Source organism: Solanum dulcamara, chromosome 6 (assembly GCF_947179165.1).
Source record: "Solanum dulcamara chromosome 6, daSolDulc1.2, whole genome shotgun sequence".
NCBI classification, from domain to species: Eukaryota; Viridiplantae; Streptophyta; class Magnoliopsida; order Solanales; family Solanaceae; genus Solanum; species Solanum dulcamara.
In genome coordinates this window covers 18,009,166-18,081,254 of record NC_077242.1, presented here as the reverse complement: position 1 = coordinate 18,081,254, position 72,089 = coordinate 18,009,166, and the positions used below count along the sequence as shown (strand labels likewise).

At 36.4% G+C, this 72,089-nt stretch overlaps 2 protein-coding genes across 3 annotated transcripts; one reads left to right on the top strand and one right to left on the bottom strand.

Annotated features, from left to right (window-relative positions):
- Positions 1-22,606: 22,606 nt before the first annotated feature.
- Positions 22,607-32,165, top strand: LOC129892499 (lupeol synthase-like). Of its 2 annotated transcripts, XM_055968081.1 has the most exons (19): positions 22,607-22,677; positions 23,686-23,888; positions 24,639-24,824; positions 25,237-25,326; positions 25,826-26,014; positions 26,439-26,523; positions 26,617-26,783; positions 28,428-28,616; positions 29,117-29,230; positions 29,368-29,487; positions 29,596-29,718; positions 30,153-30,251; positions 30,420-30,476; positions 30,692-30,738; positions 30,858-31,001; positions 31,105-31,282; positions 31,435-31,515; positions 31,764-31,847; positions 31,941-32,165. In XM_055968081.1, the coding sequence occupies exons 2-19, from the start codon at positions 23,691-23,693 to the stop codon at positions 32,055-32,057; spliced, it is 2,268 nt and encodes a 755-aa protein (XP_055824056.1). In that variant the 5' UTR covers positions 22,607-22,677; positions 23,686-23,690; the 3' UTR covers positions 32,058-32,165. The 2 variants fall into 2 exon arrangements, with proteins under 2 accessions (XP_055824056.1, XP_055824055.1); XM_055968080.1 differs by lacking the exon at positions 22,607-22,677 and having other exon boundaries at positions 23,340-23,888.
- Positions 32,166-32,331: 166 nt separating this feature from the next.
- Positions 32,332-40,375, bottom strand: LOC129892500 (prefoldin subunit 1). The gene is made up of 6 exons (XM_055968082.1): positions 40,175-40,375; positions 40,029-40,082; positions 39,715-39,820; positions 37,408-37,414; positions 37,180-37,264; positions 32,332-32,815 (listed from the first exon to the last, which is right to left on the bottom strand). The coding sequence occupies exons 1-6, from the start codon at positions 40,196-40,198 to the stop codon at positions 32,702-32,704; spliced, it is 390 nt and encodes a 129-aa protein (XP_055824057.1). The 5' UTR covers positions 40,199-40,375; the 3' UTR covers positions 32,332-32,701.
- Between the last annotated feature and the right edge of the window lie 31,714 nt (positions 40,376-72,089).

The window sequence follows — 72,089 nt, the reverse complement described above, 5'->3', positions numbered from 1 at the left end:
TGACCTCCTCGTTACTATTACCATCACTTCAGTAATTAACTTATTTCTCAAGGTCAGCCATACTCGTAATTTAGTCAAATCTCATTCTTATTATAGACAAGGCATACTACAACCCTATTTCACATTCTCTTTTTATTTCTAAAAAAATTTGGGCAGAGTTTCCTCTATATTTTTTCTATCTCAATACCTGCACACAGAAAATACCAACAGTGCCTCATAAGGCCAGCACGCATAAAGATACACATATATATATCATATCACATCATATTGCAGCCTCACAGGGCGCCCAATATCAATAATAGTATAAAATGAGGGACTTACCTCACATATCCAACTCGAACTATGCCTGTTAGACCTTCCGTCCATATTTTCTTTCACTTTTCAACTTTATCTACTTTTTCCTTTCAATTTCTGACTTTACATGTCAATTGTATTTCCATACCTTACCTGGCACACATCTTTTGTGCCGTGGCTTATCTGCGTGCTTTGTAACTTCCCATATCGTCAGTCATTTCCTTTTATCGACATCGTCTTTCATCTGAAATCAAAGGTTAGTATAAGGAGTTCCATTTCCTATGACTCGACTTTATCGTACGACCTTAGATATGAAAAAAGGAAATATCCTAAATGTCCTATAGCCTCCTGTTTATAGATGTGGTGTGCAACACATCGATAATCAAGACTCTACTAGACATGGTCTGTAGATACTCTGACGAAGAAATGCTCTAATACCACTTCTCTCACGACCCAACCTCGTGGGCCGCGAATGGGGTCTGACCTGGTCCCCCATATACGTATCTAGTGGATGTAATGATCAATATAAGAACTATACATAAGAACCCTAGTGGGTAATAGCATTTTCATGCTTGTAGCCTCTTTCATTTGTATCTTATCATGAAAAGGCGTGCAAGATGACAAGACTGCCATAGTATCTTAATATTTATAATACATCATGTAGACATAACTGAACAGAACTTACACGTATAACCCACACATATGTCTACAGACCTCTAAGAACATTAATAGTAACATATGGCGGGACAGGGCCCCCGCCGTACACCTGAATAAACAAATATATATATAGGAGGTTTGGTACTACAACTCGGCTCTGAATCAATGGCGCTTCTTCCAAACTGGCTGAGTGGAATCCTAAGCTGGCGGACTCCCAAAACCTGTGTCTGTACCTGCGGGCATGAAACATAGCCCCCCGAGGAAAGGGGGTCAATATGACATATATACTGAGTATGTAAAACATAACACAACATATCCTAAAGCATATCTGAAACAAAAGTAGGGGATAAAACATCATAAGGAAATTACAGTTACCGTGGGGGTGCAGGGGACAAGTATAAAATTGAACAGAGTACTGTACCTGCACCTTACAAAGTAAGGTCATGTATATCATTATCACGTACCGTATCCAGCCCGCTTGGGGACCTGACATTACAAATGCATTATTTTATCATCGTAGGCATATGCATACTATTAGCGTTGTGGGATGTATAGTCTGATCCATATAGATATGATAGGTTAGTACCGAGGAACGTCTGGCCTGATCCCTACTTATATAATATGTTAGTGCCAAGGAGCATTCGTCCCAATCCATATATATAATACGTTAGTGCCGAGGATCATATGACCCGATCTCTATACATATAACATGTTAGTACCGAGGAACATATGGTCCGATCTCTATACATATAATAATGCATATTCGTGCACATAAAACCTGGTAACGTAACAACCATCTCCCGAATATCATCATAAGATGTGACAAAGAGTCTCTAGGTATAAGAGTTTACACATCCAATCATTACTCAGCCAATAGAAGGGTCGAGAAATAGGATTTTCACCACTTTAAGAATCCTAACCTCAAGAAGTGAGTACAAGTCATGATTTATACCCGAAACCTATAAATGGGATCACCTCTAACTCATACCATATATCGCTTCACTCATATCCTACTTTTTCAGAAAAAGGAAGGGATAGGTTTCACGTGTATTACTTTTTGTTAGGTAGAAGACTTACAAGTCCATAACTCAACTATCGCAGGAGTTCTAATATCAAAAAGTGAATTAGATTGACGAACCATACTCAGGGTTCTATGAATGGAATTATTCCCACATTACATACACAATACACTTAGGACTGAGATATGCCAACAGAAAAGAAATATAGACTTTACGTACTCCTCACTTCCTAACGTATGGAAGGCTTGAGAGGTCCTAGTTCAATTACTGTAAGAGTGCTTTCATTAAGAAGTAAATAAGGGTCGTGAATTACGCTTGGAATTTATAAGTAGATTTACCCTCAAGCTCATATCATTCACTACTTAACTTGAAAACATGCCAAAAGAAGAGAAAGAATAGGCTTTACATACATTACCTTTTATCATAAAAAAAACCTTAAAAAGGAACTAGCTTGACTATTACAGGAGTTCCACCATCATGAAGTGGATAATAATTATGAACTGTACTCGGAGCTTTATGAATGGAATAACTCTCAATTTCACATACATAATACTTACATCTAAGACATGCCAAAAGAGAAGAAAGGGTAGCTTCACATACCTTTTACGGACTTCTATTAATCGCGTTCGCGTTTTCGTCCTCCAAACCTATTTAACATAGAAGCAATATGAATATCAATCACTTTAGACTTTTCCAGCATCTTATATTACCTGTGAGTATTCACATTATTCATTTCCTCGCTCGCCTTCTCGACTAGTTCCTTAACTAGTTAAGGCGTTAACGGAAATCGGATAGTATCTCCCCTATAATGTGCCCTATTCGAATTTCTAATTACACTACTCATACATACAACCAACCAAATACAACAAACTACAGCATATGTTTAAGCAATTCATATCAATAATATACAATATAAACTCCAAACAACTCGCTCGAAATTACACAACCAAAATAGGGTTTCTAGTTTCAATTTTGTAAAACCTTTAACCGTACGAAGCAGGGGATTGTGTGGCTTCAACAATAATCTTCCCCACATATTTTAGAATACTTTTAGTTCCTGCAACACATCACCATGCACCTACAGCCACACACCACAAGCACAACACCTTGCTTTGACTATAATTTCACTATAACGACTCCAATTTGGTTTGTTTCGAACGTCAAGAATATTTATGGAGTTTACATATTTCTATACACTTACACAATGTATAATACACTTCATAACCACACCATAAACTCTAAATTGAAAGAAAAACCCTTACCTTAACCTAAACTCGTCAAACTTGCCAAAACTATCAAAATGTAAATTCTGGACAGCCTACTGTCTTGTATTGTCGCTTAGTTTCGAAGGGGTAATTGAGTGAAATAAGATTTATGGCCTCAATTAAAGTTATATACATGTGTCTTAGGGTTGCATACAATTTCGAATCACCCCTACAGCAATTTAGTACAAAAGGATATGCCAAAAATACCAACAGCAGTCCGTGTAGGATTTCCAAAATAAAATCTGGGCAGCACTTCCTCTATACTTCATCACCCTTTTTCGAGTAGAGAAAAGCAAAAATGGGTTTTATAGAATAAATGAAAGTTATATACCTATGTAATAGCTTTCCAAAACATCTTGAATCACTCAAAATGAAGCTTTACACAAGGATTTATACTAGTATTACTAACAGTAGTCCCATTTAAAAATGGGTTTGTTAACAAGAACAAAAACCTCCTCGTTGCCCCAATGATAAATTTTATGTTGTTAAACACCGTTGTTTAACTGAAGAATACCTTAGGCACTTAACATATGGAATGAAATCGGAGGACTTACCTCAAAGCAATGGCTATCGTAGCTCCTTTCTCTCTTCCTTAAGGTTTCTCATCTTTTTTTCTAAGTGTAAAAAGGATGGAAAATGAAGGCTTAGTCATAAGACTAAGTATATATAGCCTTCCCTAGGATGTGACACATGGAATCTCCTAGGGGTGACACTTGGCATCCCCTAGGGGTGCTACCTCACGGCATGCAACCAATCATACGCTGCCACGTGGCAGTGTGGGTCCACCCCAAGTAGGTGGGTCACCTAAGCCCAAGTAGGTGTGTCACCTACTTGTCATCTGCTTACTTCATTTTCGTGAGTTTGTAATCCGTCTCACTTCAAGAGCCTACGTAATCCTTGCTACGTAAGCTCGACATGTACTCCAGTAGATTAATTATGTAAGACTCCCAAGTCAGTAGCTTACGTAAGTACATTGAGTCCTATGACTCATTACTTAGCCTCCAACTCCTTCCGGATTCTTTTAACCCTATTTCCAATATTCACTCTTATGGGGCATCACGTCCTCCTTTTCTTAGAGTTATTTGATAGCATGGTAGATAATCTAGATCACATGGCACTTTCTATGAGACTTAATACAATGTCCCAAGGTACGAAAGTATGGGGTATAATATTAAACTCATAATTTTTCTAACTTAAAACTAATATCGACCTTCAGAGGTCAGTAAATACCAACCTCTGGAGGTCGATATTAAAATGTGATCAAGCTTTTTTTGACCTCATCTAGGAAGTCAGTATTTGATCGGTATTTCTAGGAATACCGACCTTAAGAAATTGGTATTCTGAGATATGTTTTCCCTTGTTTTAGTAGTGATTTAAGGCTGGTGAGTAAGTTCTTCTAAAGGTGTCACCCATAAAGGGAGTGATGAGATTTGGTAGGAAGGACAAGCTCAATCCTCGCTACATTGGCCCCTTCGAGATTCTTAACTATTTAGGGCCAATGGCTTATAGGTTGGATTTTCCACCTAGCCTATCTAGGGTCAATCCAGTGTTCTATATGTCCATGCTGAAGAAGTATCATGGGGATGGATATTATATCATCAAGTGAGACTCAATTTTGCTAGACAAAGATCTTCAGTATGAGGAAGAGCCAGTGACAATTCTAGATCGTGATGTCTGGAAGCTGAGGACCAAAGAAATTAAGTCCATGAAAGTTTAGTGGAAGCATCCTCCAGTAGTAAAAGTTAGTTTGGATATTGAAAAAGACATACGAGATAAGCATCTCCAGCTATTCATCGAATCAGGTACTATTTTTTCTCTGTCTTAGCCCCATTTTCCTAGTTGATCACTCAAGAACGAGTGATGGATAAATTGGTATCTATTGTAATGATATGTCCCATTATTAAGGATAAGCCTATGGGGAAGGAATTAGGCAAGAAAAAGTTCGAGTAGCAATTGGAAAATATTGAGCCTAGGCCAAGCTTAGACGTAATCTGAGTCAGTGAGGTTTAGGGTAATTTAGGCCAAATTCTCAGAACTCAGAACAATGGCCTTGGCGCTGTAAGGGCGCGTCGCGCCACTATCGCGCTAAAAACATACCTCAGTAGTTTGGTCTCTGGCGTGGTGCGCCACTACGAGGTGTGCAGGTTTTAGGCGTATTCAGCCTGGCGATGCGCCACTATCGCGCCAAGTGCATTTTTAGCCTATTTTCAGAACTTTTGCGGAGGGGTAATTTGGGAACTTACCCAAATTATATATATGTTACCCTTGGTCTTTTGGGAACCCATTCTTGCAGCCTCACTCTCTCTCTAAAAAGCCCTAGGAGCTTCTCTCTCTCTCTCTTCTTCTTCTTCTCTATTTCCAACAAAAAGAGTCCAAGAGCTTCAAGATTTGAGTCCTCCATTAAAGACCCAACCACAAGGTTTTCTTCAAGTCTTCACTAAGGTATGTAAGGCTATCCAAAACATGGGTTGAGTCCACCCATGTGTCCTATTCTTTCTTTGAGGTTAGATGTTCATGAAAATGGAGTTTCTTGGTATGGTCTAAGTTTAAATGAGTTTTGTCTCCTATTTATTTGATTCTATATGTATTGATGTTGTTGAGTTAAGAAGTTCCCAAAATGAGCCTTTATGTGAGTATGAGTTGATGAAAATGAGTTGTTAAGTATGTTCTATTGATCTTCTTGACTATGTAGATTTTGATAAAGGATGCTATTTTCTCAAAAATGTTGCTTATTATAAAAATGTAAATTTAGAGTCTTGAAATTGTGATGAGTCTCAAAGATTTCTCATATGGATGGAGGAAATGATTGATTATATCTAGATGTTGCTATATATGTGCATTTAAATTTTCTTTTGAAGGATATGATTGAGATTGATCGGATAGTATGATTGAGAGATATTTGATTGTGATAGAGTTGATGAGATGACAAGGTTGTAATGAGACTTATCAATGTGATTTGATTGAGTTGATTGGATGGAGTTTTATGAGCATTGAGTCTTGGGAGGAGTATCAAGCACCGAATTGGGCAAGAGTATAGTCCATACTCAAACCCAATAACTGCATCGCCAAACGTAGGAGGGATGGAACCGTTAAAGTCGGATGCTTCCCCGAGAGATTTGTCCTGACATTATAGGACTTGGTTGGATTGGATCCATGATTGGTTGATTCGTTCATGCCCTGGCAAGGTATGAATAGACGCGGCAACAACGTCGGTTTGTTATACTTTTACTGGCTCATAAGTGATGGTTGTCGGTTAAGAGAAACTCTCAAATAGGTCTTGATAGTACTCTGAGTCAGATTGAGTTGAATTGTATGTGATTGGTACCATCAAAATCATATTCTTGTTTAGACTTAGGACATTTGATTGAGTGGTTATTCCTCTTGAGTTGAGCTTCCGAGTTGATTAATTCTTCCTTGATGTTCGTTGTATTCGGCCATTTTACATACTCGTACATTCCATGTACTGATGCCATTTGGCCTGCATCATTTCATGATGCAGAGACAGGTACTAGAGATCATCAACCGGCGCTCCGTTTAATATCCACATACACCCTCAGCTAGTTGGTGAGTCCTCCTAGTTTCCAGAGGATGTTGAGCCTTCATGTACAGTTTTGTTGACATTTCCTTTACTTTGATTGTTGGTAACCATGGACTTGTCATTGGCACCTCTTAGACTTTGATAGAGGCTTCATAGACTGGAGTGTGGGGAGGTCGAACTGTTATTTTGAGGAGTCTTATTTTATTGTCTTGTTGGATTGTAAATGTTTGGCCTTCGGCCCCCATATATGAATAGTATTTCTTTAATTGAGTTTTCCGCTAAGAGAATGTGATTGATTGAATGTGTGACTGGACCAGGTGGTTCGCTCGGAGGTCAGAAATGGCCTTCGAGTGCCGACCACGCCTAGGGTACCCTCCCGGGGCGTGACAAATATGGTATCAGAGCACAGAGTTCAAGTGTCCTAGGGAGTCTATGAAGCCGTGTCTAGTAGAGTCTTGCTTATGGGTATGTTGTGCACCACACTTATAAGCAGGAGGCTATAGGACATTAGGAATTGTTTCACTTCTTTCATACTCTGACTTCGTGCGATAGAGTTAAAACTCTATAAGACTCTTTTCTAATTCGTGCATTTGTACGTTACAGATAATGCCTCCAAAACGTACTACTAGCCAGAGGAATGTTGATAACGCCGAGAGGCCCCCGTTCGAGGCACGCCCGGCAAGGGCTAGAGGCCGACCTGCGAGATACTCGGAGGCACCCCAAGTGCCAGCTACTCCACCTGCACCCACATCAGAGGCAGAATTTCGAAGGGCAATTGCAATGCTCACGCAACTAATGGCTGCCCGAAGTGGTAATCAGAGTTCGCCGACTCTTAGCTCTAGCTCCCAAGAGCCATCTGCTTCCACTAGAATTAGAGACTTTCTGAGGATGAATTCGCCAGCATTCACGGGTTCTAAGGTCGATGAAGATCCCCAAAACTTTATCGATGAGATGTGGAAGATTCTGAAAGCTATGCATGCTATGGAAATCAAGGGGGTCGAGTTGGTGTCTTATCAACTCAAAGATGTGGCAAACATTTGGTATAACTAATGGGAACAAGGTAGGGGCGAGGATGCCGAACCTGCTAGGTGGGATGAATTTGAGGGAGCCTTTCTTGACCACTTCTTTTCCCGAGAATTGAGGGAGGCAAAAGTGGAGGAATTTGTGAATCTGAAGCAGGAGAGTATGACTGTTAAGGAGTACGGCCTGAAGTTCATCCAGCTGTCCAGGTATGCTCCCAAAATGGCCCCAGATATGAGGTCAAAGATAAGGAAGTTTGTCTCCGGCTTGGGGAGACATGTGAAGAAGGAATGCAAAGTGGCGTTGTCAATCTCCGATATAGATATTTCAAGGTTAATGGTGTACGCCCAACAGGTGGAAGAGGAGAAGAGGAAAGAAAGAGAGGAACATCTGAGCAAAAAGGCAAGATCAGTTGGGCATGAGAATGAGAAGAGGCAAAGCAAGGGCAACAGGTCCTTCTTCCAGAAGAGGCCTTCCAACTATGCCTCATCTACCGCCAGTGCACCGATGCCGCAGAACAGGTATGATCGGCAGGGACAAGGTCGCCAGAATCTCAGACCCCAGGGTTCTCAATCCCAAGCTAGCATGGGTCAAGGTGCGCAAGGGAAGCCACCATGCGTCAAGTGTGGTAAGCTTCACTTGGGAGAGTGCAGAGAGGGAAGGATGGGTTGTTATAAATGCGGCCAAATAGACCATTTTCAGAAGGAGTGTCAGCATGGGGGAACAGAGCCCAGTTCTCTACCACCGCACCACCAACTAGGGGTAATCAGAGGGGCGCTACTTCAGGTACGAGTGAAGGTACAAACCGCCTATATGCTATGGGCAGTCGCCAAGATCAGGAGAACTCTCCAAACGTCGTGACGGGTATGATTCGAGTCTCTTCTTTTGATTATTATGTATTGATGGATTCGGGTGCCACCCTATCTTTTGTGACTCTTTATGTGGCTAGTAAATTCAATAAAATTCCTGAACGTCTTCTTGAGCCTTTTAGTGTGGCCACTCCTGTCAATGATTCCGTCTTAGCTGAGAGAGTCTATAGAGATTGTACTGTGTCCATTTATCACAGGGATACCTTGGCCGACTAGTTGAGTTGGACATGGTTGATTTTGACGTGATCCTTGGCATGGACTGGCTCTATGTCTGTTATGCCTCTATTGATTGTAGAACTCAGATTATCACGTTTAAATTCCTGAATGAGGCTGTCATAGAGTGGAAGGGTAGTCCTGTTGCACCTAAGGGTAAGTTTATTTCATACCTTAGGGCTAGGAAGCTAATCTCAAAAGGGTGTGTTTATCATATTGTCCGAGTGAAAGATGACAGCATTGAGTCTCCATCCTTTGAGTCGGTTCCGATTGTCAACGAGTTTCCGGATGTCTTTCCTGAAGATCTGCCTGGAGTCCCTCTTGATAGGGAGATTGACTTTGGGATTGATATTCTTCCTGATACCCAGCCTATCTCAATTCCTCCATATAGAATGGCCCCAGCTGAGTTGAGAGAGTTGAAGGAGCAGTTGAAGGACTTAGTAGATAAGGGATTTATTAGGCCGAGTATCTCACCATGGGGAGCTCCGGTCCTATTTGTTCGAAAGAAAGATGGGTTCCTTAGAATATGTATTGACTACATGCAGTTGAATAAGGTCACCGTAAAGAACAAATACCCTCTCCCCAGAATAGATGATTTATTTGATTAGCTTCAGGGTGCCACGTGTTTCTCAAAGATAGACTTGAGATCTGGTTACCACCAGTTGAAGGTGAGAGAATGTGATATTCCGAAGACTGCTTTCCAGACTCGTTATGGCCACTTTGAATTTTTGGTCATGTCCTTTGGATTGACAAATGCCCCTGCGGCTTTTATGGATCTCATGAACCGAGTATTCAAACCATATGTTGATATGTTTGTGATTGTATTCATAGATGATATTCTGGTTTACTCCAAGAATGAGGAGGAGCATGCCCATCATCTTAGGGTCGTCTTGCAAACTTTGAGAGACCAGGTATTGTATGCAAAGTTCTCCAAATGTGAATTTTGGCTTGCATCAGTGGCCTTCCTAGGCCACATTATATCTGGAGATGGTATTCAGGTTGATATTCAGAAAATTGAGGCAGTAAAAAGTTGGCCTAGACCCATATCCCCGACAGAGATAAGGAGCTTCTTGGGTTTGGCTGGCTATTATCGAAGGTTTGTAGAGGGATTCTCATCCATATCATCACCATTGACTAAGCTGACTCAAAAGAAGGCTAAGTTCCAATAGTCTGATGCTTGTGAGGAGAGTTTTCAGAAATTGAAGATCAAGCTAACCACTGCTCCTATTCTAACCTTGCCCGATGGTACAGAGGGTTGTATGATCTATTGTGATGCATCCAGAATTGGTTTGGGTTGTTTGTTGATGCAAAGGGGAAGGTGATAGCCTATGCTTCAAGACAGCTTAAGGTTCACGAGAGGAATTACCCAACTCATGACCTTGAGCTGGGAGCTGTGGTGTTTGCACTTAAAATCTGGCGCCACTACCTGTATGGAGTTCATATTGATGTATTCACCGATCACAAGAGCTTGCAATACGTCTTTACCTAGAAGGAACTCAACCTGAGGCAAAGGAGATGGCTTGAGCTACTCAAGGACTATGATATGAGCATCATCTACCATCCAGGTAAAGCTAATGTTGTTGCTGATGCTCTTAGCAGGTTGTCTATGGGTAGCACTGCCCACATGGAGGAAGGAAGGAGAGAATTGGTGAAGGAGGTACACAGATTAGCCCGAGTGGGAGTTCATCTAGAAGAGAAAAATGAAGGCGGTGTCACTGTTCAGGATGGGTCTATGTCCTCACTTGTGGCAGAGGTAAAGGACAAGCAAGACCAAGATCCCGTCCTTCTCCAATTGAAGGGAGTTGTTCACAAACAAGAGGTAATAGTTTTTACCTAAGGGGGAGATAGTGTGTTGAGGTACCAAAATAGATTGTGTGTGCCGGATGTCGATGATGTTCGAGAGAGGATCATGGCTGAAGCGCATAGTTCCAAGTACTCTATTCATCCAGGCTCCACGAAAATGTATCATGATTTGAGGGAAATGTATTGGTTGAGTGGGATGAAGAGGGATATTGCGGAATTTGTTTCCAAGTGCTCGAATTGCCAACAGGTGAAAGTTGAGCATCAAAGGCCATGTGGTTTAGCTCAAAATATAGAAATTCCAGAATGGAAGTGGGAAATGATCAACATGGACTTTATTACAGGTCTACCAAGGTCTTGAAAGCAATATGATTCGATTTGGGTGATTGTGGATAGAATGACGAAATCGGCTCACTTCTTGGCGGTTAAGACTACTGACACCGCAGAGGATTATGCAAAGTTGTACATACTTGAAATCGTCAGATTGCATGGGGTCCCTTTGTCTATCATCTCAGACAGAGGAGCTCAATTCACTTTCCAATTTTGGAAATTCTTTCAGAAGGGATTAGGTTCGAGGGTGAACTTGAGTACAGCCTCCCATCCCCAGACAGATGGCCAAGCAGAGCGCACCATCCAGACATTGAAAGATATGTTGAGGGCATGTGTGCTTGACTTCAAGGGAAATTGGGATGATCACTTACCTCTCATAGAGTTTGCATACAACAATAGCTATCATGCAAGCATTCAAATGGCTCCTTATGAAGCTTTATATAGGAGGAGGTGTAGATCTCTCATTGGGTGGTTTAAAGTTGGTGAAGCCGAGTTGATTGGGCCTGACCTTTTTCATCAAGCCATGGAGAAGGTGCGAGTTATTCGAGAGAGGCTAAAGACAGCCCAAAGCCACCAAAAATCTTACACCGATGTGAGGAGGAGAGACTTAGAGTTTGAAGTGGATGATTTGATGTATTTGAAAGTGTCACCCATGAAGGGTGTCATAAGGTTTGGGAAGAAGGGGAAGCATAGTCCTCGATATATTGGTCCTTACCATATCTTGAGGCGGATTAGGAGTGTTGCTTATGATTTGGAGTTGCCTTCAGAGCTAGCCTCTATTCATCCGGTATTCAACGTTTCGATGTTGAAAAAGTGCTTGGGCTATCCCTCATTGGTAGTCCCCATTGATAGCATTGGAATTAAGGATAGCTTGTATTATGAAGAGGTTCCGGTCCAAATTCTTGATCGCCAAGTTCGCAAACTGAGGAACAAAGCAGTCGCCTCAGTCAAAGTCCTGTGGAGAAACCAATTTGTTGAGAAATCCACATGGGAAGCGGAGGAAACCATGAAATCTAAATATCCCCATCTATTCGTGCCTACCGATGAAAATGTTGAAGGTAATGTCCATTTCCTTGATTTGAATTCATTTGTGGATCTTGAGTCTTGATTGATAATTGATTGAGAATTTGACTGATTGAATGACTGAGTTTTGATTGTGATTTGCACCCCAAGTTTATTCTTGATTTCTCGTCATTCGAGGACAAATGATCCCAAGGGGGAGATAATGTAACACCCTTCAAAATTTTTCCAAAGATTCGGACCCTTCTTGTGTTCGGGAGGGGTCGAACCCGAGCATCTTGAAGTATATTCGTGAGTTAAGATGAATCTCTGAGGGACCGAGCAGTGTTAGAGGTGATGTGGGGTCACCAAGGACCCCTAAGACCGAGCTAAGTCCAAAAGATCTATCGTGGCTAAGTTTAGGATGAGTTCGTATAAGGGTCGACTTTTAACGACCCTATCATTTGAAGGACGACAATCTGGGTGGCCCATGCCCCATCAAATCAAAGGTCGTTGAGTCTTCTTTCCAACGCCACTAAGAATAAAACTTTTGGAGTTCGGAGTCAAAAGGTATGACGATCCTAAAATGAACTAGCACAGCAGAGATTTTCAAGCCTGGGTTGCAATTGCTAGAAAATAGGGCTTGACGCCACAGTGGCGTGATGCGCCACTATCGCGCCAGAAACATGCCTCAGTAGTTTGGGCTCTGGCGCGGCGCGCCACTAAAAGTTGTGCAGGGTTTTTTAGGCCAAATTCCCAGAACTCAGAACAATGGCCTTGGCGCTGTAAGGGCGCGACGCGCCACTATCGCGCCAAAAACATGCCTCAGTAGTTTGGTCTCTGGCGTGGCGCGCCACTACGAGGTGTGCAGGTTTTAGGCGTATTCAGCCTGGCGCTGCAATGGCGCGATGCGCCACTAGCGCGCCAGGTGCGTTTTTAGCCTATTTTTAGAACTTTTGTGGAGGGGTAATTTGGGAACTTACCCAAATTATATATATGTTACCCTTGGTCTTTTGGGAACCCATTCTTGCAGCCTCACTCTCTCTCTAAAAAGCCCTAGGAGCTTCTCTCTCTCTCTCTTCTTCTTCTTCTCCATTTCCAACAAAAAGAGTCCAAGAGCTTCAAGATTTGAGTCCTCCATTGAAGACCCAACCACAAGGTTTTCTTTAAGTCTTCACTAAGGTATGTAAGGCTATCCAAAACATGGGTTGAGTCCACCCATGTGACCTATTCTTTCTTTGAGGTTAGATGTTCATGAAAATGGAGTTTCTTGGTATGGTCTAAGTTTAAATGAGTTTGTCCCCTATTTATTTGATTCTATATGTATTGATGTTGTTGAGTTAAGAAGTTCCCAAAATGAGCCTTTATGTGAGTATGAGTTGATGAAAATGAGTTGTTAAATATGTTCTATTAATCTTCTTGACTATGTAGATTTTGATAAAGAATGTTATTTTCTCAAAAATGTTGCTTATTATAAAAATGTAAATTTAGAGTCTTGAAATTGTGATGAGTCTCAAAGATTTCTCATATGGATGGAGGAAATGATTGATTATATCTAGATGTTGCTATATATGTGCATTTAAATTTTCTTTTGAAGGATATGATTGAGATTGATCGGATAGTATGATTGAGAGAGATTTGATTGTGATAGAGTTGATGAGATGACAAGGTTGTAATGAGACTTATCAATGTGATTTGATTGAGTTGATTGGATGGAGTTTTATGAGAATTGAGTCTTGGGAGGAGTATCGAACACCGAATTGGGAAAGAGTATAGTCCATACTCGAACCCAATAACTGCGTCGCCAAACGTAGGGGGATGGAACCGTTAAAGTCGGATGCTTCCCCGAGAGATTTGTCCTGACATTATAGGACTTAGTTGGATTGGATCCATGATTGGTTGATTCGTTCATGCCCTGGCAAGGTATGAACGGACGCGGCAATAACGTCGGTTTGTTGTACTTTCATTGGCTCATAAGTGATGGTTGTCGGTTAAGAGAAACTCCCAAATAGGTCTTGATAGTACTCTGAGTCAGATTGAGTTGAATTGTATGTGATTGGTACCGTCTAAATCATATTCTTATTTAGACTTAGGACATTTGGTTCGTTTCATGATGCAGAGACAAGTACTAGAGATCATCAACCGGCGCTCCGTTGAAGATCCACATACACCCTCAGCTAGTTGGTGAGTCCTCCTAGTTTCCGGAGGATATTGAGCCTTCATGTACAGTTTTGTTGTCATTTCCTTTACTTTGATTGTTGGTAGCCATGGACTTATCATTGGCACCTCTTAGACTTTGATAGAGGCTTCATAGACTGGAGTGTGGGGAGGTCGAACTGTTATTTTGAGGAGTCTTATTTTATTGTCTTGTTGGGTTGTAAATGTTTGGCCTTCGGCCCCCATATATGAATAGTATTTCTTTAATTGAGTTTTTCGCTAAGAGAATGTGATTGATTGAATGTGTGACTGGACCAGGTGGTTCGTTCGGAGGTCAGAAATGGCCTTCGAGTGCCGGCCACGCCTAGGGTACCCTCCCGGGGCGTGACACTAGTGCAGTTCCTCACTATCATTCCACGAATTCTATCACCAGGTAAGTTAATTACTCCTGTACTTTGTAATTTGATTCTTAAAACTTAGAATCATAGTTGATCATCATTGGGGGAGGTTTTGGCCTGAACATTATGGTGGAAAAATCCCTAGTTGGTCATTAGGATCATGGGTTTGTCCAAGGGTTGGAATTTTGTTAGAATTCAGATAAATTAGGCCATTTTATTGATCCTCTGCATATGTGTGAATGTATTTAGACCAAGAACAAGCCGAATGAACTCAGAAAGGGAAAGCTCCAACAGTTTAGAGTTTCCAAAAGCTTGATTTCGAGATAGGTGATGGTTTTGTCTTCCCATATATATTATATGTGCTTGATAGTTTCTTCATTTATATGCATACATGTATGTAAATAGGGAAAGATGAAATGAAACATGTAAAATGATTGTTTACTGTCTATGGCTTGCTATGAACCTATTCTTGATAATTATGACTGTTGAAACCATTCACTGTATTTTTGGTTGTGTCGTGTTTTCTTGGATCGGGTGTCACATTCCGATATATATTTGGATCAGGTGTCATGTTCCATCACATATTTGGATTGGATCTCATGTTCCGATACAACATTGGATCAGATGTCACATTCCGACACACTAATAGGTGAAGTGTGGGTTCCATGAGAGGACTATTCCTGACTGTGTTATGAAATTAAGACTGGTAACTTGTGTATTCTATGTATATGTGTTTTTACTGGTAGTGTAAGTTCTTGTTCATATTTTACTTAATGGCTAGCCGTGTGATCCTATCAATACTTCATTATTTTTATGATGATTCTGCATTTGTTCTTTCTTTGTTGAGTACAAGGCATCTTCATGCATCTTATGAGAGACCTCGAGTAGATAATCGTTAAATTATATAATTCAAGGGTGAGTCATGTCTTTTAGGCTGCCATGAGTTCTTCTTATATCTTGGTCCATCCTTCCCAAACTTAGACTTTCAGATATTATTGTTTTATGGCTTTCGGGGTTGCACCCCCTTTTTTTTAGACTTGATATTTTATTTAGAGTTTTGGTACAATGACCTTTAGTTCCTAGGTGTTAACTTTCCGCATATTCTACTTGAATTGGCTGAGTTTATGGGGACTCAACACCCTTTCTATATTTACACCTGCTTTCCTATCTTTAAATGCTTTTATTCATTGAGAATGTTGATTTTGGGGTGTGCTATCGGTTCTCCCACCGGAGGGTTAGGTTGGGTGTCAATCACAACGGGTCAGATTCGTGACAAACGGGTCGAACACCATTGTAGCGAGTGTTAAGTTATAGAATTCAAGCTTGACCCATGTCTTTTAGGCTAACATGAGTTCTTCTTATATATTGGTCCATCCTTCCATGACTTAGACTTTCAGACATTGTTGTTTTATGGATTTTGGGGTTGCAGCCCCCTTCTTTTTAGGCTTGATATTTTATTTAGAGTTTTGGTACAATGACCTTCAGGTCCTATGTGTTAAATTTTCGCATATTCTAATTGAATTGGCTGAGTTTATGGGGACTCGGCACCCTTTCTATATTTAAACATGTTTTCGTATCTTTAAATGCGTTTATTCATTGAGAATGTCGACTTTGGGGTGTGCTATCGGTTCCCCCACCAGATGGTTAGTGTGGTGCCAATCACGATATTTCTTGAATTAATTTTAGACTTAGTTCCAATTAATCCAATAAAATTTAAATGATTAAATTCTTATTATAAGGTAAATGTAATTCTTTATTCTTAATTAGGTAAATTTTGAACTGTGAAATTGTTTGTTGTTATATATAGGTGATCTGGATGCATGTTACTTCAATTTATGTGAAGATCTTACACAAGTTTTTATATAAGAATTTGAACTTCAATAGAATTCAATATCATAATAATTACGAATATTCCTCATACAGTATATAAATGATATAATATCAACAAATAGAAACATACCACAACTATTAACACATTTATTTTAGTAAAATAAGATTAGAATCCAATTTCAATACAAATACATGATGGAACCCTTACAATGAAAGCTGAATACATAAATTATACAAGGTTCATAATCCATTTCTCACTCTCTCTCTCTCTCTCTTTTTATTCTGTATGTGAGTGCTTGTCGCTCACAAATCACTTGAAAGTTCCATGAAATTATTCAGCTCAAAAAATTTCGATCGCGATTTCAGATTTAAATCATGGTCGATCAAGGGGAATTTGCTCGTCCATTGGATGTTTTAGCAGTAAGAGAGAGTAGGTGTAAAGAGAGAGAGAGAAAGAGAGTTAGTAGTAGGAGAATAGACATAAACAAGAGGTCTATTTCACTTTCTTGCATTGTGGTCAGTATCTTTAATTTTTGATATACAGAAACATACTACAAAGATAGAACATCATGGCATATTTATTGTGTTGAAGACACATATATGAGCTAACCCTAATTGAATTATATATTATTACTTATTAAATAAGTTTAAGATTTTGATAATATTTACAGGTCATTGATGGCTCTTGTGAATATTGAGATGAGAAAACGAGAAAGACGACAGACAACTACTAATTAAATTGTCAACCACCACCAATCAGATAAACCTGCAAGTAGTTTTATTTTTCTATAAAATAGAAAGTCAATTTAGTTCATTTATACATCAGTTTGAAGGTGAATAACATATCAGTTACACGTTATTGAAATGAGGCTTTGTCATGTCAAGGAAATGTTTTGAAAGTCTCCAAGGATAGACTTTCTTTTTCTTAATTAATGATAAATCTTTCTAAACATAAATTTATTCCCCTGAATATATCAGGCAAAAGAGTTACTTGTCTTGGGTACTTGATGTTGAAATTCATCTTAATGCGACGAGTCTAGCAGACACCATCATAAGATAAAAACGGACATCAAATCAAGATCGTGCCTAGGAAATGATATTCCTTCATCATCACCTTGATAAGGGCTTGAAATTGGAATAACTCACAGTTAAAGATCCTCTTTTACTATGATAAAATTTGAAAGATAGATGTGATCACCTAAAGATAGGCATTCTTTCACAGGCATGTTTTGCTTGGATCCATTTAAGGCTACAAGATTTTAAATTTATCTGTGAGTTATTCTTCAATTTTTAGAATTATTTCACTGTTGGAATTATGTGATGAAAATATCACTGATCCTGATAAGCTTTCACCACGTTTCATGCCTCGAAAGTGCTCTTGTAGCAACAATATGGAGAGATAGGAATAAAAAAAAATCTGAACTAATTTCATATCTTGTAGCTGAACAATTATAGGATATTAATGAATAATGATGAAAATCAACCTACTAATTCTAGTTCATTCCCTAAAGTGAAAGAGACAAACTTCCACCAAACTAAGCATGGAAAATATTGTTGCCTCAGTCATAGTCATTGCCCTAGTTATGGACATGATTGAGGGAAGAACTCTAATCATGGATAGAATGGCCGGTGAAAGCAGATTTCCCTTTTTCAGTCCTCTTGAGGATTGAAAAGAACAAAGAATTGTTTTAACAAATATAAAATACCAGTTATTCGATATCAATTTCCACATCATGTCAATTATAATTTCTTAAAAACTATACTTTCTTAGAAGAATGAAGAAAACTCAAGAAACTCTTTCATAAGCCTTGGCATATCTAACTTCACCATCACATGCATTGTACAATTTACTTTTCTTGTTGATGTCTCCTATAATCTCTTAAGCCAAGAGTACATTCCTTGTTATGCTTTTCTTCTACTTTTGTTTTCCCCACAAAATCTGTTTGGCTTTTGGAGATCAGCCCTGGTAATACTACCACTAGAAATTGTACCTACTATTGAAAGTCTAGATGCACTATTTATTATTAAATGCTTGTTTTCAATTTAATCAATGACAATCAGGTCGGCTCTACATGAAGGCAAGTGAAGCCACCCCAAATATATAATACTAATATGGGTTGTGGTGCGGTGGTAGGATTGCTTCACCTTTAACAAGAGGTCTCAGGTTCGAGCCCTGGGTATGGAGAAAATTTTGTTGGAAGCGTCACCTCCGAATGGCCCTACAGTGCGCGATCCAAATTTAATCAGGGCACAATACGGACTCCGGACACTGGTTGGAGAAAAGAAAAAAAAAAAGCCACCCCAAATATTAAAAAGGCCCCAAAAATATGAAACAATGTATAATTATATATAACATATATAATTTATTATGCAATTATTAATAAAAGATTTTTAAATTTTATCATTTTAATTTAACTCAGTTCTTTAAAAAAAAAATCTCTATGCATAGTCTACTTTCCATGTTTATGACGCTTTTATTTTTTAATTCAACTTTGTTTCTCTAAATAAGCTATTTTATTTTGTCATTTTTATTGATCCATACATGAGAAAACGAGTTATTTTTTGTCTCATCTTTTAACTAAGAAATCTCGAGATAAGCGTCGCAAGATTCAATACTCGGTGAATAGGCTAGCCCTTCTATTTCTTTTTCCACTTAAATAGGCTTGGTACCCAGGCCATTCAAAAGAAAAGAAGCTTCAAATACCTCGGGTCTATTATACAGGAAGATGGGGATATCGATGACGATGTTTCACACCGCATCAGTGCAGGGTGGATGAAATGGAGGCTCGCCTCCGGAGTGCTGTGTGACAAGAAAGTGCCACCAAAACTCAAAGGCAAGTTCTATAAAGTGGTGGTTAGACCGACCCTATTGTACGGGGTGGAGTGTTGGCCAATCAAGAAACTCCATGTCCAGAAAATGAGAGTCGCGGAAATGCGAATGCTGCGGTGGATGTGTGGGCACACTAGGATGGATAGAATTAGGAATGAAGATATCCGAGACAAGGTGGGAGTGGCATCGGTGGAGGACAAGATGCGGGAAGCGAGACTGAGATGGTTTGGGCATGTAAAGAGGAGAGACACAGATGCTCCAGTGCGGAGGTGCGAGAGGTTGGCTATGGACGGTTTCAGGAGGGGCAAAGGGAGGCCGAAGAAATATTGGGAAGAGGTCATTAGACATGATATGACACAGTTGCAGCTCTCCGAGGACATGACCTTAGATAGGAGGCTATGGAGGACTCAGACTAAGGTAGTGGGCTAGGTGGCCGATCGGTTCTCCATAGTAGTCGTAGTCGCGCTCATTTGTCTTAACATATGATTTTGCATGGGATTACTGCTTATATTAGTTGGCCCAGTATACTTTGGGTATCCTATTTTATCTATAGTAGTTAATGCTCCTTTATCCCCGATCTTTCCTACCCTGACTTTATCGCTTTATCGCTTTATCGCTTTATCGCTTTATCGCTCTCATTATTCATATCTTTATATTGTCTGTTATATGCCTGGCTTTACTGACCTATGTCTTATTTTTCCTTGTTTCTCCTCCCTTGTTCTTCTCTCTTAAGCCGAGGGTCTTTCGGAAACAGCCGCCCTACCTTTTAAGGTGGGGGTTAGGTCTGCGTACACTCTACCCTCCCCAGACCCCACATGGTGGGACCACACTGGGTTCGTTGTTGTTGTTGTTGTATATTAAAGAATTTCTTGTGCTGCCTAATCCACACACGCATTGTGATCTCGCCTCGCCACTAGATCAAACTTCAAAGTTGTCCTATGAGCGTCTTGTGTCTCATTAATTATCGTATGTATTTTATTTTTAAAAAAATAAATATAAGGGGACTTCAACATATTTTGGGTGTAGGCCACCAAGTTTGTTGCGCCTCTCTGTATGACTTCATGAGCAAGGGTAAGTGCTTGGTGTGTTTCATTTATTATTTGATAAAACAAGCGGTGTAATGACCAATTGATCAGCTATTTATATATAGTTTAATATTAATTGGAAACTGAGATTCTTATTAGACGCTACGAATTATATATTTATGTTCACTTACCTTCTAGATATGATGGCTACATAACTGTGTGGATGAATATTTCATCATAAATGACAATTACGTGAATTCGATAATCATCCAACCTTCCGTGATAATATTTTAATGTACATTGACTAACGATTATATATATTTTTGATGGAGCAAACAAATATGTAATTTTTCTTTCACAATTGTAAATATTGAATTGAACTCGAAATAGAGAGTTGAAAACTTGAAATACATATTATTCTCTAGAGTGGAAATTCTTGGTAAGCCTGGGGATGATCTTTTGTTGTTTCCTTCACGGCTGAGATTGTAATAATAGTCAAGCTTTGTATAATTATATTAAAATGGACAACTACAATGTCTACAACCACTTTCTCAAAAATAAATAGAACCAATAAATGCAATATGACTTGTGAGTTGCCTTGAAAGAAAGGAAATAGTCCCTTCATTTTAACTGGTTCATTTTTTAACTTTTCACATTTTTTAAGAAATAATAATTAATTAATATGACTATTTTATCATCGTATTTATATTAATTGATGTATAGTTTTATGTCTTGAAAAATAAGTAATTAATGTTGAGGGCAAAACAAAATTTTTTAATAATTTCTTAATATATTAAAAAGAAAAATCTATTTTTAAAATACTGAACAAGTAAAATTAAGTGATTGGAGGGAATACTAAATAATTAATAACTATGATTACATTATCATGCGTTGAATTATGCTTGCTCATTAATCACACAAATATTCATCACATATGAAGATTGACATTTTACTCTCAAAGCCACTATTCGATCACAAGCTTATAAGCAATTCAATCACAAGTTAAATAATTATAATACTAATGTTAAAACCCTAAAATATCTTCCAATGGACTCCTGTTGTTGGGATGGAGCAGAGGGGAATTAACAAATACATCATTATTAGTTATTATCAAGATACTACCTCCGTCCCATATTAGATGGGCACTTTTAACTTTACACGGTGATTAAGAAATCACTAATACGTTGAAAGACTTTACCATTTTGCCCTTTGTTTATATCAATGCAATATACATAGAGTATAGAAATAGCTAGCATTAAAAATTATTTACATTCAAAAGACCATATTAACTGTAGGGGTAAAATAGAAAAAATTTAATTAATTCTATCTTGATTTAGTAAGTGATCGAGTAATATGAGACAAATATTTTTAGTAAAATTCCCATTTAATATGGGGCAAAGAAAGTAGTAACTAGAATATTCAAGTTAATGAATAAATAAAGACGAAGGGTATGTTCGATACAGATGAATATTTTTCAATCTTTTGTGTTCTATTGGTTAAAATAATTTTCTAACTCGACAAGAAGAAAACGTGCAAGGAATATGATAAATGAAGGGGCTTATATAGACTATTTAAATTTTATGATATAGTTTAATTTTTTATTAAAATATTTTCTACTTGACGGGTGATATTCAAAGGCATGCATGATGTATGTAATAATTTTGCTAATAGCGAAAAGTTGATCTTATAATTTTGTTCTTCTTGCCTGGTGATTTAATTTAGGTGTGGTGTCTAGCTCATTGATATTTTAATTTTGAGTGGCTAAATAATCAATTATTAATTTCTGGTTTAAATTATTAGTTTTGTTACCGAATTCTAATATAATGGTGCATGCATGCGTGCTTAATATGTTGAGAAAGATTAGTGGAGAGAAAGGATGTGATTTTCCTTGGAAGAAATAAAGAGCTAATTATAGAAATCTATCTTTAAGAGGAGAAAAACTTGTAGACCTTGTCATGCATTTAACATGAAGTCAATAGCAAGCTACGTAAATTTTTATTTGTCTAATATTGACTTATTTGGCACACCGCTCAAGAAGTAACAAATACAATAATAATTTTATTCTTTGAATATAATAAAATAAATGCTTTAGAAAATGCATTGAAAAATTACTATAGTTAACAATAAGGATGAATTAAGAACTAAGTAATAAATTTTACCTTGATTGTTTAAGTTGAATAAATAAAAATCGATATTAATTTTAATATAATGAACAAATAAAATTAGACATAAAAGTATTAACACTTATCAATATTGAAATATCTTTTGTTATCTTAAATCTTCTTTTCTCTCTCCTACATGCATTTCATCATGACCTTAATTTCCTCATGAATTAAAGGGAGATTAAAGGGTTTGTGAGGACTCTAGCTCCAGCATAAATACTTTGATATACAAATTCATGAAGCACTAGTGTATGGTTGGGATATATTTGAGGTAGACAAAAACTATATCTTATTCTACTAATTAATCTAATTGCTTTGATTTACGGTATTTGAGCTGAGATTTTTTGTTTTGATACATAACAGTCTATTTACATCTATGAGGTAGGGGTCTACATACAGTTTATCAGACTTTATTTGTGGGATTAGAATAAATATATTAGTTGGTGGTTTAATATGAAGTTTTACATAGTCAATTGTTATATGAGAGAGCGAATTAATTACTTGTCTCATTTTAGTGTATATTTGGCTGTTGTACTAGCTAGTTCTGGCCAGCAATCGATCGGCAGAATCTGATGAATTTATAGTCAAAAGTGAACAGAGAAAGACAAGGAATAAAGAATATTGCAGTTTTGGTTATGTTAGCCTGCACTTTAATTAAAATTAAGATGAAATTAAAAAGAGCCCAAAATGTACTACTCATTTTAGTCTGTTAAAAAAATAAAATAATAAGAACTAAAGTATATTTTTAAATTTATAAATAATTTAATTTTAAATTTCTCATTTTACCTTTAAATAATTAAATATAATTTAGAATTACATAATTATCTATGATTATTGTAAACTGCAAATTTCAAAAGTGTTTCCGTTCAATTTTAAATTAGGTTATATAGGAGTCATATAGACCGTAAGCATCTACTCCCTCTGTTTCATTTATTTGGCTCATATTGGCTCTAAATTTGACTATTATTACTATATACAGTTATGTAACAATAAAAATAGCATAAAAAATTATAACAAAACTTTATTAATTTGCTAAAATAAAAAAGTAAAGAGAAATATTTATTTTTAGTATAGGATCAAATAAAATGAAACGGAATAGTCATGCACTTTAAAATTGGTGATCATGTCATGATGAGGACTATTTTAGTTGTAAAAAATTCAGTTCCCAGCCCGTACGCTTCTCACTCTCTATATATAAAGATGGAGGTGTGGGATGAAGTAATGAAAGTCACTTATATATCCATATTCAAATTAAGTGACTAATATAATAATTAAGTAGAGAAAATGTGGAAGCTAAAAACAGCACAAGGAGAAGGAGCATGGCTGACGAGCAGCAACAATTATATTGGAAGACAATATTGGGAATATGATGAAGAAGGTGGAACTCCTCAAGAAAGAGCTCTTGTTGATGAAATGCGCCAAAATTTCACCAAAAACAGATTCCTTCACAAACAAAGTGCTGACTTACTCATGCGTATGCAGGTACTTCTTCGTTCACTTTTACTTATTCATTAGGGTATTTGATCGCACTTCATGCAGTATTTTTAAAAAAAATATCAGTATTTTTTAAAAAAAAATTAATCAATAGAAGAAATTAAAAAATCAACTACAATTTTTTTTTAAAAATATGATAAAATCACAATATAAATATTTTTATAGATTAGAGCTTAAGCGAATTACATTGTTATTATCAATTTTTTTAAAAATGAAAAGACTAATTTAGTAAAAAATATTCATATATTATAATGGTAATACATGATTATTTAATATAATTCGAATAAATATATTTAAGGACTTGGTTTTTAGTGCTTTCATACAATCTATATAGTATTGTTAAGAGGCGTGCAAAGTCCAAACTGGATAGAAGGTGCACTATTCCTTAATCTTAATTTATATGACTCAACTTTTTCTTTTTTGTTGGTCCAAAAAAAATGACATATTTCTTATTTAGCAAATATTTAATGATACTATCAACAATTTATCTATTTTAGGTCTCACTTATTTGACAAAAAAAGTTGTACTCTTCCATATTAAAATTCATTTACTTTAAGGGTACTTTTATAAAATTACAAAGTCTTTCCATATTTCTTAAATACCTTGCTCATTCAAATTATTACATAAATTGAGACGACCGACGAAGTACTTAGTATGATTATATATCTTATATATATATATATACGAATTTTAATTTGTAACATTAAATAACATACATATGTTTGTGTTTGTTTTTAGCTAAGGAAAGAGAATGGATGTGGAGCAATTTCAGGAGGAGTGAAGTTGGAAGAATCAGAAAATGTAACAGAAGAAGCAGTGAAAATTACATTGAGACGAAGTATAAGCTACTACTCAACAATTCAAGCACATGATGGCCATTGGCCGGCTGAATCCGCCGCCCCTTTATTCTTCCTACCCCCTTTGGTAATTACTCTTTCGTTTTTTTAATTCGAATAATTTAAGTTTGATCGAAAATTTGCGCATGAAATTTTTAAATTTTTTAAAATGAAATTTATATAATTATAAACTAAGTAAAAAGTACTATAAGTCACAATAATTGACAATTTAAAATATTTTAAAAATATATGAAATTTTTTTAATCAAAGATAAACTTGTTTAAATCTCAAAATTCAAAAATCGTCACATAAATTGAGACGGAGGGAGTACTACTTACTACTTTTTACTTTGGAGCTATCAAAGTCATTTTCCCCCAATTGACTGTATTTTTAATAAGTTAACATGTTTTAATAACTTACTACCATATATTAACTTGTCTTTTATATTTGTTAATTAGTTTCCTTATTCCATTTATTATATGGTGCACGTACTTGTGCAGGTCATGGCACTGTATGTCACTGGAGACATAAATGTTGTATTATCACCAGCCCATCAAATGGAGATTAAACGCTACACGTACAATCATCAGGTCTTGTGTCTTGTATACTCTGATTCCAGATATATGTTTTTTTAAAATTTACGAAAAGGGTCAAAAACGTCGTTAAACTATACAAAATTGAACAAAAATGCTCAAACAGTCAATAGTTTAGTCCAAAAAACTATAGCTATATATTATAAATATATTAGCTAGTTATTATGTTTGCTTATTATGCACGCAGTTTTTCATAAATAAGTGAGTCAATAGCCAGTTCAAACTTAAGCACATCGATAGTGACGAAGTCAAAAATTTTATTAAGGGTATTCAAGATTTAATATACATGTATGAAAATAATTTGAACAATATATTTCGTACAATTTTTTATATACATAATATAATTTTTCGACGAAGGGTGTCCGATTGGCCACCCTGGGCTATGTGTGGCTATGCCACTGCACATCGATTTATATTTTCATGGACTAATTTTGTCATGTCTAACTACAATGTTTGTAAATATTTTTTAATTAAATGATTATTTTTTTGTGGACAGAACGAAGATGGAGGTTGGGGATTTCATATAGAAGGACACAGCACAATGTTTGGGACAGTATTTAATTACGTAGCATTGAGGTTGCTAGGAGAAGATTGTGAAGATAATGCATTGGCTAAAGGACGTAAATGGATCCTTGATCATGCTGGTGCTGTTGCCACTCCTTCTTGGGGAAAGTTCTGGCTCGCGGTATGTTATTTACATACTCTTTATACTTATGCTGATCGAAGATAGTAAATAATATCTGATAGGTTAATATAAGAAAAAGATTTCTTTGAAATTATATTTCTAATAATGCTACCGTAAGTAAATACATTTTTAAAATGAAATAATTTTATGTGTTTGCTCTCTTTCAATGAGACCTTTATATAGTACTTAATAATTTTATCTTTAATTTGTTCGTTTATATATTTGCTCTCTTTCAATGTCGACACTGCTAATAGAAATTCTGTGTACACTATTATATGCGCACAAGTTGATTCAGACTCAAAAGAAATACCTTGTATATTAAACTGGTTAATATTAGATTTGTGGTTGACCTAATTTAAACTCATAAATTTTAAGTAGTTCATTTTGGAAAAGAATTTATCAAGTTGTATTTTACTAATTTCAGGTGCTTGGAGTCTATGAATGGGATGGCTGCAACCCAATGCCACCAGAATTTTGGATTATGCCTACATTATTTCCCATTCATCCAGGTTTCTATATATCCATAAATTTTAGTTTTTAAAAAAAGAGAAAAAATAAAATAAACATAAAATGTAATAAAAATAAATGAATTTGTAATGCAGGAAAAATGTTGTGCTATGCTCGTTTGGTGTACATGCCCATGTCATACTTATATGGAAAGAGATTTGTGGGAAGCATAACTAGTTTGGTGCAATCTATAAGAGATGAGATTCACACTCAACCTTACCATGAAATTGATTGGAATAAAGCAAGGAATACATGTGCTAAGGTTTGTGGATTATTCTCTTTTATTTTTTGAAATTATTATACTTTTTTTCTTTTGTTTTTTTTGGAGTTGGATGGTCAAAGTTCATTAATAATATAATAATTTGGTCTCAAGTTCGGACTTGAAAAATGAAAAAGAAAATTATGGTTAGAGCGTTTTCCCTTTTAATGACTCTTAAGCAACGAATTCGAATTTGTCAAACTCCAATGTAACTCCCAAGCATCGAGTGAATCGAATCAACTATAAAGTTTACCAAATATGGCCAAAGTATACATTTATATACATACACTCAATTGTATATGGTGTGTATTTGTTGTGTATATATGTATAGATATGTATATTATATGTATTATGCATAGTATATATATGTATATTAGTATAAAGTGTACCCTACCTATACACTATATTTTGTAATTAAACTAGATGAATCAAAGTTATTAGGTTATATTTTTCTAAAAAAAAAAAGAAATACTATAATTTCATCATTTGCAATTCATTTTCTCGTATGAATGAAGAAGTGAATCGAGTATAGAAAGTTATATAAAACGATCATAGTTGTGCAAATTTATCTAGACATTGAGCCCGTTTGGATGGGCTTTAAGTAGGTCAAACCAACTTATAAGCCTCTTTTTAGCTTTTGGACGTGTTTGTCTGATGCTAACTTTAAGCCATAAAGTTCTTAAAGTCAGTCAAAAATGAAAAGTTAGGATTTCTAACTTTTTATTTCTAAGTGCTTAAAGCCATTTTGTTTGACCATATAAATTACTTTTATATCCCTTATATTTTAACTAAATTTCCAAACTACCTTTTTCATTCTTTTAACCCTAAAATTCAAACACTTATTTTCAACATAAGCACTTTTATCCAAACACTCAACTGCTTATTTATAAAAATAACTTTCAACACTTCAAAGTTCTAAAAGCACTTCATACATAAAAGTTACTTTTTTAAGCTCATTCAAACAGGCTCATTATCATTATTAAAAAAAAAATACTAAAGGAACATAATTAATTGTAAAAGCATTAAATAATATACATTTGGAAAAATAACACTTATACCTCAAAAAGGGAAAGTCTTTACCCTTAAATGCCCCATTATTTTCTTACCCCCTTTTTATTTTAAAATGACATATATTTATTTTAAAATTCACGCGTTGACGGCATACTGAAGCCAACACCCACCCTACATGATACCGATAGGGTACTATATGATATCGATATGGTATCAATATACCGAAGGAGTATCACGAAGAATATATTTACTAATTTATAGTTTAATAAATAAGACTGTGATTTTGATAATTTTTTCTTAATTGTTTTATTTTTATTTCTTAAAAGAAGAGCTTAATCCTACATGATAACGATAGTGTATCAATATGCCGACGGAGTATCACAGAGAATTAAGCTCAATCCTTGTGATACCGATATGATATCAATATACCGATGGAGTATCACATGAGATTATTTCATAGCGACGTCAGCATGACGTCATGCACGGAATTAAAAGAGAGAAAGTGGTGTAAGAGGGTAATAGTTTGAATCATGAATCTATTAAAGTTTGGATTGAATCCAATTTGAATAAATAATTTTACAACTAAGTCTATTTTATATAATTTTTTCTATATTCTTTCCTTATTTATGATGATAGGAGGATCTTTACTATCCACATCCACTTATACAAGATACACTTTGGGGATTCCTTCATCACTTTGCTGAGCCAATGTTAAAGAGATGGCCATTTAATAAGTTGAGAGAAAAGGCTTTGAAGCTTGCCATGGAACATATTCACTACGAGGACCAAAATAGTAAATACATTTGCATTGGCTGTGTCGAAAAGGTAACTAACCTACCCATAAATACAACGTGTAGGTACTAAACTAACCATATTTTTAATAATTTTCTAAAAAACATTTGACCACTATTAAGAAGATGGAGTGTAAGGGTATAATTAAAAACATACTAATTTTGTCTTACATTCCTAAGGTGACTTTTAATTTTAGACAAAATCTTTTTGCTAAGGTAGACATTTATTTTTGGACGAATAGATCAATTGTGTGGCTATAAATATTCTCATAAAGGTTAAATTACTTTCAAACATAACAATGTGACATTTTTTTTAGACTAAAATTAAAATGTGCCACATAAATTAAAATATAAAAATTAGTAAGAGTTTAGCTTCTAAACAATTGTGGTCTAATTTTTTCATTATTATTATTATTACTATCAAGTCATTTAAAAAATAACTGCAAGCAACTATCCATGATAAAAATTATATTACAACGCTGTTATTAAATTAACATAGTAAAATTTGTGTGAAATAATTATTTGGTTTGTTAGGTTTTATGTCTTATGGCTTGTTGGGTAGAAGATCCAAATTCAGAAGCATATAAACGCCACCTTGCTCGATTACCAGATTATTATTGGATATCTGAAGATGGTTTAAAATTTCAGGTTATTTTTTCATATATACCCTTTCTCTTTTTTTTTTCTTTTTTTTAAAATAAAAAAACATAACACTTTATTAAAAAAAATTGATAAAGAATTAATTAGTATGTTAATTACGATTAGTACAATATGGTTGCATACAGTCCTTTGGTTGTCAAACTTGGGATGCAGTATTTTCAATCCAAGCTATCTTATCAAGTGATATGGATGAAGAATTTGGGCCAACTCTCAAGAAAGCAAATAATTTTCTAAAAGCATCACAGGTAATTAATATAATTATTCTTTCTTCATAATAAATTAGGATAATAAAATGTTAACACAATTATATGACTAATTAATTAATTTTGAACACTATGGAGTATTATTTTTAGGTGAGGGAGAATCCTTGTGGGGACTTCAAAAAAATGTATAGGCACATTTCTAAAGGTGGTTGGCCATTTTCCATGCAAGATCATGGTTGGCAAGTCTCTGATTGCACTTCTGAAGGATTAAAGGTAATTCTTGATTTAGCGACAATAGTGTATCAAATATTTTAATATCATTCCATTCCGTATTTTTGTTTTGTTTCACCGGTGTATTGTGGTAACTAAGTTAATTTTATTGTATTTAGAGGCATTAAAATATTTATCGGTATTTATATAAAATATATGTTGATTATAAATACTAATATATATTATTGTCATTAAATATAATATAGTGACGTCAAATCTTTTATTTGTTATTATGTGTGTATGGCCTAACTGTCAATAAAGTAGGATAAAAATCACGGGATATTAGGGTTCAAAAGTTTGAACTTTTAGCAAATGGCTAAGACTTGTCGAGTTAAATTATATCATGTTTAAAATCTTAATTTTCAAGAATATTCGTTTCTTGACGAGTCAAATTATATACTATATAGTTTCTGACAGTGTGTGCAATTGTTCTGCAGTGTGCACTTTTATTTTCACAAATGCCTACACAAGTTGTTGGAGAAAAATTAGAGGCTGAGCGCTTATATGATGCAGTAAATGTTATATTGTCTCTGCAGGTAAACATGTATAGATCAATAATTAAATTGTTTGAACATATATAGTTTAATTTGTAAGCAAGAGACTACAATTTATTTCTTGGTAGTATATTTATTTCATGATTTTATTAATGTGCTACTTTCATTAATCTTTATTTTTATTATTAATTATAAATATTGATAATGTAGAGTGAAAATGGGGGTTTTCCAGCTTGGGAGCCTCAACGTGCCTATCGCTGGTTGGAGGTAATATACTAAAACCCTTTTCTTAATTTCTAAAATATAGTATCTAAAGATGCGGGCTCTAGACATCGGATGAGAAATTAAAAAAAAAAATACTAGTCCGCGTTAAATTATACAAATATCTTGATGTGTATAGCTTAAATCTTATTTGAATTCCAAAACTCATATATACTTTTGCTATTTAACTCTTTTTCTTTTTCTTGCCATGTGTTTATCAGAAATTTAATCCTACGGAATTTTTTGAGGATACCATAATTGAACGAGAGTAAGTTCTATGTCCTACTTTTTTTCTAAAATTCTACATGTTATTAGAAAATATTAAATATATCTTCAACATTATTTTAATTATAAGATGGATATTTGTTAATTAATGAACATATGAAGGTATGTGGAATGCACTTCATCATCAATCCAAGCTTTATCATTATTTAAAAAGTTGCACCCTGGACATCGAAGGAAGGAAATTGACGTTGCAATTACCAAAGGTTTACAATACATTGAAAATACACAAAACCCCGATGGCTCTTGGTAATACCCTTCGTCGAAAAAAAATCATACTACAGTAAATAGGTTAAACATCAATATTTATAGATATAGTTGACAAAATTTTTGACTTCATCTCTGCTTACAGGACGGGTTGTTGGGGAATTTGTTACACGTATGGAACATGGTTTGCAGTGGATGGATTAATAGCTTGTGGAAGAACCTATTCTACTAGTCATGCCCTACAAAAAGCTTGTCAATTTTTGCTGTCAAAACAATTGCCAGATGGTGGATGGGGTGAGAGTTACCTTTCAAATTCAAACAAGGTAATAAATATAATTTTCTATTTAAATAAGGTACAAACATTGCTTAGGCAATTGACATCATTTTTTTTATTTTATTTAAAGATAAAAAAAAAAAGTTGCATTGATTTGTTTCTTTGAATTAAGAGTTGTTAACTAATTCATTTGATTAAAAGGTTTATACGAACATTGAAGGGGGTGAGTCAAATTTGGTGCAAACTTCATGGGCATTGTTAGCTCTCATTAACGCTGGACAGGTATGTTGTCAAAAATTATTGTCTTATTTTCACTCACAACTCAACAAAATTCATAAAGTGATGATTATATATGAGTCTGAATTATTCGGTCATCTAGTTTATAAATTATACATATAATATACACAACATAAGGCTACGGCCACATTGATAAACTAGTTGGCCAAAAAGATATAAAGCAATGTTGTTTAATAAATCTTTACTAGTTAATCAATGTTAAATCTCTTTTAATTCTTTTTGTTGTTCGTTAGGGGGAAATTGATCCATCACCAATACATGGTGGAATAAGATTGTTAGTAAATTCACAAAGGGAAGATGGTGACTATCCACAACAGGTAAAAATGATAATTTTAAGATGTGTATAGAGAGCAATTTTAAAAGACTGAAATGAGTAATGATATTGTATTTTTTAATAATTGTTTCTGCAGGGTGTAACAGGGGCATTCATGAAGAACTGCACGTTGAACTATGCATCATACAGAAATATCTTTCCAATATGGGCTCTTGCTCAATATCACAAACGTTTTCTCATCAAACTCAACTAGATTTATCTTCATTTATTAATTCAATATTATGCATACTAAATAAATGTACCTCAAGGTATATGAAATATAGCAATTTTCTTTTTAAGAACGGTAATATTTTATATGAAATATTGCAATTTTTATGCTTAAAATATCAATTTTATGTTGACAAGTCCTAAAAAAATTGAAAACAGTGTCGATAGACTCAGTTTGTTTCGCCTTTTGAACTCAATTAATCCAAAAACATCATTGAACTATGTCACAATAATCTCATAAATTGTTACAAAAAGATAAATAAACAATGGGTATGTTGTTGATAGTGAAATACTGAACTTACTAGTTAGTATCCTTTTTGGGGAATTACCAAATAGAAATAAAACAGGACAAGAACTAAAACAAAACCGCAGAGTATCTTGAATACACAACATTTCTCATGAATTACAACTCTCGACCAACTCTAGGTCCAATAGAAGCAAGCATTACAATTTACGACCAACGCAGCAGCAATAGTTGAAGTGCCAGAAATCAGGTGGATAAGTTCCTCATACAGCCAGTACATAATGTATACTTTACCTAGAATTTGAAGTTCCAGAAAATCTTTGAGAAGCTATCTTTTTGTTCTTCCAAGGAAAGAGTTGACAAAAGGAACTTCAGAAGCAGAAAACCTATGCTACAGACATAGTCATTATCTGACGAGCAAGACCAGGATCTTGTTGCAAGAGCTCCCTAAGGTTATTCTCCACCTCTGCCATGTGCTTTTCCAAATACTCTTTAGAAGTCTGTCCAACAAGCAAATTCTATTAACATCCCTTGACTGATGTATTCGCTTAATTTATCCCAGACAATCAGCAAATGGAAAACTATAATAAATAGCAGTATTTACTAGAAGCAACAAACGGATAGAAGTCAGAAAATAAAGAGCTATTTACCCTCTTAAGTTAAAAGAACAGAAATCTCGAGACCAACATTTGGTACGAAGGATAATGTTCTCCACGAAAAAAGTTCAATGAAAAAATATTCTGAATCACTGATAGATAATATAGGTTCCTTATAAGACAAACATGGACTTACTTTTGTTGTTTTTGAACTGTAAATGTGGCTATCAGCACAGCATATGTTCTGCAGATCTATAATACAATTTCAATAAAAGATGCAAGAATATTGTTTTAACGGTTTTTCAGTATTAAAGATTGACAACAGTCTAATGTTGTTTGAGGTAAATGACAAAATGAAAATTGAGATATCTATAAAGAAAATTACTTTTGTCCATGAGTGATGATTGTCATTTTTCCATTTTGGTAGCAAACATTTTCTTAGAAGAAAATATTTTTCATAATTCAAAGTAACCAAATACTTAAAACTGTTCATTTGTTATTTTAAGTATATGTTTTCCTACCAAAATATGTCTACTGTGGCACAGTTTATTTGCAGCATACCTCGGATCAGATTTCAGCCCCCTCCTAAACCAAATTTCGAGAAAATAGCCAAATGACGCCCCAACCTATTACCCAATTCACATACTTATTCACCACAGGAGTCCTATTACTCCTTAGACTATTTTAAAGTGGAATTATTTGCTCCCTGAATGCTGAGGTGGCAAAGAAAGTGTAGTTCACCCTCTTCGAGAGAGTGACAGGTAAAAATAATAACTAAAACTTTAATTTTAAAAGTACTTCTTTTATTTTATATTGGCTTTTTGTTTTTTTAAAATTTTTATGTTTCCTTTCAATTTTTGTTTTATATTTTCTTTTTATCTTCTTTCTCTTCTTTTTTTTTTAATCTTCAGCGGAGCAACACCGGCGGCAGCTCAGCTCCACCACCAAGTCGCCACCCTCATCAATCTTCCACCATTAAACTAACTTTAATCCTTAAATCACAAATTTCTCACGGTTGATCCACTTTTCTTCAATGTGAAAATTTGACAATAGCTTAAAATCAAAATTAAAATTGAAAGTCAAGAGGATCAAACTTTAGTATTATTAATGCAGAAGTTTAGGCCTTGAGTGAAATTTATAAGTTCCCTTAGTTATATTATCCTGGCCCAACCACCGTACATCACCGCCACGCCGTCAATCGCCATCTACCTTCGTCGTGAACTGCTGTGTTCATCTTTAAAGTTGCAAAGCTCTTGATAATTTCAACCAAAATCCAAAACCCACTTCGGAAACCAAATTTGAAATCTCCAAACGTTGAAAACTATCACTCTTTTGTGTTCATCACTGAGCTTCCGTGCAGCTATTCACTGCATATCCCACCGGAAAACATCTCAGTTTCTTCAAAGGGTAAATCTTTTTACCATTCTAAATCGACCCTTTTAAATTATTCTATTTTTTTTAACAAGAATCACGATGAATTTTCAACTGATGTAGAGAAGGTTTATAGAATTTTAAGAGGAATTCTCGCAAGGGTTCCTAAATTTGAGCTTGTTTTGCTACTCTGAGAAATCAATTCTTCAAAGTCAAAGAAAAAGAGGAATGTGAAAGGAAAGAGAAAGAGAGAGAGAGAGAGAGAGGGAAATATAAAAGGAAAAGTAGAATAAAGGAAAAAAGATATTTTAATTTTTAAAAAGGTAAATTACGTGGCAGGGGCGTGCAATTCACTTTTTGATACAAATCTGGGTGTGAGTTTTTAAGGGGGTATATATTATATTTTTAAAATGTTCAAGGGGTAATAGGACCCCTGAAATATAAGTGAGCAGTTGAGAATCTGATAATAAGTTAAGGGGGTATTTGATTATTTTCTCCCAATGTTTCTAAAATGCATAATTAGTTCTTTTAACATAATTATTATCCTTAAAACTGAGCTTCCAATTGCACCTTGTTACTCAATCAGCTAACAAAAAGCTCACTGTAAGACCTATTATTGGCTACAAATCTGGGCAAAAGGCCCATGGTGAGCTTCACAAAGCATAGTCGGTTTCCTTGTACAAATAGAGGAGAGCTGCAGTAGGTTGACTGCTAGCATAGAATAAGGTAACCATGATCATTCCTCTAAATACACTGGATTGAGTACGGGGAATTCATATAGCTAAACCCAACTAACTTAGATTTGAGGCATAGTTATCGATAGGTATGTATAGATCCCTAAATTCTTTTCCAATAGAAATACAGATATTTATAGAACACTAGAAATTGGACGACTTTCTGGTGTTTAATGTTTAGGATTAAGCACTCTTCGTAACACAAACTATTGAAAATTGTATAGGCCCTAAAGCTTTGGTCCGAAGAGAAAAGTAGTATAGCACAGGATATGTTGTGGGTGTAGCTCACAAATTCGAAACCTAGTTGTTGAATCAAGTCCAGTATATAAGTGGATAAAAGTTCACGGTCAACTCATTATTCTTGAGTTTGAAGCTGAAACAACAAATTCCCCAGTCATAAAAGATCTATCGAAAGTGGTTCAGGAAATCCTGAAAAATGCAAACCTTCCAGATTTCAAGTTTTAAGAGTATTTATTATAATTCCAGTCAAACAAATTAAAGATAAAAATAATGTGATTGACCTTCTGGAAACATGCAATAGAGAGTCACAGACAGTGGTTAGGTATATTACTAGAATCATTTTTTTCGTTTGAATAAGTAAAAGTAGGTGTGCTACGATAATCTAAGCATACTACAAGCGAATACAAGGTCTACCGCAGCGACGGATCTCAAATTAAAAAAAAACTTCTATATATGTGCCCACAGGGAATCGAACCCCCATACAAAATGCCAACTAAGCTCAAAGGGGTTCCTTCAATACTGCTGACCAAGTGACTACTTTATTACTGGGTTCCAACAGATATTTAGGGTCTGCATAGATATTGTTGGGTTCCCGGAACCTGCACCCAGTACCCAAGATCTGCCTCTGGTCTACCATTAAGTCAAAACATGCTCCCTAGGTCTTTTTGGTTCCCAGTAAAGTTATTAGATCTCCAACTCAGATGATACAATATATATTGATAAGTTGAACGGAAGCATAAGTGTGTTTCTAACCCTTCCAAGTCTAGTGCATGATCCCTTGTCCTGTCTTCCTCTTACCTCCTCTACCTTCTCTCCCCCTTTCCTCTCTTTTGATTTCACATTGTTTACCGCAATGTATCTGATTCGCTTTTTTATTGAATCATCCCAAAAGCCCCTCAAATAACCTAACCCAATAGCATAGAGTTGTTTAATCACATCACAAAGAAGGCATTTACTCCCAATCTGCTTTATAACAGGATCTCGTAAGTTGTTAGGATAAGAGAGAGTTTTGACTTCATGGAATTTCCTTACTTGCTGAAGAGACTAATCTCAGCAATGAGGCATTGTGAAGGTTGGAGAGGAGTGAACAGTGCTGGTTACGGTGTTCAATCAAAAAGCCAAGGAAATGCTGTTGAAACTAGGTTTCAGCAACCAGGGTTGGGGGTTTGTGATCCTTTAATTTCTTCGTCCTTTTCTTTTATACACTGAATAGAGTAGAATGAATGCTGAGGATTCATATAGCAAACTCAAACCAGTTTAGAATTCCCGTATTTGTTGTTGCGGTGTTGATGTACCAAGTTACCAACTATAGTTAGGTAAAGGTGGCAACTACAGTTCATTCAACAGCATGGAAGCATTAAGTTTCTCCCAAGGGACCGTATGCTAAACATGGAGACCATAAATGTGAGAAAAGTAGGTAAATGAGAAGTAAGGAAAAGACAAGCTACAGATGAAGCTGGAAGTTCCTATCTGCAGAGTTGAAGGAAGTTGACGTCCAGTAATAAGGTTTAAGATATAGAGCGGACCTTATCTGTTTCCATTTTTCCCCAAACAATTTATAGCTCAGGCTTTATATTGGTCGCGGCTTTCCAAGGAGAGTGCTCTAGATAAAGTACGTGAAGGACCGTATTCTCGAAAGGGGAAAAAATGAATAATGTTCTTTCACCAAAGGAACACTTTTTGATTTGATGTGTTTACAGCAAAATGTCAAAATTCATTTAACTAAGAATATCAGAAGAAAACATTAATCTTAGACCTAAGACCAAAAATTGAGACTTGAAAACTTAAGAAACTTGAGACATCTCTATTGAATTACCAAATTGATTTTGTGATGGAGATTAAATTTTTAAGTATGAAGAAGAAAGGCCTGGTATGAAAGTGAGTTACAAAATGCTGAAGTGAAAAAGGAATTTGAGAATACACCTGCAAAGAGCCAATTGCAGCTTCACCATCCTTGAGCTTTTGCTCTTGCTCATTCATTAACACAGCCTTTGGCTCTAAGATAAACCTGAACATAAATGATTGATCAGAGTGAGATAAGTACAGAAGCAGAGAAATTTGAGAATTCCAGGACAATAATGTATATGATCCACATATCCTTTTCCTTTTTTTCAGATAACAGCAACACGATAGACTTCATTCAAAACTTACGTTCTTCCTGCAACAAAAGATGAAACAAAACAATGGAACACAACATTATAAGAACTCTGATCAGATTTAATTTAAGAAGTGATATCTGCAGATTAACAAACATTCAATTACAAAATCTCACTCCCAAACTAGCTGGGGTCGACTATATGAGATCTCTATAGTCTATACTTACTCCACTGTCTTCGAGACTAAATCAGTCCAACATTAAATAATTTTCTTTCAAGGTATTCTTTTAAAAAAATTCTTCAGGCAAATAAGAATTCTTTAAAATCAGAGGTTTTCTTCTTTATCCTTTTAACTAGAGGTTTTCTGAATGTCACACTTTCCCTTTACTGACAAAAGATATCTAACCCAAACAAAAAGTTGCATGAAGAATACTGAACCTAATATAATTTAACAAAAAAAATCTTAATCCCTGCTAGTTGATAGCATATTTATGGATCTTTTACTTCCATTGTGTTACTAAATCGTCATTGATTTCAAGAAATTGTATGTATTTTGGAACAACTTCCCTCCATTTGATTTTTATGTCACATCTCTTCAAGCACCTTCAATCATCATAGTGTCACATCTATGGACCGAAACTAATGTGATTTAACAAAATAAATCTTAGTCCCTGCTAGTTGGTAGCATATTTATGGATCTTTGACCTCCATTGTGATTAGTTCTTAACTAAATCCTCATTGATTTCAAGAAATTGTGTGTATTTTGGAACAACTTCCCTCCATTTGATTTTTTATGTCACGTCCCTTTAAGCACCTTCTTCAATCATCAGTCACATTTATGGACCAATGCCTTTGGAGGTCTACATAAGACATTGGCCAAACCAACCTCTTATCTTAACCGTACTACTTGCTTGGATGTGATAATTTTCTAATCTTGTTCAATATTGTATGACCACAGATGCATCTTCATAGAAGAAATTCTACCACACTCCTCGTGCAGATATATTGAGTTTTTGAGGACCCATATCAACTTTAATGTAACATTCTCGGCCTCACAACTATTCTTTAGAACTTTCTTTCCAATTTCTTAGGTATTTTATCATATCACCATTAACAACATTTGGGCTCTTTCATAGTCATTTGAGTATAATTGTCCAATATATCTGGTCATCGTGCAAATATATTGGGTTTTTGAGGATCCATATCCACTTTAATGTGTGTGTCCCCCTATTGTTCTTTAGAACTTCCTTTTCAATTTGTTAGGTATTTTATCAAATCGCCATTAACCACATTTGGGCTCTTTCGTAGTCATTTGAGTATAACCTTGAGCAATTTGCGCTTAATATTGTGATTTTGATGTGTAGGATGAAAAAGAAGAATATTGGAGCTAAAACAAGTGAGTTGGAGCTTTGAAATCCGAGTAAAAGCCCAAGGAAATGATTCGGAAGCAAGTCCAAGTTTCGAGGATGGAATGCATGCACAAAAATGTAAGAAAAATGACATCAGCACATTTTTGCCATGAGCAACGCGCCTGCTCTCACTTTCCGAGCAGCCAAGTCCCTGGAACAGTGGACCTATAGACAGGGGATTGTTTCGCTAGTGTGGACAGAGATATACCCTTTAGACTCAGTTGAATACAGAGATTTAAATGCATTTGGCTATTGTCTGACGACCATAGAGATGTAGACATTGGAGTACCTTTAATAGGCCTGTGAGCAATTCGAGAGATACTCCTAAGATAATATTAACCTGAAATTAGTAACTCAGGAAAATCAATGTGTGACGATCAAAAGACTCAACTTGATTGTTAGATGTAATAGCCCTAGACCTCTCTCTCATCTGATAAAACCAAATTATCTTAATATTGCATCATTTTTACTATTTTCTCTTAGTTAATCATTAGTATAATAAACTCCAAAATTGTTGATTTCTCGAATAGTTCAAATTGGAATTCAAATTAGACGGTCGATCAAGTCTTAGTGGGAACGAATGATATATGGACTCAAATTCTATATTACTTGTACGATCACGTATACTTGTGTGCGTGTTCCGGCCGCAACAATATACAATGTGATATCTAAGACAACCAATCTCCTAAGTTCTAGTTTACCCTCAATTCTTTTATTAAAATAGAAAACAATAGTTTGCTACTGAATCAATTAATGTGCTTGACCTGCCAAGAAGTGAAAAGCTACTAAAGAAAACGAATACATCAACCATTGGGAACCGCTCAGTTAGTTGCTTGATACATGAAGTGAGAATAGAAAAGAAAGAACTAAGACTGTCAGAAGAAGTCATCAAAATTAGCTTATGACTAGATCCCAATTTAAACCAACTTATATTTTCTTTTTCTGGAGCTCACCTATGGCTTTGTATGTATTGGTATCATCAGACAGCTGCTTCAGTTCCTCTAATGTCAAATAAGCACGCTTCTTTTCTGTTTCTTTGTTTCGAATCTGGGTTTGAACCTACAGGCCAAAACAACTCTTCACCTTAGATCAACAATACCTTAATATCTCAATCAAGCAATTCAATTATGCCCATATCTTTCCCCATTTCATTTTCTTAAGGATACAGATCCGAAGGAACAGAAAATCAGTAAATTAATTAATTTCTCCTTTAAGAACAATAAAAATGTTTTTTTTTTAAATAATCCAAATCGAACTAAGAACTAACCTGCTTCAATTTCCCGGTAGTCTCTATCATTCGACCCTGAATTTCAATAAAAGCCTGTAAATGAAATAAAAGGCAAATGCTCAGAACCCTAATAGGTAAAAATCGAAAAACAAACCAGAAATTCTGAAACGAAAAGGGATATTTACAGTTCTATTTGCTTCGTCCGCCATTTTTCAACTGCAATTCCAAGTTCAGATACAAAAGAGGAAGCCCTAGAATATGATTCTACTCTGTGAAATTGGCCAATAAGAAAAGTAGAGCAAGAAAGGTATGGTGCTGCATATCACTTTGGGTTGATAGCTCCCAGCCCAATGCTTGTTCTGGGCCTTGATTTGTGGAAGGAAAATTTATCAAAGCAATAACATTTTAACCTTAAATAGGTCTTTATAACTATTGTTTATTTAATTATGGATAACAAAATATTAGGGGAGAGAGGAGAAAGGAGAGAGAGACGAGTGAGATCTGGGAGAGAGAGAAAGTGTATTTTTTTTGGTGATTTTGGAGAAAAAGAATATAAAAACAAACTGATTTGTATCAAAATGAATACATATTAAGAGGAGAGAGGCGATCGAGATCGAGAGAGGGAGGAGAGAGGATTGTACTTTATATTTATTTTGCATCAATTATATTCGAAATACAATGAATACAACTGTATTCATCCTCTCTTTGATAGTGTACAAATACATTTGACAGAGAGGATGAATGCATGTTGTATTCGTATGAATACAAATACAATTAATACAAAAGAAAAACAAAATACAGTTTTTTGAATGCAATTGAAATAAAATACAAAACTCTCACCTATATTTATTGAATACAATTGATACATAATAAAATTGAATATATTTGTTCTTATTGGCAGGAGAGAGAGAAAGGGCATGAGAGAGGACGAGAGAGAGAACAGGACAAGAAATAGGGATGAGAGGCAAGGGAGAGAGGGGACATAGAGAGAGAGAGAGGGCAAGAGAGATGAGAGGGCAAGAGAGTGGGTGGTGAGGTAATGGAGAGAAGGAAAGTGTTTGCTATACTAACAACATATTTCGTTTTAGGTAATATTTTGAAACTATAGTTATTTTTCATAAATAGGTTGTTAATTTTGACTAGTTTAATAATTTTTCCTTTTTGGAATTCAGGAATTTTCAAAAATGATGATAATTTGGGTCTTATTAGCCATATATAGCTTAGTTTAGATATTTACCATTTATAGTAGTTGTTTCATAGCAATAGTTTAAGATGTTAGGGGAAAAAAACAATAATTTTTTAAAAAGAAATAAGGTATCGGGTGAATGTATTTATATTTGTATTTAGGTTGTATCAATGAATACAAGTTGTATCAACGAATACAATTCAGGTGTATACAAATATGCAAACAACAAAAGTTATAGGGACTATATTCATTTGCTTTAATTTCACTTATATTCATTCGCTCTATTTTCACTTGTATTCATTGACTCTTGTATCGGTTGTATTTATTTGATCTTGTATCACTTGTATTCATACGCTCTTTTATCACTTTTATTCATCGAGATGTAAATAAAGATACAAAAACAAAAATATACAAGTGATTGTATTTTCATCTACTCTAATTTTACTTTATTCATTCCCTCTTTATATCACTTGTATTCATTCACTCTTGTATCACTTGTATTTATTCGTTCTTGTATTACTTATATTTATTCATTCTATTACAGAAATACAACCAAAAAAAATAAAAAGGGAGAGGCAAAAAAATATAAAAATACAATGAGAGGCGAAAAATACAAAAAATGCAGAGAAAGTAAAACGAGAGTGGAGATAGGCAATCAAGAGAGGGAGAGAGAAAAGGAGAGAGAGAGAGGGGCAAGCGAGATTAGGGAGAGAGGATGAGAAGAAAGATGCTAGAGAGAGTGAAGTATAGTTATACGTAATTTGTAAAAGTAAATACATGGATAGTAAAAATATAGTACATGTTTGATATATCATGTAAAATAATTATACTATTTACTATTCAGTCATAACTCTCTTTTTACTTCTCTTATAATGAAAGCCATAAATTATGACCTGAACTTTTTTTAACAAACAAAACAAAAATATAAATGCTATATGACTAATATTTTATCCGTTTAAGAGTTGTATTTACATATTGTAAGAAAAAAAAAGCAACCTAAACAGGAAATATTTGCATATATCTATTATGAAAATTGTGACCCCTTTATAAGAGCTTGTCCATTTATGAGAAATATTAATACAAATATGTAGTAAAATTCATAAATAGACATTTTTAACCTCTATGATTAAAAATAACAATTGCCATAGAGTTTCAAATTGTACTTTTCAATTTTTGTGGAACTTAAAACGCCACGAGTCATGACAATAGTATTTTTTTTCTATTATATAGAAGAATGAAGAGTGGGACGATTGATGGCAAAACCGCCATTTCATAAAATTCTACTATGTTATAATGAAAGAAGCGTCTGATTGAGGAAGCCACTTGGAAAATCGAGAAGGACATGCCATATAAGTACCCTCACTTGTTTGAGGATTCATGTAATACGCTATTCTTGACTTAGCCCAATTTTTCTATTTGATCACTTGGGAACTGCCACGATCCAAGCTAGACCCTATACGTGACACGATGACTAGAATTCCGAGGTAGTCAAACCAAGCCTCTTAGCATGCATAGCATGATATAAGAATAACATGAAATCGAAAATAAACTTAAATGAAGAAGATAAGTCTCAAAACATAAAAACTTGTTAAAAAAAGATCCCAACATAACATGTAAAATAAACATCTCATACTAGTTTAGTTCAACAATGCCTCTACTACAATAAATGGGGGGCATAGAACAAGCCCTAACTCACCCAAACCATAAAAAAGAGAAATAAGTCTGAAAGTAAAGACGACATAATGAGTGCTCCCTCGAATCACTGGGGCTCACCAAAACAAGCAATATTCTCTGAAATTTGTGCTAGCCACGAGAATAGGTAGAAATATGCATAACGCAACATGAGACACATGACCAAAAATCCATGAAAAGCGTGAAGTAAATCATAAAAATTATGAGATAAATTCAATGCATTATTTAAAATACATCATTAAAAGCTTGTAAGGAAAAAATAGTCATTTTGTGGGATATGAACCGTAACCGACAACAAAATCATGTGAGCTATAACATAGAGTCCGGTATAACTCCTACACCAAAAAAGAAGAGGCTACTTGCCAAGGTAGACTTTATATCATTATCATCATGGGCTATTTGTATATCCACTAGCTAAGTCATTTAAGACCACCTATGGGAGCACGTAGTTTGGGATTAGAGGTTGCTACTAGAGACTCCCTTACCAAGCCTCCACCTCAAGCCTTCTCGGTGCTAAGTCAAATCCCAACAGAATAAGTAAAAACAATTATGAACATATCATTCAGAAAGATAATAATCATATACCAATCCACGTCATAAAATCATATAAGAGTAGCTACTTTCAAATCATAATTCATAATATAATTCGTAGAGACACTTACCTTTCTAAGCATCTAAATCATGATTTCATTCATTTTGAGAAAACCTTTCACAATTCATTGATACATACTTGAAAACATCCTTGAAATATAATTCATCATCTGTGTAAAACATGCATTATCCTTTCATCACTTTCATGACTAAAATACATAGTTCAGAGGTGAATTCATAGGCATGATGCATAGGTCCATATGAGATCAATTGAAAATCATGTACCTTAGTAAGTTCATGCATAATAAAATAGAATAACATTAATTGAATCAAAATAAAAAGGACCCATAAGATATGACATAAAACCCTCATTAAATTGGTTCAAATTGAATTTGGAGAATTGAGTTATTTTGGGACCCAATGGATGAAAGGAATCAATTGATGAATTATCATATACCTTGATAATAAAATCCCTAATACAAGATCTAACAATGGAGACTTGATCTTGAAATCCTAGAGTTGACTTGAAGAAGAAACCTTGGGAGAAAATCCTTGATGCCTTTGATGATTTTAGGAGATTACGAGGGAATGGGGAGTGTTTAAAGGGTTTGGGTAGTTATAGGTTGTCCAATTTAACCCAAAATAATATAGTTTAGGAGTTAAGAGGGTAGAAAATGTCCAAAATAACCCTATATAGATTCTGCTGAAGTTCTCTTACGGGCGGGACCTATGGTCCGTAGAAATTATTACGTTTCGTCAAGAGGGCCCGTATAACTTGTGTGAAAAAGTCATAGGCTACTAGAATTGCACCTCAACCCTATGATCCTTGCCCTATGTTTCATACATAGTCCTACAAGTCGTGAAACATGTTCATAGAAGTCATGCCCCAAAACAGGAGCTACTGGAATTGGGCTTCGCTCCTACGAACTTAGTGTACGAGTCATAGAAAAAATTATAGGTCATCGAACCTCTCTAACTATATAATCCCAACAACATAGTCTCTAATTCCTACTCTACAAATATTCCTATGACCCATAAAAAACTTTCTATAGTCTGTAAGACCGTCTCGTGGGACTTGACATGAGTTACTGAAATCTGTGAGCCTTCCTACGACTCCCTACTGTGGACTGTAGGGCCTTGTATAGTCCGTAGAAACCACTCGTTCTTTGATCTAACACTTGGACAATTTTCCAAACCTTGGGGACCTTTCCTACGAGTCCTTTCTATGGCCCGTAGGACTTTCCACGATTCCTAGGTCAGCTCGCACAAAGATGCTCCAATAATATTTTTGCAACTTTTCCTTTTTGTTTTAACTTTCCAACTTCCGGGGTATTACAATATCTCTTCCTTAAGAATATTCATTCCAAATGAGACTCAAGCTAGCATGAATAGAGTAGGAAAAGATATCTAACAACCCAATATGAATGCACCAACACAAAAATGCATAAACCAAGGAGAAATCAACCACAAGTCAAAACATGACTTTAAAAATTGATTTCATAAACATGCATACATATGGAAATATGATAATGACTGAAACGCATGAATTCGAAAGAATGAACAAGAGTAAAATTAATATCTCAAGCTAGAACGAAGGGAAAAAGATGAGGATAATAGATATCATATCGCCTCCAGCCTCCTACGCAACACCCTCAACTAGTTCCTCCAAAGGACATTCACAGATGCAACTTCTTTATTTCTCAATCTTCAAACTTGACGATCTAAAATCTCAACCAGAACCTTTTCTAAGATAGACTCTCTTTCATACTCATATTGTCCAATGGCACAATAAAAGTAGGATCACCAATACTCTTCTTCAATAAAGATCCATAAAACACCAGATGCATCGATTCCAATTTCGAAGACAAATCCAACTCATAAGCTACTTATTGAAAACCTAAAAATCTAATATAGGCCTATATAAAGGGGACTAATATTCCCTTTCTTGTCAAAATGTATTACACTCTTCATAGGTGAGATTTTTAAGTAAACTCAATCATCAATGTCAACCTCAAGCTCTCTTCTCCTCACATACGAATATGTCTTTTCTCGTCTTTGGAAAGTATTCAACTTCTCCCTAATGAGCCGAACCTTCTCCAAATCTTCACAAACCAACTCGAGCCCTATGAAGTGACCTCACAAACCTTGAATCATCCAATAGAAGATCTACACCTCCTACCATATAAGGCCTCAAATGGAGCCATTTAAATAATAATTATTATTATAGGAAAACTCAATCAATGGTAAATGGTCATCCCAATTACCTTTAAAGTAGAACACACAAGCCTTCAACATATTATCCAAAGTCTGAATAGTCCACTCGGCTTGACCATCGATCTGAGCGTGAAAAGTTGTACTAAGCTTAACTTGAGTATCTAGACCCCTTTGAAACGATGTCTAAAACTAAGAAGTAAATAGAGTACCTTGGTCTGAAATGATAGAAAATAGAATACCATAAATCTTAACAAACTATTGAATATAAAGTCTAGCATAATCCTTAGGTGAATAATAAGTCTTAACGGGAAGAAAATGCGCTGACTTAGTCATTCGGTCCATCACAGCCCAAATAGAATCATGTTGCCTATGAGTTTAAGGCAAAATCACAATTAAGTCCATATTCAAGTTTTCCCACTTTGAAGTAGGAATCCGAATGTCTTGAGCTAAATCTCTCAATTTTTGATATTCAACCTTCACTTGTTGAAAATTTGAACACTTAGCCATAAATTCCACAGTATTCTTCTTCATCCCGTTCCACTAATATTGTAAGACCCCGAAAGTTGAAAAGTCAAAAAAACAAGGTTCAAAAGAAGTTTTCTAGGAAATTCTAGCTTTTTAGGCACCAGGTGGCCTTCACGGAGCCATCCACAGGCTGTGAAGAGGACCACGGACTGTGGTAAACTGCTGTGGTCCATCCTGGTGCAAAACGGATCATGGAGGAAGGACCACAAATTGCTCTATGGCTCGTAGTGTGAACCACGAGCTGTGATGGCATCCGTGAACCCAAACTCCTCAGACTTTAGTTTAGGGTAAGGACCACGAGGGACACCACGTGCTGTGGTGAGCACCATGAGTTGTGGTTGCCTCCGTAGAAGTCACCCATTCAGACCCCAAGTTATATCCCATCACCACGACCACCACTACGACCCGTATTGAGCTTCATAGATTGTGGTGGGTCCTTCCGTCCAAGTGTAGTTTCAGTTTAAGTGAAGAGTGTTTTGATTTTTTTCTATGTTTTCATTAATGAATGTGGATGTTTTGGGGGGGTTTATGCTAACCTATTAACTACCCTAATCCCTCCTAACCCTCTCATTCACACCCAAACCCTCAAAACACAAAATCCTCTCTATAAAGTATTTTCTCAAGAGTCTTTTTCTTCCTCAAGAAATTCAAAAGGGGAATTCAAGTCAAGTCTCCAATCAAGAGTGAATTAGGATTTCTAGATCAAAGGTATATGAGAATTCATCCATGGGCCTTTTCTCCCGTGGAATCCCAAGATTTATTCTCAAATTTTCTTATGAATTCTTCTTCTAAAAGCCCTAATTCCATGAATTTGTATTGGATCTTCTTAATTATGATATATTTCATTTTTATTAGTCTAATTATGTATAATTCACATAACATTGCATAATTTCAAGATGAATTTCAATGAACCATGCTATATGCTAGTTTCAAATATGTTTTCAATGAATTATGATCATGAATTTCAAGGGATTTCAATGAAAGCTTTATTAATGACTATTAAAGTTCATGAATGACTCATGAAAGAATATGAATGATGTTTCAATGATGTTTTAAGCAAGAATTTATAGTGTGATAAGGTAGTTCTCACACAATCATGCTTACGAGGTGATAAGGCAGTTCTCACCAAATTATGGATTCTTATGTATCAATCATGTTAATGAGCTATTCTATGATTTTCTTATGATGAGAATTGATATCTATTATTGTCTTTCCTAAATGATGTTACTGACTATATTTTCATAAAATTCCATTAGGATAATGACTAAACACCGAGAGGACTTTAAGATGGGGTTTGATCCGATAGCCATTGTAACTACCCAAGGAAATCCTAGTAGCAACCTTCAGTCCCTAACTACATTGCCCATGTAGGTTTAAAGTGACAATATGACGTAGCTAGTGGATCCACATATAACACAAAGATAGAGAAATTACCATCACGAAATCTACCTTGGAAAAATAGCTTCTCCTTTCTTGATGTGGGGCATATCAGATTCCATGTTATAGCTCGCATGATCTTATATGTCGGTTAAAGGTCCTATCCCACATCAAGATTTATTAAAAGGTATAATATTCTTATGATAATGATGTTTTGATACATCGATCATATGATTATAATGTTTTAAGGTTTTCATAGTTTTTAATCATGTTTTAAGATAATGGTCATGCATCTCATGATTCATATTGATTATTTCTTACATTTATTGTTCATGCATACTTATCACATACTTAGTGCATTTGATGTACTAACGCATACTTTTTGCCTATATTGTATCATAATATAGAGATGAACAATCATCGCACACCTCCTATTCTTGAGTAGATTGAGCTATATTACTCCCATTATTGGTGAGTCCTCACCATTCAAGGACAATACACTTTATTTTTATTTGCATCATATGACTTTATGTTTTTCTATATGTTGTCATGGGTAAGGTAGGAGCCTGTCTTATACCCCCATCTAGTTAGTAGAGGCATATTGGATGTTATAGGGTCGACATTTTCTTTCGAGCTTGAGATTTGTTCTTCTTTATTGAGACTTCTATGTTTATACTTTATTTTTATGTCTTATGTCTTTTTTTTGTGTCTATGTCTTGCTTGTTGCTTTACTTACCTTATGTATGCTCATGAATTATATGCTAATAGGCTTGGTTGGGGTTTCTTGGGATTCTAAGCACCGTGTCACACCTAGGGTCTAGTTTGGATCATAAAAAACTTGGTAAAATAAAAGGTTTTAAGTGTCCTAAGAAGTCTAACATGCTACTCGAGTAAAGTATGATTCATCAGTGTGAAGAACACACATCTATAAATAGGTATCTATGAGGTATCTTAGGAAAAACATCAATTCTTTCAAGATCTCATCATATGATAGAGTTGAAATCTAAGGCTTCCTCATCTAATGTTTTCTCTTTGAAATTTTAGAAATATGCCTCCAAGAAAGAACCCTGTCCAAAGAAACGTTGAGGAGGAGAAACAAACTCCAAATGACCCCCTAAATGAGTAAGTATCCCATGCGGAGTTCCGAGCTGCTTTCCAAGTTCTTGCTCAAGCCATGGCGGCTCAAGTGAACCGATAGGTGGTAACTCCTGTGAACCCAAATGTGGGTACGATGGCTAGCCAAGTTCGTGATTTCATCTGTATGAACCCTCTCGAGTTTTATGGTTCTAAGGATGATGAGGATCCATAAGAGTCCATAAAGGGTATTGGTATGATTGGTTATATCATGAGTGTTAGCCTGGTGGAAAAAATGGACTTGGCAGCATATCAACTCAAAGGGGTTGCTCAAGTTTTGTATAAATAATGGAAAGATGAAAGAGGTAGAGATGATGACCTCATTGAGTGGGAAGAATTCAAGGGTGCTTTTCTTGATTGGTTCTTTCCTTTGGAGTTGAGGGGAAAGAGTTTATGAATTTGCACTAAGGAAATATGAGTGTAAGGGAGCATGCCCTTAAGTTCACAAAGTTGTCCAAATATGCTCCTTTCATAGTTGCAGATCCAATGGCTTGGATGAGCAAGTTCGTTTTGGGTGTGTCCAATTTGGTGGTCAAGGAATGTAGAACCACTATTCTTATAAAAGAGATGGACATTTCAAGGCTTATGACATATGTTGAGCAAATTGAGGAGGAAAAACTAAAGAAGAGGTCTAGAAGAGAGTCCAAGAGGGCTCAAACTGATGGTGGTAACTTATCACATAATAGGTCTAAAAAATGGCGGTCGTCCTTTGTTTCGTCAAAGGTATTCCGACCAAAACTCTTCAAATGCTCTAGCTCCAAAATTTGATAAATATAAGGTGCCTAATCCTAAGGCACAAGGAAGAATGCTTAGCGAGATCGGATGTATGATATAGATATGGAAAACTGAGTCATCAAGTAAATAAGTGTAGGAGTGGTGCTACACCCCAGACTTAGACTCAGGCTACTAATTGTGTGGCATTACTTTGGGTGGTGGTTAGCGCCAAAATAAATTTTTAGATTCATCAAGAGTTAGAGGATTCCCCCGATGTTGTGACAGGTGTGTTAAAAGTCTTTGACTTTGATGTTTATGCATTGTTAGATACGGGTGCTACTCTATCATTTGTTACTCCTTACCTTTCTATGAAATTTATTGTTAGTCCTAAGATATTGTTAGAGCCTTTTTTGGTCTATACTCATATTGATGATTCAGTTGTGGCTAAAAGAGTCTATTTAGATTGTCCAGTTTCAATTTTCTATAAAATCACTTCAGTTGATCTTGTAGAGCTTGATATAGCTGATTTTGATGTTATTCTTTGTATAGATTGTCTTTATGCATGTTATGCTTCTATATGTTGTAGAACCCGTGGGGTTAAGTTTCAGTTCCTTAATGAGCCAGTCCTAGAATGGAAAGGTAGTACTTCCGTATTTAAAGGTCAATTCATCTGCTTCCTTGATGTAGTGAAAACGTGCTGGGGAAAACCTGCCGCAGGAAATCCTATGAGAAGATTTCAGGAAAAAATGAAAAGAGTGCGAAGCACTCTGAGTAAGTGGTCAAGACAAGAATATGGTGATATTTTTTCTTCCATCACTGATTTTGAGACAAAAGTTAGAGAGGCTGAGGATGCAATAATCAGTGATAACTCCGAAGAAAATAGAACCAAGTTGAACTTGATCAATGCCAAATACATCAGGTATCTAAAGATAGAGCAATCCATCCTCAAACAAAAAACTCAACTCCAATGGTTTAAGGAAGGGGATGCCAACTCCAATTACTTCCATGCTATCATTAGAGGGAGAAGGACAAGACTGTATATTCACAAAATTGAGGATGATCAGGGTAATAGTATTCAGGGAAATGAGGAAATTGCCAAGGCTGCATGTCATTACTTTGAAAAGATATTTACTACAGACAACAAGAAAATCAATGAAGATTTCCTTAAGTACATACCTAGAAAGGTCAGTGACAATCAAAACCACATGTTGCAAAGGGTACCTACTAAAGAGGAGTTACAGAAAGTGATTTTCTCTATGAATGGTACTTCTGCTGCAGGTCCTGATGGGATGAGTGGCAAGTTTTTCCAGGTATGCTGGGACATTATCAGTGAGGACCTTTTGGAGCTGATTCTGTTTTTCTTTAATGGCTATGACATCCCAAAATACGTCTCCCATGCATGTCTGGTTCTACTCCCAAAAGTTGAACATCCTAATAGACTATCTGAATTCAGACCTATATCTCTCAGCAATTTTAGTAGCAAAATAATCTCCAAACTCCTTAGTAGCAGACTGGCTCCCATCCTTCCACATCTTATTTCTGATAATCAGTCTGGATTTGTCCAAGGAAGGAGCATATCTGAGAACATTATGCTGGCTCAAGAAATTATGCATAACATAAACAAACCCAAAATTGGAGATAATGTGGTTATTAAACTTGACATGGCCAAGGCTTATGATAGAGTCTCATGGTCCTTTATCTGTCTTGTCATGAGAAAGATGGGATTTGGGGAAACCTTCATAGACATGGTATGGAGAATAATGTCTAACAATTGGTACTCTGTCATCATAAATGGCAGCAGGCATGGTTTTTTCCACTCAACAAGAGGTCTCAAACAGGGAGACCCACTCTCTCCTGCTCTCTTTGTTCTTGGTGCAGAAGTACTGACCAGAATGTTAAACAACCTTCATCAGCACTATCTATACACTGGTTTTCAAATGGAGAAAAGGGGTCCTCAAATTAACCACTTGAGTTTTGCAGATGACATTATTATTTTCACCTCAACTTCCAAGTATTCCCTTCAACTCATCATGAAGACTCTTCAGATGTATGAAGGCATTTCTGGGCAGCTTATTAATAAGGACAAAAGCCAAATCTTAATCCCTACCAATACCCCTGATGATATAATGGATAGAGTAGTGACCATCACTGGTTATAAATGCACTCATGGGCCTATGACATACTTGGGATATCCATTGTATATAGGAAGACAAAGGGTCATATATTTCACTGGTATAGTTTCAAAAGTGATTGCTAAAATTCAAGGGTGGCAGACAAAGATGCTAAGCTATGGGGGGAGAGCCACTTTGATCAAATCAGTGCTTCAATCACTTCCTATACATCTGTTATCTGCCATAACCCCTACCAGAACCACTTTGAAACAAATAAAATGCCTTATTGCTGACTTCTTCTGGGGTTGGGATAAGGAGAAAAGGAAGTACCATTGGGCCTCTTGGGAAACCCTTAGCTTACCATATGAGGAGGGAGGTATTGGTGTAAAAAACTTGGAAGATATATGTCTGGCAATGCAATACAAACATTGGTGGTTGTTCAGAACTAAGAGATCTTTATGGAGGGATTTCTTGAGAGCTAAATACTGCCAAAGAGCTCACCCTGTCACAAAAAAGTGGCACACAGGTCAATCTCTCATGTGGAAGAACATGATGAAGAACAAAGGTGACATAGAACCTCACATTAAGTGGACCTTATGTTCAGGGAACTGCAGTTTCTGGTGGGATGATTGGCTGGGTATTGGCCCTCTAGCCAATCACTATGAATATATTCCAAGATTCAACAACTCCACTGTCTCCATGTTCTTGACAAATGGAAAATGGAATGAAGAGAAAATCAGGCAACAGGCCCCTCAACACATGATACACACAATTCTCAATACTAAAATCATGTACCAACAAAACACACTAGATCAAGCTCAATGGAAGCTGCAATCACATGGAAATTTCACTTGTAAATCAGCTTGGGAAAATGTGAGAAAGAAAAAAAACAAGACATTGACAGATAGGATGACATGGCATACTAACATCCCTTTCAAGGCTTCATTCTTGCTTTGGAGAGCATTGAGACACAAACTGCCAACTAATGATAAACTGATTTCTTTTGGGAGAGAAACTGCAGAGTGCTCATGCTGCTACAGGCCTGGTTTGGACAACATAGAACACATATTTGTCTATGGAAGCTTTGCTAAACACATCTGGACATATTTCTCCAACTGGGGGGGAATCAGGCAGGACCACAACTCCATTAGAGACATCTTGATGAGATGGTGGACCTACAAACCAAACAATGCTGTACATAAACTCATGTTGCAAGCCCTCCCTATATTTATTTGCTGGAATGTCTGGAAGAACAGGTGTGCAAGTAAATATGAAGGAAAGAAATCTAGTACTACTAGGGTGAAGTTCAATATAATCAAAGAAATATACATGCTTATTACCACAGTTTTTCCATATATCCAATGGCCACCAGCTTGGAAAGATCTAATTATTTGGATAGAAAACTGTAAGCATGACATAAAAGTAACCCAGGTTAAATGGCTCAAACCCCCCCCTAACATAGTTAAACTTAACACTGATGGGAGTGCCATAGGCAACCCAGGAAAGATAGGAGCAGGAGGCATAGTAAGGGATCATAAGGGTAATTTGATATATGCTTTTGCCTCTCCTTTGGGAGTTGGAACAAATAATCAAGCGGAAGTGCAGGCAACCAGTTTTGGCATTAATTGGTGCATTCAACAAGGTTATAATAGAGTAATATTGGAAGTAGATTCGGAACTTGTGATCAAGTGGCTGAATCTGGACATCAAACCACCCTGGAACATTCAAAAGTACGTTAATGAACTCCAACAACTGGTCCAACTGCTAGAATACTTCCAATGCAAACATGTTTTTCGGGAAGCAAATTTTCCAGCTGATACATTATCTAAGTACAGCCATACACTTGATAATACACAACACTTCTACAACCTTCAACAACTTCCACAAGAAACCAAGGGCTACATAAAGCTAGACAAGATAGGAATGGCAAGCTTCAGGAGAAGAAGATTAAAAAGGATAAAACAACCTTCTTGAACATGTTTATCTCTAATTTTCCCAACTTGGCTACGATTGGTGTTGCTGCAACTTTCCTTGGACCTACTTGGTACGACATGTCTAAAAAGAGCAATGATGAAAAGAATTTCCCCAACCCATGCGAGATAGAAGGTTCGTATACTTGTTCTTGAATAGGACTAGTGTAGGCTACTTTCTTGTATTCTCATGGAAGGGGAGAGTCTCCCTCATTTATGCTTTCTTAGTTGATTTGTACCGAGAGGAGTCCTCTCACAGGTTTAATGCTTTCTAGTTATAGTTAGTCTCTTTTTGTATCGGGGATGAGTTAGCCGACCTTAAAAGGTTAGCCGACTTATGAACCACCATAGGATCGGAGGTAAGGTTTATGTCTCCCTCCTTGTATTTTATTTTGATTATTTATGGTAAGGCTTGGGGGTGCTGCTCAACCCCTGACTGTGCACGAGAGGTGGGAGCCTCGTGTAGGGTCTGTTCCCAAAAAAAAAAAAAAAAAAAAAGGTCAATTCATCTTATGCCTTAAGCTAGGAAAATGATTTCTAAAGGTTGCATTTATAATCTAGTCCGAGTTAGAGATACAAATTCCAAAGCTCTTACTCTTGAGTCAGTTTTGGTTGTTAATGAATTTCTGAAAGTTTTCTCCGATGATCTCCCAAGCATTCCTCCTGAAAGGGAAATAGATTTTGGTATCGATCTTCTCCCCGATACTCAGCCTATCTTTATTCCTCCTTATCGAATGTCCCCGATAGAATTAAAAGATTTAAATGATCAGTTGAAGGATTTGTTAGATAAGGGTTTCATTAGTCTAGGTATCTCTCCATGGGGTGCTCCAATTCTCTTTTTTATAAAGAAGGATGGTTGTTTCTGTATGTGCATTGATTACCGTAGTTGAACAAGGTCACAATAAGAATAAGTATCCCATTCTAAATATTGATGAATTGTTCGATCAACTTCAATGAGCAAGTTACTTTTCAAAGGTTGATCTTCGATCAGGTTATCAACAACTCCGAGTAAGAGAGTGTGAGATTCTGAAGATGACTTTTTTTTCAAACTCAGTATGATCACTTTGAATTCTTGGTTATGTCTTTTGGATTAACGATGCTCCTACAGATTTTATGGATTTGATAAACAGAGTGTTCAAGCAATATTTGGATATGTTCGTAATTGTGTTCATTGATGATATTTTGATCTATTCTCAAAGTGATGAAGAGTATGCCGATCATTTAAGGATTGTCTTGCAAATTCTCAAGGGCCGTTAGTTATTTGCTAAGTTTAGGTAGTGTGAATTTTGATTGAGTTTAGTTGCTTTCCTTGGCCATATCGTCTCTGGTGAAGGAATTATGGTTGATCCTAAGAAGATTGAAGCGGTGAAGAATTGGCCTAGACCATTGTCCCCTTCTGATATTTGGAGTTTCTTGGGCTTAGTTGGTTATTACAGACTATTTGTGGAAGGTTTCTCTTCCATTGCATCGCCCTTGACTACTTTGACTCAAAAGAAGGTAAAATTTCAATGGTCTTAGGCATGTGAGAAGAGTTTTCAAGAGTTGAAATATAGGCTATCACGCTAGTGTTGAATTTACTGGAAGCTTCCAATGGATTTGTTGTTTATTGTGATGCTTCACGAGTTGGTCTTAATTGTGTTCTAATTCAAAATGGTAAAGTGATAGCCTATGCTTCTAGGCAAATCAAGGTGCATAAAAAGAACTACCTAACCCATGACTTGGAGTTGGCGGCAGTGCTATTTGCTTTGAAGTTGTGGATACGCTATCTATATATTGTCCTTGTCCATATGGATATATTCACCGATCATAAGATCTTACAATATGTGTTCATTCAAAAGGCTTTGAATCTTCAACATAGGAGACAACTTGAATTGTTTAAGAATTATAACAAAAGTGTAATATACCATCCGAAAAAGCAAATATGGTTGCCGACGCTTTTAGTAGGTTGTCCATAAATAATATTGCCTATGTTACCGATGATAAGAAAGAGTTAGTTTAGGATGTTCATAGATTAGCCCATTTGGGTGTTCGATTGGTTGATTTCGAGGATGGTAGTGTTATTGTTCAAAATGGTTCTGAATCATATCTTGTGGTAGATGTTAAGGCCAAGCAAGATAATGATCCTACCTTGGTTGAGTTGAAAAAATGGTTGCCAAAAAAGCCATTTAGGTTTTCTCCCAAGCAGGAGATGGTATTTTGAGATATCAAGGCCGATTAAGTATTTCTGATATTGATGGTTTGAGGGTAATAATATTGTCTGAAGCTCATAGTTTGGTATTCTATTCATCCAATTCCATAAAAGTTTATCATTATTTGTGGGAAGTGTATTGGTGGAATTGTATGAAGAAGGGTATTGTAGAATTTATGGCTAATTGTCTTAATTGTCAGCAAGTAAAGGTTGAGCATAAAAAATTGAGAGGTTTGGATCAAGACATTGAGATTCCTACTTGGAAGTGAGAATCCTTGAATATGGACTTCATAATAGGTTTGCCTCGTACTCGTAGGCAACATGATTCGATTTGGGTAGTTGTTGATCGAATGACTAAGTTAGCTTATTCTTTTCTTGTTAAGGCTTTATATCAGTCAAAGACTACGCTAGATTGTATATCCAAGAGTTGGTTAAGCTTTATAGAGTCCCATTGTCTATCATTTCGGATTGAGGTACTCAATTTACATCTTAGTTTTGGAGATCTTTCTAAGAAGGTCTTGGTACTCAAGTGAAGCTTAGTATAGTTTTTCACCCTCAGAAGAATGGTCAAGCCGAGCGTACTATTCAGACCTTGGAGGACATGTTGATAGCATGTGTCATTGGTTTTAAAAGTAACTGGGATGATCATTTTCCATTAATAGAGTTCACCTATAATAACAATTAGCATTCTAGCATTCAGATGACTCCATTTGAGGCCTTATATGGTAGGAGATGTAGATCTCCTATTGGTTGGTTTTAAGTTGGTAAAGTTGCCTTGATAGAACCCAAGTTGGTGCATGAGCTATGAAGAAGGTGAGATTGATTAGAGAAATATTGAAAATAGCCCAAAGTCGACAAAAGTCCTATTTAGATGTGTGGAGAAGGGAGCTTGAATTTGAGGTTAATGATTGGGTTTACATGAAAATCTCACCCATGAAGGGTGTGATGTGTTTACGCAAAAAAGAAAAGCTTAGTCTTCGCTATATAGGTCTATATCAGATTTTAAGGTAAATTGGCAAGGAGGCATTTTAGTTGAATTTGCCTTATAATTTGGCATCGGTGCATCCGGTGTTCCACATGTCTTTATTGAGGAAGTTTGTTTGTGATCCTAGCTCTACTGTGCGTTTGGACAACATTGGTGTAAACCAAAGTCTTTCATATAAAGTAGTTCTGGTTGAGATCCTAGACCGGCATGTTAGGAAGTTGAAAAACAAGGAAATAACTTCAATTAAGGTATTATGGAGGAGCCAAGAGGTTGAGGGTGCTACATGGTAGGATGAAGCCAATATGATGTCACAATATCCTCATCTCTTTTCTTTAGTTCATGTGATGACTCTCGAGGTCATTTTCATCATTTTGCAATCTTTTCAGCATTAGGAGCTTTCCTGTAGTGACCTGAAGCCATTTATGACTTACTAGAACTGTTCGATCTCTTGGTCGTTTGTTTGAATTTTATGCCCATTTTCCTGTTTTGGAGCTCTTGGAGTTTGAATAATTAAATTCGGTGAAAACTCTTGAAAAAAAACTTCACTATGGAATTCTGATGGTTCCATCAGCTTTAAAATGGCCAAATTAGGCTAGTAGCATGGTCAGCACAAGTATCGAGACAATTAGTGCGAGTTTGAGGCCATTTGACGCTTTAGCCTTAGAAATTTGGCCTAAGGTTGACTTTGGTCAACATTTTTGGAAAATATGCTCGAATTGAAATCTCGTTAGTGCGGTTAGCTCTAGAATATCGAGTTTGGTCTAGAATGACCTTTTGTTCATGTCTTAAGGCTTCCGGTCTCATTTCAAGCCTTCTTGTAGAATTGGAAAAAAATATGCTTGGGTATGGGACCCATATTTTGTCGAGACAACCTCGAATGGAAATTTTAATTGCACTGTTGAGTTCAGAATGTCAAATTTGATGGGGGTAGTATAGTTCACTTGCCTGTATGGAATTTCGAATAAATCCCAAGCACCTCGTCGGAGGCTTGGCCCTTACAAAAACTCCGTTAGTATAGCTGAGTTTAGTGCCGTCGCTAAAGCATCCCTTGGTCGCTTTCCATCACTAAAGCGACCAGGGCATCTTTAAAGTGTTGGCCGGCCATAGGCTATTGTCGCTTAAGCGATATGGCCTTCGCTAAAGCGATAGGTAGAGAAATGGGTCTCACTTTAAAGAGGCCTGCCTTTTTGGTGAGGCTCGCTTAAGCGACCTTCGGGTTCACTTTTGTGATACCAGAGGGTCACTTTAAGACTCATTTTCAGCATTTTTCCTCAAACTTCAAAATATAATTTCTTGAGAGTGGGAGCTCCGATTAAGGTGATTTTAAGTCTTGGGTGTGGTGATCTTGGCTACACGTGGGGTGTTCAACAAGCTTCAAAAGGCATCGTAGTGAGATAATTTCTTGCCCAAAGGGGCTGCCCAAGTTTAGTTAGGGCTTTAATGGTGAAATTATTATTGAGTTGTTTTTTCTCATTTTGAAATTGGATTTGTGCCCCATTTTAGGGTTAAAGCTCAATAATGCATTTAGACCCTTTTCACAGAGTCATTTTTGGGATTCCCATCATGGGTCCCACAATCCCATTTTTAACCTAATTTTGGGTCCTTCTCTAAAAAATACGATTTTGGTGTCAAAGAGTTTGTATTGATGAGGTGATCGACATTTTGATAGTGTGGAGGCATTTTGAGTCATTTTTGGATGAAAAAGCTATCGAAAAGTGGACTTGGAACGTGCATGCTCGGCTTAGAGTTAGGCTACGGTCTCCTTCCTTTTGATTGAGCTTCATGAGATATTGTTTAGTGAAAATAGCTTATAGTTTGGATTGTATGTGATGGGTTAGGATTGATTCCTAGATTTTTTGGTTCTTTGTCCCGGTGTGATACTTAGACTAGGTTGCCTTTATGAGATTTCCAGTCTAGTTGGTAAGATTGTTGATGATGCCTTAGTTTGGCCTTGATTAACCTATTTGAGGTGACTTATTTGATGTTTATGATGGTTGGCGGATTTGTACTTAGACTTGAGATGTGGTTTGATCCTTAGTTTTTGTAGCCGTTGTTAGCGGGAGTTTATGAGACTTAGTGTTCTTCATTACTGTAGCACACTTATGTTGGAGCCCTGGTGTAGGGGTTTTTACCTAGTCAGGCTTGTAAATTATTGTCGGATCCCATTTTTGGATTTAGAGCTAAATTCCCTATGCTATCTTCTTGCCGTTTGGCAGGTCTAGCTATGGTTGTATTCTCGAGGTTGTAGCCCCAGATGGATCTAAAGGTTCTAATTGACTAGCTGAGCCCCATTTCCTCAGTTTCCTCCTCCTTGTTACCCAGTTAGGGTTGAGTTCCCTTTTGGGTCTAGTTGTTGAGTTAGAGGAGTAGATTTGAGCCATAGGCTTTGGTTAGAGGTCGGTTACATATGCTAGTTGTTATACCCCGCACTTTTGTACATGGGAATATTTGTTTGGTTTCCTAAAAAGTTGCCATGTGATCCATGTTATCCATGATGTTACCAAATAATCTGAAGGAGGGAAGGATGTTGTAATGTCCCATATTTTGCATAGACTAGTTCTATGTGAGTAGTGAAGGGTTGAAATAGGGTTGGAAGGATTTGAAGGGTTTTGGAGGCCAAATAATGAGTCATGGTAATTGACCTACTTGCTTAAGCTACCAATTTGGATATTTTACATAATTAAGCTACTTGAGTACATGTCGAGCTTAAGTAGCAAGGATCACATAGGTTCTTAAAGTAAGATAAGATTACGAACATACGAAAAAGAGTAAGTAGGTGATGCACCTACTTGGAATAAGTAGGTGATGCACCTACTGAAGTGGACCCCACTAATACATGTGGCAGCAACTGGTTGGAGCATGGAGGGGATGGACGTGTAGGAGCTGGACACATGTCACCCTTGAGGTTGGACACGTCTAGGGGCTGAAAATGTGTCACCCTTAGGGGATGACACATGTCACTCTCAAGGGTGGTGTATATAGGTCTATTAATGACTAAGAGCATCATTTTCTCATCTTCAATTTTAAGAACCCTAGAGAGAAAGAAAGAGAGTTCAAGCCATGGCAACTCACGGCCATGGCTGAAGCAAGGTGAGACCTCAAATCTTGATCCGTAAATTAATTATCTAAGGTATTTTTTTATCAAGTGAAGGTGATAAACAACGTAAATTAATTATTAGGGTAGCAAGAAGGTCCAACGTGAATCCACAAGTCAGCCAAGTTGATAAGGTAGGGTTTTTTCTGTTCAAATTAGAGTTAGTGATGTTGTAATGGAGAAATTACTTTGTATTAAGTGGGGTTGGAGGTAAGAAAATTATGTGGGTATTGTTGATGTTGTAAATGGATAGAATTGAAGTTGTTCTAGTTGGATTAAAGTTTGATTAGTATTGTCATTATTATGGTATTGTATTTGTAGGTAATTTGTGTTTGTTGAAGGGATGAAAATATGAAATTATACACGTTACTGTTGAAGGGTGCTGAAAATCGTGAAGGGGCTGTTTTGAAGTAAAAGTGATGAATCAATTTTAATTATGAGGATGAAGGAATTAAATGAAATTGAAATAAAAAAACCCATGATTAAGTATTAGTGTTGAAATAGGCAGAATCGGAATTTGCATAAATTAAATTGTGTTGATTGTTGTTTTGCTATTATGGTTATAGATTATGTGTTAAAAGTAAAGGGAATTATATATGTTAATGTTGACTTTCCATTTGGGCCGTTTTGGGGGACTATTTTGGTACGTTGCATGTTGTGTTGCATATTAGTTGAGCTGTTGTGTTAAAGGGTTATGATCAAATATTATGTGTGGGCTGATTCGGAATATCATACAGGCTGTCCAGCGTGTTTTCGACTCTTGGCTTGAATAGCCTCGATATGATATAGTACATGAACGTGTGGGTATTGATGTTGCCTTAGTTGGTACGAAGTTGATTTGAATATAAGGGAAAAGTCGCCTAATTTTCTAAAAAGGAGTTACTAACGTTAGAATAGGTTTTGGACCTTCACGTAACTTAAGCATAGTTCTTGACATCTTAATATAGGTTGAGATGCTTCGGGCAGCGTATATGTGACGTGTGGCGAATAAGCGCTAAAGGTATGTAATGCTATCCCTTCTTTCTTTTGGCATGTCTTAGATATAAGTGATATATGATATGAGCTTTGGAGTAATTCCATTCATAAGCTTCGAGTATAATTCATGACTCTTATTCACTTCTTGACGGTAAAACTCTTAAGGTAGTTGAGCTATAGCCCTCAAGCCTTCTATATGCTGAATAGTAATTGGATGTATAAGCTCTTATTCTTAAAGACTCTACAATGAAAAATATCTTTGATTCCATAAGCTATTTCACATTATCTTGATACATGTCTATGATTCGTGAGGCTCCATTTGATATGGTCCTTAATGACATTCAAGGGTATTTAATATGATTGTCGCCTTTAATACTCAAGTGCGAGTTTATTCTACTTATTCTATTAAGTCTCAGATGATGATTTAATTTGTATATGGTTACTCACTACTCTGCTCGTGCATTTTGTTATTACTTCTTTCACCGAGTCCCGGGCCGGGTATGTTATCGTGCACAACTTCACTACATCTTCACCGAGTCCCTCACTAGAGGGATGGATATGGTATAATATATGTATATGATGATATGATGATGCAATGATATGGTTATGGCATCGAGTCCCATAATGGGCTGGGTACGATATCAGTGTATACTACTCTATTCACCGAGTCCCTTGCTAGAGGGCCGGGTATGGTATATATATACATATGATGATATAATGATATAATTATAACACCGAGTCCCAAAATGGGCCGGGTATGGTATACGATGATGATATGCATGACTTTATTTCATAAGATGTAGGTAGTGATTTATTAATTATTATACTTGTCTCCTGACTCTTTCTTTCAGATATAATCTCGTTTGTGGTATTTTATGTTTTATATACTTAGTACGTATTCCGTGCTGATCCTCTCTCTTCGGGGGGCTGTGTTTCATACCTGCATGTATAGACACACGTTTTGGGGATCCACCAGCTTAGGATTTTCCACTCAGCTATTTTAGAGTGCTCCATTGTACCGAAGCCTAGATTTTTGGTATTGATCTTTTTAATGTATGTATTCATTTGTTTAGAGGTACGGCGGGGGCCCTGTCCCACCATATGATACCGTTGACACTTTTAGAGGTCTGTAGACATATGTGTGTGGGTTGTAAGTTTTGTTCAGCTGCGTTTATATGATGTGTTGTGAATATTAATATGAAATGACAGCCTTGTCGGCTTGCATGTACTTTCATGATATGATTGGTGGCGACTCCTCAGGAGACAAATAATAGGAATATATTTATATGAAGACGTTATGACCTATTGGAGTTCTTATGTAAGTTATCGTATTATTCGTAGTTCAGCTTGACTACATCTGATCTGTATGTTTACGGGGGTCCAGGTCGAACCCTAGTCACGGCCTACGGGGTTGGGTCATGACAAAAGTGATATCAGAGCAGTTCATCCTCAGAATGTCTACAGACCGTGTCTAGTAGAGTCTTGTTTATCGGTGTGTTGTGCATCATATCTATAGACAAGAGGCTACAAAAAATTTAGGATATTATCCTTCTTTTTGTTTTAGATCATGCGATAGAGCCTGAACCTAGGAAAGATTGTTTCTGACCTCTTTTCCTGTAGGTAGGGGAAGATTTGCAAAAGGTGAAGAGGCCAGCTACAAATAGTGGGGGTACAGAGAAGGCCCCGGGGGTAAATTTGAGATCTTAGGCTCCAGGACCGAGTAGGAGGAGCCTCAATTATTCTATCGAGACTGACTCCTCGAAGGACACATCGACAATTCCCCCAAAAATTTTGATATCTAAGGAGGTGGTCTCTGAAGCCATACCAACTGCTCTTGTGACAAGACACCACGTCAGGCCGGCTACCCCGGTAAGTGTTATAGAATATTCCAGCCCCCTTTTTTAGTCATTGGTAAACCAGAAGTTACTTGGTTATCTATGTTCCCCCAATTCAAATGAAGAAGACGATGAAGGGCAGACGAGTAGATGGCAGACAAATGATGATGAGGAGCAGACTTTATTTCGTAGATAACCAGATCAGACTAGGGACTGATCGACTATAAGTAGAGGAGATCTTATCAAAATTTCTTATATATGTACATTTGCCATAGATTGTTACCTAATAGCAGCAAGCGGAAATTAATGGAGTCAATAACCAATTATTTACGAGTAACAATGACCAAAGCGTTCCCACCCGTGGGAATTTTGCAAACTAAGATGGAAAATAGTTGTACCTACAGGTGAAAATTGGATAGCAAGGGAGCAGAATGAGAACTTGTGTATACGGAATGGAAAATTGGCCATCATTATGGCGACTGATGGTAAAGTATAGTAAGTAAACGGGTTGAATGTATATGTCACAAATAAGTCTAGTTAGAAAGTGTGCGTAGAGGAAGTTATAGGAACTAGTTACTGTAAATAAAATATATGTTGAACATAGTATGAATGCTATAGGTATGCTTGAAATCTGCAGTTAAAGATGGAAAGAGAAAGTAAATAGGAAGGAGTGATACGTATAGTTGGTGTTGGATATATGAGGTAATTTTGTCATTTTCGTCTTGGGATTGATATAGGAAGCCCTGAGTAGATATGCTACATATGATATATATGTATATATGTTGGCCCTTTGAGGCATTGTTGGTATTTCCTGCGTGAAGGTTCTGGGATAGTAAGAAGTATAGGGGAAACTCTACCCAAAATTTCCCAGAATTAGGAAAAAGGAAGGGAATGAGACATAAACTCATAATATGTTTTGAAGGTTAATACCATCAAGATAGATTTATTAAGTTGGACTAGAGAGTTAAAAAATACCCCCACAACATTCATAAGAGGCAACATTTTTATTTGGGAGACCCTGTTTTGAAAAAGCATATATGAGCAGCAAAGCTTGAGATTCATTTGAACGGACCAGAATACTTCCCAACCAGATTTTACCTTAGAAGAGGCTCATGTTGAAAATCAAAAATGTTCACAATTAAGTTTCATGTTTATTTGAAGAGTACAAAGCATACAACAAGTAGTTTATGAACTAAATAGTTCGTTCATGACCCAAGAACAAATCAGAAGGTAAACTATGTGAATCCAGCATTAGAAGACCCGTAGTGCTTGTCAGATTATAGTCCTTCTTCTTGTGATGGTTTGGAGGATTGTTATGAGAATGAGTAAAGCCCAGTAAGGAAGTGACTAAAAGATATGAAGTAATCTATGTGACTAAAGTATAAAGGCAAGCTATAGAATGAATAAGAAGGACTTATAAAGTTTTATACAGAAAATTGAGGCCGTAAAGACTTGGCCAAGACCTACAACACCTACCGAGGTACGTAGTTTTCTGGCTATCAAGATATTACAGGATATTCGTAGAGAAATTTGCTTCAATTTCCACACCTTTAACAAGGCTAACTCAGAAGGCGGCTAATTTCTAGTAGACCGATGCTTGTGAACAAAGCTTTCAGTTATTGAAAGATAAGTTGACTACGACCCCAGTTCTAACTCTTCCTGAAGTATCAAATGACTATGTTATTTATTGTGATTCTTTCGGTGTTGGGATAGATTGTGTATTGATGCAACATGGTAGAGTCATAGCCTATGCCTCCCGGCAGCTCAAGAAGCACGGAAAGAATTATCCAACTCATGATCTGGAGTTAGCATCAGTAGTTCATGCTTTGAAAATATAGAGGGACTATCTATATTGCGTACATGTTGATATATATACCAATCACAAAAGTCTCCAATACATATTTAAACAGAAGGAGCTGAATTTACAGTAGAAAAGATGGCTAGAGTTGATAAAAGATTATGATGTTGATTTTCTATACCACCCAGGGAAAGCAAATGTTGTAGCCGATGCACTCAGCCATAAGTCTAGGGGTAGCTTGGGAGATGTACAATTAGAATGGAAAAATATAGTCTATAAAATTTGCCAGTTAGCTAATCTTGGAGTCCGTTTGGTTGATTCGGATGATGGTGGAATTTCTATTTGAGGAGTTGCTGAATCCTCTATCATGGAAGAGATAAAGAAATATAGTACGAGGGCCCTATTCTGGCATAGTATAGGGATGCAACACTTCAAAAGGAAAAGACTCCATTCAAGATCACACCTAACGGAATGCTAAGATATAGGGGCAGAATATGTGTACCTGAGATTGCAGGGCTACGACAATAGGTTATGGGAAAGGCACACTATGCCTGCTATTCTTTTCATCTAGGGTCAACCAAGATGTATCATGACCTCAAATATTTATAGTGGTGGAATGGCATGAAGAAGGACATAGCAGAGTTCGTAGCCTAGTGCCCAAATTGTCAATAGGTTAAGATTGAGCATCAGAAGCCTGATGGACTATTACAGGAGATGGAAATCCCGACTTGGAAATAGGAAGCAATTAATATGACATTCATTACAGGTTTACCTCGCACTCTACAGAAGTATGATTCCCTATGGGTTATTGTAGATAGGCTGACAAAATCAGCCTATTTCCTTCCAATTAGGACTACATATTTAGCTGAGGACTATGCAAGGTTATATATTAAGGAAGTAGTAAGGCTTCACGGGGTTCCCACATCTATTATCACAGACAGAGGAGCTCAATTTATAGCTAACTTCTGGAAATTGTTCTAGAAGGGATTGGGAACATAGGTGAGTCTTAGTACAACATTCCACCCTCAGACTGATGGACGGGCCGAATATACTATTCAAATGCTAGAAGATATGTTGCGGGCCTGTATTATTAACTTCAGAGGTAGCTGGGATGATCATTTTCCACTTATTGAGTTTTCCTATCATAATAGCTATCATTCTAGCATTCGGATGGCACCATATAAAGCCTTGTATGGCAGAAAGTGTAGATCACCTATTGGTTGGTTTGAAGTTGGTGAGACTAAACTAGAAGGCCCAGACATGATTCAGTAAGCTATTGATAAAGTGAAGTTCATTCAAGAGAAACTATTAGTAGCCTAGAGTCGATAAAAGTCATACACAGATAACCGACGTCGACACTTAGAGTTTGAAGTTGAGGATTGGGTGTTCTTGAAGGTGTCACCAATGAAAGGCGTAATGAGATTCGGCAAGAAAGGGAAACTTAGCCGAGGTACATTCGCCCTTATGAGATCATTTGTAGGGTAGGCAAGGTTGCCTATGAGTTGGACCTACCATCTGATTTAGAAGTAGTACATTCAGTTTTTACGTGTTAATGCTCCATAAATGTATAGGCGACCCATCCAGAGTATTTCCCATAGATGGTGTCCAGGTCACAAAGGAGTTATCCTACAAGGAACAACCTATCTCTATCTTGGATCGGTAGATTAGAAGGTTGCAAACTAAGGACGTGGCCTCTGTCAAAGTATTTTAACAAAATAAGAATAGAGAAGATATGACTTGGAAAGCCAAGGAAGAGATGAAAAATAAATATCCATACTTGTTCCTTATACCCACAGGTAATCTAAACTTCTAAATTTATTATATTGATTAATAAGATACCTATATATAGCAATGTTACGACCCAACCCCGTAGGCCGCGACTGGGGTCCGACCTGGACCCCCTTATGCGTATCTATCAGCTACACGTAAGTTGAACCATGTGTGATGTGATACTATACACAAAAACCTCAATAGTTTAAAACTTTTCATGTACATATAGCCTCTTTCATTCGTATCATATCATGAAAGGGCACATGAGCCGATGAGGCTGCCATAACATAAAAACATTTACAATATGCCATATAGGCACAGTCGAAACAAACTTATAAACAACCCATATATACATATGTCTACAGACCTCTAAGAATAGTAACAACAACATATGGCGGGACAGAGCCCCCGCCGTACCCCTAGACAATTAAATACATACAAATTACATGACTAGTATCAAAAGTTAGGCTCCAGAACAATGGAGCGCTTCCAACATCACTGAGTGGAAACCCTAAGCTGGTGGATCTCCAAAATGAATATTTGTACCTGCGGGCATGAAACACAGTCCCTCGGAGAATGGGGGGTCAGTACGATATATGTACTGAGTATATAAAGTATAACAACACATAACTAAGCTAACAACTGAAGTAGAGATGCAGGAAATATATATAACAATTAATGAATTTCTCTACCTGTGTCTTATGACATAAGGGCATGTATATCTTCCTTACATACCATACTTGGCCCGCTGTGGGACTTGGTTCTACAAATGTGTCACTATATTTCCACGTGCATGCCTATAGACTGTATTTGGCCCTTTCGTGAGGGACTCAGTGAAGTTGTCATTTCATCGTGTATCATGCCCGGCCCTTCATGGGACGCAGTGAATAATCATTTGATTATATATCATGCCCAGCCCTTTATGGGATACAGTGAATCAACATTTTATCATTTATCATACTCGGCCCTTTATGGGATGCGGTTAATCAACATTTATCATTTATCATGCCTAGCCCTTCATGGGACGCGGTGAATTTATCATGCCCGGCCCTTCATAGGATGTGGTGAGTTTATCCTGCCTGGCCCTTCACGGGATGCAGTAAGTTTATCCTGCTCGACCCTTCATGGGATGTGGTAAGTTTATCCTACCCAGCCCTTCATGGGACTTCGTGAGTGATGTATTAATAGCCTGCACGAGTAGAGTAACGAGGAACCATATGCAATTAGCTCATTATCTGAGACTCGGTATAACAATCGTCATGGACTATCATTTGAGGATCAAAATGATTATCATCTCAAGTATCCTCTAAATGCCATTAGGGGCCATATTGATGCAGTCTCAAGAGTCCTAGACTTTTATTAAGGTAATACCAAACGACTTATGCAATCAGAGACACTTGTCATTATAGAGTTCTTAGGCACGGGAGCTCATACATTTAATTAGTATTCATCATATAGGGACTCGAGGGTAGCAGTTCAACTACTTCAAGCACTTTGATATTAAGAAATGAATAGGAGTTATAGTTCATGCTTCCCATGTATCTGGTTACTATTTTCTGTATAGAAAGCTCGAGGGTGAAAGCTCAGCTACTTTAAGAGCCTTAGCATTTAGAAGTGAACACGAGTTAAGGCTCTACATATATTGCCTTTTATCCTATAGAAGCCCTAAAAAGGCAATAGCTCAACTATTACAGGAGTTCTACCATTACGAAGTGGATAAGAATTATGAACTGTACTTGGAGCTTTACGAATGGAATTATCCCCAAGTTCCATATCAAACCATTCATAACTTATATCTAAGACATGCAAAAATAAGAAGAATAGCTTTACATACTTATGCCGAAGACATGTCAAGAGAAGGAATAAGCTTTACTTACCTCTTCCGGACTTCCCTTAATCACGTCCACGTCGTCGTCCTCCAAACCTATTTAACATAGAAACAATAAAAGTATCAACAACCTTAGACTTTTCAGCACCTTAGGTTACTCACGAGTATTTATATAACTCATCCCCTTGCTCGCCTTCTCGACTAGTTCCTTAACTAGTTAAGGCGTTAACGGAAATCGGACAGCACCTCTCCTATAATATGACCTATCCAAATTACAATCACGTCCCTAATACCTACATCAAACCACAACATAACCAGAAGCTCATATATATATATAAAACATGGCAACATTATACATTACAACCTCCGAACGACTCACTCTAAATTATGATATCCAAGATAGGGTTTCTATTTCCTATTTTGCGAAACCTTTAACCGTATGAAGCAGGGGGGGTCGTGTGGATACAACCAGAAGATTCCCCACCTATTTTAGTACACATTTATTCCCTTAAACACACACCACCCAACCAGAAGCTGCCTCCACACACACAATGCCTCATTTCGACTACAATTTAACTACGACGACTTCAATTTCGATTGTTTCTATCGTCGAGCATTCCCGCGACCTTTTTTTATCCTTAAAGAAGTATAAAAGGTATATAATACACTAAATGAAAACCCCATAAATTCCAAATTTAAAGAAGAAGCCTTACCTTATCCAAAATTGGCCAAAACTAGTCAAAATTGCGCCTCGGAACTTCTTTAGTCGCGCTGAAACCGCGTGGACTGTTTGCTGTCCATTTTTGCTGCCCCATATAGAATTTTTTCGTTATTAAACATCATCATATCACCATAGGATATCTTAAATAATTAATTCATGGAACGAAATCAGGCCTTACCTTTTTCTCTTGGCCAACCCGTAGGGTCCTCTCTTTGCCCCTAGTGTTTTCTCTCTTTCTTTCTCACGTTTTCTCTCTTGTTCTAGGCTGAAATTTGGATAGAAACTGAAGTTGTGAGTCATATAACATACATATATAGGTCTTCCCAAGAGGTGAAATGTGTCATCCCCTTAGGATGACACGTGTCAAGCCCTTATTGGGCCACGTATCCCTGTTAAGGCTCCTAGGCTGCCATGTGTCCTTGGTGGGGCCCACCCTCAAGTAGGTGGGTCACCTACTTGACCCCAAGAAGGTGGGTCACCTGCTTCCACGTGTCACTCCTTCATTGGTTACCACATGTCCTCTTTTCCTTTTTCTCGTGGGTTCGTAATCTCGTCCTATTTTAAGAGCCTATGTAATCCGTGTTACGTAAGCTTGGTATGTCCTCAAGTAGCTCAAGTATGTAAGACTTCTAAGTTAGTAGCTTATGTAGGTACATCGAGTCCTACGACTCATTACTTGGCCTCCAATTCCTTCCGGATTCGTATGACTCTATTTCCAATCTTCCCTACTATGGGGTATCACATTCTCCCTTCTTTAGAGTCATTTGATAGTGTTGTAGCTTATCCGGCTCACATGATAATGTCTAAGGAACTTAAGAGATATTTTGAGCTCGAGAGTGTGGGGTGTAACATCCTTCCCTCCTTTAGAACATTCATCCCCAAATGTTGGATAAAACTTCCCTTAAGACTTTATACAAACTGTAGGGAGATTCCCTTCTATTGCAATAACACACATTTTCATCCAAGTAATTATTATACGAGTTCCAGGAGTAGGGGTTACCTGTAGACATCGGGAATAAGTATGGATACCTGTGTTTCACGTCCTCTTCAGCTTTCCAGGTTATTTCCTCAGGATTCTTATTTCACCACAACACCTTGACAGAAGCTACGTCGTTAGTTCGCAACCTTTTAATCTGACGATCCAAGATGGGAATAGGTTACCCCTCGTAGGATAACTTTCCTTTCATGTGGACCTCACCCACGAAGAATATTCTGGGAGGGTCACCTATATATTCGCGGAGCATTGATCTGTGAAAATTGAATGTATTGCTTCAAATTGGATGGCAGGTCCAATTCATAGGCAGCTTTATCTATGCTACGAATGACCTGAGAAGGACCAATGTTTCCCCTTCTTGCCAACTCTAGGATGCTAATTGATAGCTTGTCCCTGAATAAGCTTTACTTTATCAATAATTTACTGGATCCCCTATGGGCCTATCCGTTAATCGAAGGGAGAAATATCATACTAAGATTCACCTGTGTTCCCAATCCCTACCGGAATGATCTCTAGTGGTTAGATGTAAATTAAACTTCCCTGTCTGAGATAATAGATATGGGAACTCCGTGAAATCTTATTGTTTCCTTGCTATGTCATCTCGCATAGCCCTTTACTGAATATACCTTCCTAACTGGAAGATAATGGGTTGATTCTGTCAGCTTATCTATCATAACCTATATGAACTTATGCTTTCATAGAGTGCGAGGTCAGCCTGCACTATAACCTACATTATTGCCTTCCATTTCTAAGTCTGGATTCTCATCCCCCATAATAGGCTATCAAGCCTTTAATGCTCCATTTCGTTTAAGCTATTATACAACTCCTCTTAATCCAATTTTTAACACTTTAGGTATACTATCCTGCGCTTTTACTCAAATCTTCTTTCCAGTTTTATTACCATACATTATATTATAATTCTTACATAAATGTGTGTAGGTACGTAGAGCAATTCAGAAAATACTTTAGCGTCGCTATACTAGCGGCTTACCTCCTTCGGTCGAGGTCAGGGCTCCGCTATGGCTTTTGTCCTTAATACCGATTATATCTTAATAGTTCTACCTCAAACCATCTTACACTTTTATTTAATTAATTCTAAATATGGCAATCACATTGCTATTACTAATTTCTTTTTATTGAGTAATCACTTGCTCTTACTCTTAGTATGCCAATGCTCGTAGACTGCATAATTATTTTTGTGCCATTTGCATGAGGTGCGTTCCAATTTAGTCATAATCTTTTCTGCTCTTGGCTGACTCTATTCTATATGTGTCACTGTACTAATACGCATTTACAATCTCTTTTTGTCATACTTGTTTCGTTCTCTTTTTTACTTTCCAAAGGGTCACCTATCCCAGTGCTACTCTTATCCAAGCACGCTTAACTTCAGAGTTTTGACAGAATCCGATGCATTAGTGCGGGTATGATCGCGTCCATCCCTTATAGGGTCTCATTTGAAGTTTAAGCGTTCCCATTTACATATGATAGCATCAATTGTTTTTCTCTTATGCTTGTACTTCTCTTGTCCACTTCCCCCCTTTTAGGGTGTACCCATGTCATCCTCTATTTATTTTCAGCTATTCACACGCGAATGATTCTACTCCAACATATTTAACGTGCTGCACCATATCTACATTTTCTGTTAAATCATCCATACGTTAGGTTGCCTTTATAGGAAACCCTAGCACAATCATAGGGTGCTTTAGTATTCGCAATATATCGTATAAAATCTCATCTAATGGTTGATACTCGAGTAAATGTCCATAATGTAGCAGTGCATTTAAAGCCACATTCCATTCATCCCAATTAATAATTAGCTCGTGCTCATAATTGGTTCAAATTCTCCACTCGGGAGTACTTATACTTTGATGATTCGTGTTTCAAGCTTCGTCATTATACTATCCTTATTCTAGTGGATACCACTTATTCTTCTAATAACCTCGTAATGCAGCAGTTATTCTGCAAATCAACATTCCCTGTCCTTGTAGGATCTCACTAATCATCAAGGTGGAGTCATGTATACACAATACTTCTTTATGCCTCCTGAATATTCCTCTTTGTCCTGTGCTTAAGGCTCACTTCTAATCCTGCATAAAACCATATCAACTTTGTTGTAGTAGTGGCTTTGTCTTATCACCTTTTCATCGTACTATACCTTCAGTTCGTAACTGTCTATTTCCCTTTTTGTTTGATACTCATACTTAATTAATCATATCTATCTTGAGTGCCTCTATTAGAACTTCTCTATTATTCCTCCAGCTCATATCCATTTTTGGTTGTGTGCAAGGAATTCCATATTACCCATTATTTTCTTGCACTAGCTATCCTTTTCATCATCACATAACCTTTATTCGAAACTTTCCTTATAGAACTTGATAAATCTTCCTTATTTGTTCCG

Coding starts and splice junctions, on each gene's coding strand:
- LOC129892500 (XM_055968082.1), bottom strand. CDS start 40,198: ATGGCGGACGAAGCAAATAGAACT. Junction 40,083..40,174: donor CGGACGAAGCAAATAGAACT/GTAAATATCCCT, acceptor TTTCATTTACAG/GCTTTTATTGAAATTCAGGG. Junction 32,816..37,179: donor CTGCAATTGGCTCTTTGCAG/GTGTATTCTCAA, acceptor CTTGTTGGACAG/ACTTCTAAAGAGTATTTGGA.
- LOC129892499 (XM_055968081.1), top strand. CDS start 23,691: ATGTGGAAGCTAAAAACAGCACAAGGAGAAGGAGCATGGCTGACGAGC. Junction 30,252..30,419: donor ATGTTATATTGTCTCTGCAG/GTAAACATGTAT, acceptor TTGATAATGTAG/AGTGAAAATGGGGGTTTTCC. Junction 31,516..31,763: donor CTCTCATTAACGCTGGACAG/GTATGTTGTCAA, acceptor GTTGTTCGTTAG/GGGGAAATTGATCCATCACC.